General features: G+C 39.4%; 1 long non-coding RNA gene across 1 annotated transcript; it reads left to right on the top strand.

Moving 5' to 3' along the window:
• Positions 1-23084: 23084 nt before the first annotated feature.
• On the top strand, positions 23085-31611 carry LOC118239219. The gene is made up of 2 exons (XR_004770902.1): positions 23085-23339; positions 24509-31611. It is a non-coding gene; the product is annotated as an uncharacterized LOC118239219 (long non-coding RNA).
• Positions 31612-72089: the final 40478 nt, after the last annotated feature.

Consider the following 72089-nt stretch of genomic DNA (forward strand, 5'->3'; position numbering starts at 1 on the left):
GTGACTAGCTTCTTGAGTTCATTGTATATTTTGGTGATCAGCCCTCTGTCAGATGTGGAGTTAGTGAAGATCTTTTCTGACTCTCTGGGCTGTCCTTTTGTCTTACTAACTGTGTCCTTTGCCTTATAGAAGCTTCTCAGTTTCAGGAAGTCCCATTTACTAATTGTAGATCTCAATGTCTGTGCTACTGGTGTTATGTTCAGGAAGCAGTTTCCTGTACCAATTCGTTCAAGGGTATCTCCCACTTTCTCGTCTAAAAGGTTCAGTGTGGCTAGATTAATGTTGAGATCTTTTATCCATTTGAACTTAAGTTTTGTGCATGGTGATAGATATGGATCTATCTGCAATTGTCTTCATGTCCGAATCCAGTTGTGCTGGCACCATTTGTTCAAGATGCATTCTTTTTTCCATTGTATAGATTTAGTTTCTTTGTAAAAAATCAGGTGTTCATATGTGTGTGAGTTAATATCAGGGTTTTCAGTTCCATTCCATTGGTCTATCTGTCTATTTTTGTGCCAAATACCAAGCTGTTTTCAGGACTATGGTTCTATAACAGAGCTTGAAGTAAGAGATGGTGATGCCTCCAGAAGTTCCTTTATTGTACAGGGTTGTTTTGGCTATCCTGGGTTTTTTGTTTTTTCATATAAAGTTGAGAATGGTTCTTTCAAGGTCTATGAAGAACTGTGTTGGGATTTTGATGGTGACTGCATTGAATCTGTAGATTGCTTTTGGCAAGATTGTCATTTTTACTATGTTGATCCTACCTATGGAAGAGCATGGGGGATCTTTCTATTTTCTGGTATCTTCTTTAATTTATTTCTTTAGAGACTCAAACTAATTATGGGACAGTTCTTCTAATTTTTGGTTAGGGTTACACAAAGATATTTTTTGTTGTTTGTGGATATTGTGAAGGGTGATATTTCTCTGATTTCTTTCTCAGCACATTTATCATCTGTATATAGTGGGACTACTGATTTTTGTGAGTTAATTTTGTATCCTGCTACTTTACTAAATGTGTTTATCAGCAGTAGGAGTTCCCTGGTAGAGTTTTTCAGGTCACTTATGTAGACTATCATATCATCTGCAAACAGTGAAAGTTTGACTTCTTCCTTTCCAATTTATATCCCCTTGATCTCCTTTTGTTTTCTTATTGCTCTATCTAGAACTTCAAGTACAATATTGAAGAGACTTGGAGACAGTGGACACCCTTGCCTGATTTTAGAGGAATCACTCTGTGTTTCTCTCCATTTAGTTTGATGTTGGCTGTTGGTTTGATATATATTGCTTTTATCATGTTTAGATATATTCCTGTTATTCCGGTTCTCTCCAAGATCTTTATCATAAAGGGATGTTTGATTTTGTCAAAGGCTTTTTCAGCATCTAGTGACATGATCATGTGCTTTTCCTCTTTCAGTTTGTTTATGTGGTGGATTAAATTGATGGATTTTCATATGTTGAACCTTCTTTGCATCCTTGAGATGAAGCCTACTTGATCATGGTGAATGATTTTTCTGATGTGTTCTTGGATTCGATTCGACAATATTTTGTTGAGTATTTTTGCATCCATGTTCATGAGGGATATTGGTCTGTAGTTCTCTTTTTTAGCTGTATCTTTGTGTGGCTTTGGTATCAAAGTAATTGTGGCCTTGTAAAAAGAGTTTTTCAATGCCCCTTCTGCTTCTATTGTGTGGAACAATTTGAGGAGTATTAGCTCTTGCTTGAATTTCTGGTAGAATTCTGCACTGAAACCATCTGGCCCTGGGCTTTTTTTTTTTTTTTTTTGGTTGGGAGACTTTTATGACTGCTTCTATTTCATTATGGGTTATAGGTCGATTTAAACTGCTTATCTGTCTTGATTTAATTTTGGTAAGTGATATCCAGAAAATTGTCTATTTCCTTTAGATTTGTGAATTTTGTGGAGTACAGGATTTTAAAGTATGACCTGATGATTCTCTGGATTTCCTCGGTATCTGTTGTTATATCCCCCTTTTCATTTCTGATTTTGTTAGTAGCATGCTCTCTCTCTGCCTTTTGGTTAGTTTGGATAGGGGTTTGTCTATCTTGTTGATCTTCTCAAAGAACCAACTCTTTGTTTCATTGATTCTTTGTAATGTTTTCCTAATTTCTACTATATTGATTTCAGTACTTAATTGGATTATTTCCTGGCATCTACTCCTCTGTGGTGAATTTGCTTCTTTTTATTCTAAAGCTTTCTGTTGTTCTGTCAATTCTCTAGTATAACTATTCTCCTGTTTCTTCATGTGGGCACTTAGTGCTATGAACTCCTTTTAGCACTGCTTTCAACATGTCTCATGAGTTTGGATATGTTGTGTCTTCATTCTCATTAAATTCCAGGAAGTCTTTAATTTCTTTTTTCATTTCTTTTTCGACCTAGGAATGGTGCAATTGGGTGTTATTCAATTTCCATGAGTTTGTAGGTTTTCTGTAATCTGTATTGCTGTTAAATTCTAACTTTAAAGCATGGTGGTTTGATAAGATACAAGGGGTTATTTCAGTTTTTTTGTATGTGTGTCTGTGGAGGTTTGCTATGTTGCCATATATGTGGTCAATTTTAAAGAAGGTTCCATGCAGTGCTGAGAACAAGGTATATTCTTTTCTGTTTGGATGGAATGTTCTATAGATGTTTGTTAATCCCAATTGGGTCATAACTTCTGCTAGTTCCTTTGTTTCTTTGTTAATTTTTTGTCTGGTGGTCCTGTCTTGTGATGACAGCGGGGTGTTGAAGTCTCCTACTATAAGTGTGTGGAGTTGTATGTGTAGTTTGAGCTTTAGTAATGTATCCTTTACAAATGTGATTGCCTTCATATTCGGGGCATAGATGTTCAGAATTGAGACTTCATCTTGATTGACTTTTCCTATGATGAGTATGAAGTGCCCTTCTTCATCTCTTTTGATTGATTTTAGTTTGAAGTCTAATTTGTTAGATATTAGGAGTGCTACACCAACTTGTTTCTTGTGTCCATTTAATTGGAAAATCTTTTCCCAACCCTTTACTCTGAGGTACAGTCTGTCTTTGAAGATGAGATGTGTTTCTTGTATGCAGCACAAGGATGGATTCTGTCTTCATATCCATTCTGTTAGCCCATACCTTTGGCATTGAGAAATGTCATTGATTGTTGGTTCTTGTTTGTTTTGGATTTATTGTTGGTGGTGTCATTTTGCCCTTCCTTTTCTTTTCATGTTTGGTAAAGTGGGATTATCTATTGCCTATGTTTTTATGAGTGTAATTATGTTCGTTGGGTTGGAGTTTTCCTTCCAGAACTTTCTGTAGGGCTGGATTCATGGATATGTATTGTTTAAATCTGGTTTTGTTATGGAATATCTTGTTTTCTCCATCTATAGTGACTGAAAGCTTTGCTGGGTACAGTACTCTGGGTTGGTATCCATGTTACCTTAGTGTTTGTAGGACATCTATCCAGGACCTTCTGGCTTTCAAAGTTTCCAGTGAGAAGTTGTGTATAATTCGGATAGGTCTGCTTTTATATGTTACTTGGCCTTTTTTCTTTTTCTGATCTTAATATTTTCTCTTTATTCTATAAGTTTGGTGTTTTGATTATTATGTGGCAGGGGGACTTCTTTTTGTGGTTCAATCTATTTGGTATTCTGTAAGATTCTTGTATTTTCATAAGCATTTCTTTCTGTAGGTTGGGGAAGTTTTCTTCTTTGATTTTTTAATATGTTTTCTGTACCTTTGAACTGTATTTATTCACCTTCTTCAATACCTATTATTTTTAGGTTCAACCTTTTCATGGTGTCCCATATTTCCAGGATATTTTGTGTTATGGATTTGTTGAACTTGATATTTTCTTTGGTCAATGATTGTATATCCTCTAGTGAGTCTTCAACAACTGAGATTCTCTCTTCCATCTCCTGTATTTTATTGGTCATACTTTCATCTTTAATTCCTGATCATTTATCCAGCCTTTCTATTTCCATCATCTCTTCATTCTGTGTTTTCTTTATTGTTTCTATTTCAGCTTTCATGCCTTGAACTGTTTCAAGTGCTTCCTTCACTAGTTTGGTTGTTTTTTCTTGACTTTCTTTATAGTCTTTAAGAGAATTACTTATTTCTGAATTTTTATGTTTTTTTCTTCTATTTCTTTAAGAGATTTTCTTTTTTCCTCTTTAAGTATCTCGACCATCATCATAAAGTAGATTTTTAGATCTGTCTTTTCTTCTTCCTCTGTGTTGTGCTTTTCTGATCTTGCTGGTGTGGAGTCCCTAGGTTCTGGTGGTATCATATTGGTCTTTCTGTTGTTGAGTGTGTTATTATTCTGTCTTCTTCCCATCTCCTCTTCTAGTGGGTGCAGGTTGAGTCTCTCTATCTCCCCTTGTCACCTGGCAGTGTGTGGGGGCCAAAACTTCAATGTCTGCAGCTCTGGATAGTCTTGACTCTCCTGGTAGTCTCCTCACTCAGCAGAGGTCAGGACAGAGGGGGAACCAAGAGTGAGGTGTTTCTGGGCTTAGGAAGGTCCTCCCTCAGCAGAGGTTGGGGCAGCATAGGGGGAAGGAAGAGTGATGTGTTTCTGGACTCAAGGAGATCCTCACTGTCTGGGCAGGTCCACTGTATACCAGGTGCAGGTCCAGAGAGATCCAGGTGGTGATGGCGGGAGTTGGGCAGGAGCAGAGGGTACACTCTCCTCAGCAGAGGTTGGAGCAGTGGAGGGGGAAGGAAACCATTAATAATACTTGTACAAATCCATTATTAGGATAGTGGCCAACAATAATTTTCTGTTGTTCTCTCAGTCTCTCTAAATAAATTATTTGCTACAAGAAAATAAACCAAGAAACTGATTTGGCTTTTATTTATATGGTCAGTTGCATCACTTTGAATTTGTGGCACATAGTCAATTCTTTAAAATACTTCATTGTTGTCCTTTTAATATGATGCACATATATGTCCTACTGGGCTAGATGGAGTCTCTTTAATTTTGTTCCTGTGTCCTTTAGAAATAGTCATTTTTGAGGGTACATTTAATGAGTATCACATGAGTTCCCAGCTGAAAGAAAAAAAGCTGCATCTTTATTAAGCATTCCATAAGATGGATTGGTTGACTGGAACTTCAATGATTGGGTAGAACTAACATTCTGCTTAGGGCCTTCAATAGCTATTTGATGACCAGCTGAGTGTATGACCTAACATCATTGTATCTATCAGGTAAATCCTCTCAGAATGCACATGCTAATCCAGTGCTTCCTCCAACCCCAAAGCTCAAAATATCATCAGATATCAGATCGAATCTGAGGCCTATAATAGTTCCTAATTTGTTGTCACTCACCCACCTCACAGTTCCATTAGTTTATTTTTAAAGTGTCTTGCATGAATAGCTTCTTTGTCCCATTACTATAAAAACTTTTGTTTTCATGATGGAAAAATAGCAGTTGAGGTAACCCTAATCTGTGTTCACAATCCAAAGTAACTCATATTGGCTCCAGAATAAACTATATCTTGTCTCCTTTGAGGAGAGCAGAGTTTTGTTGTTGCTGTTGTTGTTGTTGTTGTTGTTGACAACACTGGCTCATGCTACATTTTGTCTTCCTGGTATTGGACATCCAACAAAGAGCCACGGTTCTTTTAGTGATTAGAAGCCTTCAAAAACTCCAACTGACCCAGTTCCTCTTGAAGTATCTCTAAGAGAGCTTTTCCAGAGACTCCACATCAGAAAATCTGGTGTCTCCACCATGTATGTTCCAGCATGAGAATGACTCCCCTTCCTCAGTCTCTCTGACCACACCAAGGTTCCCACTTAAGTAACTGGTATTTTATCTTTGTCTCCTTTGAAGATTTTTCCTCATTCTCCTTACCTTAATAAAGTGAATTACTTTAAGATTAAATTCTTACTGTTCTTCTCTGAAAGTATCTAGTTTCTTGAAAATCTCACAAAGTAACAGAGTATTGTTGCATGATTCTAGAATTCAGCCTGCCTTCAACCCTATAACTTACAGACTTTAAGTTGATTGTAGGCAATGTACTCAATTTCTTATGCCTCCATGTATTCACTTGAAAATTCATATTGATAATACCCAGGCTACAGGACTATTTTACAGGTTTAAGTCCACCTGTAACTCATAATTAAAATTTATCATCATTTTTTTTTAATTCTGCAGTTTTACACCATTTCCTCTTGTGTCTCTTCAGGTCTGACCTTTATCCTCAGAAATAATAACATCATCTGGATTATACAGTGGTGACTGAATGCCTACCAGGAATTTAAACACTTACATTTATAGAGTTAAACATTGTCTTTATTCATGGAGGTGTGTGTGTGTGTGTGTGTGTGTGTGTGTGTGTGTGTGTGTGTAAGAGATACAGAGAGATGAAAGGAAGAAAGAAACAGAAAACACAGACAAGAAACAGAGAGACACACAGAGAGAGACAGAAACAAGAAAATACCTCAGCAAACTGGAAACAATGGAATGGCAGTGGTGTGACTATGGTACATATGTCTACAGAGCTGAGACTCGGGGAGCATCAATGTTTCCAATATAGTACAAAGATGGAAAAACAATCAGTGTCCAAGCTCAAAATAACCCAAGAAAAAATAACTCAAGACACATGGAAGGTCACTTTTCATATACGTAGGCTGCCATCTAATTGGATAGTCCCAATCAAAAATTAAAGAGATTCATCTGATACTTTTCAGCTTACTAATACAAATATCAATCTCATCTAAAAATACCATTAGAGAAGTACCCATAATGGTGATGGTGAGGCTGTCAGACTGACACATAAAGCTAAATACCTAACATGCTCTCAAGGTTGTCTTGAAACATCCTCTTACAGAGAATTTCTCTAACCTATGTACATTACAGCCACATTCCACTTACCTTCTTGCTCTTTTTTAATGCTTGAGACACACAGGTCTATTAAAAGTTACATGTATGGTTTTTTCCTTCCTACCCTCTGATGGCTGTAAATTCCATGAAATCATACTGTTTTACTTACTCCTCTATCTCTAGTACATGGCACAGATTCCCAGTGATGGGGTCTCTAACAGGCCGGAGCATGGCAAACATGGCACTGGCAGGTCTTATCCACTTCCCTTCCCTTCCCCTCGCCAAACCATTAGATTATAGTCCTAAAGCTAGTACCCAAGGTCTATTCCCTTACTTGGCACTTTCTTATGCCTGAATAAAACTCCAAGGACCTGTTATCAAAGGATCAAGGTCCTGCTATCAAAGCATCAAGGTCCTGCAATCAAAATTCATTAATGAGCTACAGTGGCTATCATGTCCAATAAGGTTTTACCAATTCATCCACAGACTTAGACCTCCCCTTTCTTCCTAAAAACCACCTTGCAGAAACATCTGTTGCGGTCCTTGTCTAATCCAGAGGAACCCCTCCTCCCCCACACCAGAGTAATATTTCTCCTTTGTGCTGAGAATTTTGGTGTCTGGGTATGTTCTGTGACAACTCCATTGCCCCTTTCATCCAAGAACCTATTCACCCACATGTGAACCTTTCTGGTATCTTCTAAAGGCAGCTGTTGATGATGTATGGTCACTGTTTATTGTTGTGGACAATACTTGTCAAATAAACTTTCTTCTTTTAAAAAAAGTCTCCTTCATGTCCTTCTCCCCCTCGTCTTCTCCCCTTCTCTATCTTCTAACTCCGTTTCCCCAACCCCCACCCCTGTGCCCCCAATTTGCTCTGAAGATATTGTCCCTTTCCCCTTGTCCACTGGACAATGTATGTTTCTCTTACAATTTTCCTTGTTTCCTAGCTTCTCTGGAGGTGTGGATAGTAGGCTGTCAATCCTTTGCTCTATATGTAATATCCATATATGAGTGAGTACATACCATTTTTGTCTTTTTGTGACCAGGTTACCTCATTCAGGATGTTCTTCTAGTGCCATCCATTTGCCCTCAAATTTCAAGATTTCATTGTTTGTTTTTCTGCTGAGTAGTGCTCCATTATGTAAATGTACCACATTTTCTTTACCATTCTTCAGTTGAGGAGCATCTAGGTTGCTTCCAGGTTGTGGCTATTACAGATAATGCTGCTATGAACATAGTTGAATATATGTCCTTGTTGAATATGTGTGCATCCTTTGGGTATATGCCTAAGAGTGGAATTGCTGGATCTTGAGGTAGACTGATTCCCATTTTCCTAAGGAACTGCCATAATGATTTTCAAAGTGACTGTATAAGTTGGCACTCCCACCAGCAATGGAAGAATGTTCCCCTCTCTCCACATCCTCCTCAGTATAAACTGTAGTTGGTGTTTTTGATTTAGCCATTCTGACAGGTGCAAGATGGCATCTCAGAGTTGTTTTTATTTGCATTTCCCTGGTGGCTAAGGATGTTGAGCTAAGAAATAGTAGAAAGACTACCTTAAATTCCCTAATGAGATTAATGACTGCCTTGTATGCCATCCTAGAGCCTTCATCTATTAGCTGATGGAAGCAGAAGCAGGCACCCACAGCTAAACACTGAGTCGAACTTGAAATCAGTTGTGGAGAGGGAGGTTTAGCAAAGGGGTCAAGACAGAAACAGTTGATCTGAACAAGAGGGAGCTCATGGTCCCCAGACTGACAGCTGGGAAACCAACATAGGACCAAACCAGGTCCCCTGAATGTGGGTGTCAGGAGGCCTGGGCAGTTTATGGGGCCTCTGGTAGAGGGAAAGTATTCTCTCTAGTGTACAAATAGACTTTGAGAGCCCATTCCCCATAGAGGGATACTCTCTCAGTGTAGGCACATAGGGTAAGGCCTAGGCCCTGCCCCAAATGATATGACAGACTTTGATGATTCCCCCATGGAAGGCCTCATCCTCGCTGGAGAACAGAAGGGGGGATGGGCTGGGGGGGTTTTTGAGGGACATGGGAGAATGGGAGGGAGAAGGAGCTGGGATTGATGTGTAAAATAACATTGTTTCTAATTTAAATGAAAAAAAATCTAGAAAAAAAAAGGCATGTTCTGGAGAGAAGTCTCAATGACTCAAGACTCAAGACTGGCTGCTCTTTCAGAGGACCCTAGTTAAATTAAATTAAATTCCCACTACCCACATGGCAGTTCACAATTGTCTGTATATTCAATTCATAGGATCCACCATCCTCATACAGGCAAAACACCAAATCACATATAATAAAAATAAATAAATACAGAAACACCTTTCTTAGCATTTGATGCAACAATACTGCAAGCTTTAATGAGCTTTTTAGAGAATTGTTCTGCTAATTTTTTATTACTTCAAAACCATTGGTTTTAATCTTAATAAAAAACTTAGAGACTTTGGGTCTTGCTAATTTTGGCTTGTGATTCTGTTTTATTTGCAAATTCTTTAAAACAAACTTCTAATTAAAAACAAGGAAATATCACAACTGCTCAAATAACAGCTCACAATTCTGTTTACCAATTACAACTTGTGACGATTGCATTCTGAGTTAAAAATAAGCAGATATGTTGATCTGCTAACAAAGAGTACAGACCTTGGATTTTTAGATGTTGATTTTGTTATTGTTGCTCTCTCCACATCCACTTGCCTTCTGAATCCTGCACGCCCCATCTGTATGTGTCTCTGTCTGTCTGTCTGCCTCTCTCTCTCTCTCTCTCTCTCTCTCTCTCTCTCTCTCTCTCTCTCTGTGTGTGTGTGTGTGTGTGTGTGTCTGTATGTCTGTATGTCTGTCTGTCTCTGTCTGTCTGTCTATGTGTCTATGCATCTCTGTCTCTGTCTTTCTTGCTATCTCTCTGTTGCTTTTCTCTTTCTCCCAGTTGCCCTTTGGGCCATCATTTCATCTCATTGTATTCATGACCTCTGTCATGAACTAGGATTCTCAGGATTAGATATACAGTGCCATGTGTCTCCATCGATTTTCCTTCAGTGATATATACAAATATGGAAACTGACTGGTGAAGTGTCAGAAGGTGACTTTATAACATAGTGGAAGTTTCATTTCCTGGTGAATGTTAAATATATTTTTGTTCTTATCATCAATCTGTTATTTTCATAAGCATTCTGGGGATGGTATATCCACATGTGAGACTCTGATAACATCCTCCATTATGGTCTTAACAAATGTAAAACTTGATTATTTCAAATCTGTTCAATTAATGCTGTTGCTTTCCCATGCTGGTCAGACAGTCCTTTAAGCCCTCTGCAGAAATAACAGGAGCTTAAACCATATAATGCTTGGTGTTTGAGGAGGGGGTATGCTTTGAAAGGCTCAATTCTCTAAGTAAAGTAGTTCTGAAAGCTGTTTTCATTTTCTTGATGATAATCCATCAATTTCTACAGCCCTTAAAATAATATAAAGTAGTTAAGCCATGGGGTTTCAAGACTTACCTACCACTGGAAGTAAGCTTAACTCCTGTTTGGAAGGCAGTGAAAACATTTTTATACAAAGAAAAATTAATAACCTCAAGCATTTGGATAAGGACAGAATAATCCACATGCTCTAATGTTTAGCTCTACTTAGAGAGCTTTCAAAAACTGTCAAAAGTAGGGGGGAGAAACAAATAGCCCATAGTATTTTATAAGGGAAATTCTAGGAATGAAGTATTTTCCTCAATTGACTACTATATTTAAAGATGGTTTAAAGATGGTTCTAAAAGAACCAAAATGAACTTTTCTAAGACACAATCCCAGAAAAAAAAAAAAAAAAAAACTTTCGGTTTTGTGAGAAACACACTAAAAAGCTAGACAATAGACCCCAGAATTTTCCCATTACCTCAAAGGTATTTCTACAAATTTGGCAAGTAGATGCCAAGGCCAGCAGAGTATGGTTGCACATTAAATCCAGCAAGGATGACCTGCTACAGAATCAACTTTGCATTTGTACAGGGTCAAACTGAAATAGAGATGTAAAGAAAGTGAGGAAGAAAGAAACATAGAGCAGTGTGTATCATGTATTCTGTATAGTCAGCAGAAACTGAAATATTTATTATCTACTATTTTAAAGAAAATAGTAGATAATCTTAATTCTGAAGTATAGCCTAAAATTTCAAGTTAGGGTTTCTTTTTCTATTATCAGCAAAGAAGTAAATTGATACATGGAGAATTACAAACAAGAAGAAAAAAATCTTTATCAAGCATGAAACTATGCACATTAAATAAATTGATAAGTAAGAGTTGGCTCATTCCTTCTTAGTAGAACCAACTGTGAGATTTTCAAGAAATTTGTGAGTCAATTAGTAAACCATGAATATTCTAAAATTATTTATCCATAGAAGTACTGACATTGCCTGAATTAACAAACATGGATTGTGCTGGAGGCAGGGCTTGCTTATTTGAGAGATGTTAGTGACTAAATGTCCTTTCCATGAATTGTACATGGAAATGCCCTTGCTCTGCTCTGTATGTTAACAAAGAAATAATGATCAGCATTTCACACTCAAGCCTTTTCACTGAAAACTCACTCCTTGAAAGATAGCCTGCTCAATCCGAAATCTGTATGCTTCCATTTCTGTAGTATTGCTGACTGAAACTCTCTCCTTTATCAAAATTTTAATTACTTATTGTTATTAATTTGTTTGCTTGTTTTCAGAGGCAGGGTTTCTCTATTTAACAACTCTGGCTATCATGGAACTCACTGTGCAGACCAGGCTCGCTCTGAACTCACAGAGATCAAACTGCCTCTGCCTCCCTAGTGCTGGGATTAAAGTCATGGGCCAACACCACCTGGTCAAATATTTTTAAAGATCAGAAAATAGCAGCCATCTAAAGCATAACATGTGGAATCGTTAATAAGCACCAAAAAAAAAAAATCACCAGAACAAATACCTTAACCACAGAAGAATATTTTGAGCATGCATTTAGATCTCCTAAGGAACAAAAACTAAAAGAAAACTGCTAAGACAGAGAGTCTAATATATAGCAGGTTCTACAGAATCGGCTTGGGAGGTTACGGTTCTTATCACAAAATAGCTTGTGAGTTCAAGGTGATGAGAATACACAATGCCATCTGTGTTCTCAGGTGAAGGCTGGGCATCTGAATGGGTGTCAAATTAATAGAAGGCTGTTAAATGAGCCATCTAATACCTGGCATGAGGAAGAAATAAGTAAAAGTAAGGTTGATGCTGACTGGCAGTCTTTCTCAGAATTGTAGTATGGAGGATTACATTTGAATGATTTGTTTAATCATATTTTTTAAAATAAAAAAATGAGGTCAAAAGGGCAGGGACAATCACAAAAATGCATTAGCAGAAACAAATTCAAAGCCTCCTAGAATATGAGTCATCATAAACAATTCTTCCTTTAAGTGATTAATGACAACCACAAAACACAAAGCTAGAGAGCATTCTGCGAAATAACTGACTGTGAAAAGTCAGTGGACCCATCAAAATACTAGATGATGAATATCTACATAAAGATCTACTACACCATAAATAAGAGTGTCCAAAGAGAGAAATGATGAGGAAAGGTTATGCACTGAAGATTACTCCAGTGCCAACATTTCTTTTTAAACTGAATAAATGAGATTAACCTTGTTATTTGGGAAATATTAACAATATTGCAGAAGAAAAGCTAATCATAATTCATACCTGATGTCTTAGTTAGGGGTTCTATTGATGGGAAGAGGCACTATAACCATGACAACACTTATAAAGAAAACATTTAATTGGGGTGACTCACTTATAGTTTCAGCGGTTCAGTCCATTATTGTCATGGCAGGGAACATGACAGTTTGCAGGTAAATGTAGTGGTAGAGTAGCTGAGAGTCCTACATCTTGCAAACAATAGGAAGTTGTCTGTGACACTAACAAAAGCTTAAGTAAAAATACCTCAAAGCCCTCCTCCACCATGACATTGCCAAGGTCATACCCACTCCAGCAAAGTCACACCTCCTAATAGTGCTACTGCCTATGAGATTATGGGGGCTAATTCATTCAAACTACCACACCTTAACACAGTGGATGTAATGAGAGTTAACAATAAGTAGCCAGGGAGAAAGAAACAATTACTTTAAAAGGGAGGGGGCAAATAGACATATCTATTTCTATATGTTTGAGTGTATGTGTGTATGTGAGAGAGGGGGGCAGGGAGCAACCTCTGGCATCTCCCTCAGACTTACCATCTACCTCCTTTGAGACATGCTATCTCATTGGCATGGATTTCTCCAATAGGGCTAGGCCAACTGTCCATTCTCTGTCTCAGGATTACAAGCATTTCCCACCACAAACTCATTTTTCTGTGTAAGTTCTAGGAACAAAACTTAGAACTTGGTGATTGCAAAGCAAAGGCTTTACAGTCTCAAGCATTCTCCCAGCCCAAACAATTATATATTTACTAAACTTTTTATTAACTTATGCAAATATGAGTGCCTCTAAAATAAAAAAATAATTAAAAAAGAAAAGAACTTTTTAGTAACAACAATAGTGTTCAGGGAAATATGAATATAATCAATGAGCTTAAATAAATTATTAGAGATCTCTGTTTTGTAACAATAAGTCTTTCTGTCAAGCCACCCGAGTCCTGCTGCCATGTGGGAGCTTTCTGCCAGGCAGCCCAAGTTCTGCCCGCCACCATGTTAAGGTCCCAAGTAACAAACAGAGACTTACATTAGGTACAAATGTTGCTTGGCCAATGACTAGGATTTCTCATCTGCTAGCTCAGTCTTAATTATCATAAATCTATGTATTTTATAAGACTTATCAGATGCCAGCAGTAAGCGTCCTGTCTTCCTGGGTTCACATGGTGACTCTGTGCCTTCTCCTACCTTTCCCAGTGTCCTCCTTGACTCCTAGTCCTACCTATCTTGTTTCTTATTGGACAAAAGTACTTTATTTATCAACCAATAAGACAATCATGTACATAGAAGCACCTCCCCATCACTATTTTGCTAACATTTTCTTATAGACTAGAGGAAAATGAAATTTTCAGCCAAGAATAAGAAACTGATATAGAGGTGTGGTGTTATAAGAACTACCAAAATATGTGATTCATTGAAGAGGAAAGAATGAGAAGTTGTGTGTAGACTGCAAAATTTAGAGATATTTCTAATATATGTATTAGCATCTTAAAGCTTCCATAACAAGACATCCATGTTATGTGACATTCAGTTCTCACCGCTCTAGAAGTGATAGTAGGACTGGATTTTGGAATAAACATTCTATGTTCTTGCAACTTCTCTCTGTATGCCCCTAAAACTCTCTCATGGCGCACAAACTACACCTGGTGCTTCTTCACTCCTGAGAGTGCCTTTTGTCATACACTTGATACCATAGTTCCAAATATCCAATTGTTGATTTTTTCTGTTCTTACAGGTGTTTTCTAAATCTGTAAGATATTCAAGGGTTAGCATTATAAAATGAAACCTTTCCACAGAGGGTAGACAGGACTTTTAAAGGCCACTGGCCTCTGCTGTAATTGACTTTTTCTCTCCCATACATAAGACTACTCTCTTGGGCTTTAAAGATCATCTAGAGGTTAAGAGCACTGCTTGCTCTTCCAGAAGTCATAGGTTCAATTCCCAGCAACCACATGGTGGCTCACAACCATCTATAAAGAGATCTGATGTCCTCTTCTGGCATACATGCATACATGAAGGCAGAATACTGTGTACATAATAAAGAAATCTTAAAAAAAAAAAAAGAGCACTCTCCTTAAGGTGCTATCAACTATAAGAAAAGGCAAGCCAGCACTTCTATCCAATCCTCCCTCCTTTTCTTCTACTTTTGTTACCTAATTAGAGGCTAACTTGGAGAATGTTAGGGTCCTGGAATAGTCCCACAAAAGACCACCACCCACATATGTAATCAGCAAGAGCATTTTTATTCCAGCTTGCTGGGGCCTGACAATCCACATGACAGCAAGATAGGTAAGATCCTGAGAGAAGCTTGCAGGCTTCTTTTAGGCATAGCCAAGGGGTGGTCCTAAGGGAGTTAGGTCATTTTATCTACTGTTGGCTTAAGCAAGTGTCAATCATGTTAGTATGCTCTAAATGGCTAGGGATAGTTAGGGGCTGGTCAAGGCTACAGTTTTTCATTTTGGGGCAGGTCTGGACAAGTCCCAGGCTTTGTCCTTGTTTGGTTATCGGTTGACCATGACTCAGACTTGGTGCTGCATGTATCAGGTCTCCTTGTCCTTGATGTCAGGGCATTGGAGATGGATTGTCCTTTCTTCATGCTCCCTCAGAAACTGCATGTTCAATTTCTGAAATTGAGGCCTGATCTATTATAGAAGATTGAGCAGCCTGCTATAGCATCTGCTTGGTTCTCAGAAAAAAAAAAAAGCATCTCTATATTTTTCTTGTTATAATTCCTCACTCGCATTGGTAAATTGTCTTTTGGAAGACAACTCAGTCTCAGTTGCGAGTCTTTTATTTCTCAAAACAAAGACTATCAAAGCCTGCTTAGTATCCCTCCCATCTATCCTGCTTTCAGGGCTTATATTTTATTGTCTCTTTTACCATCTGTCCTTGGTGGTGTATATACTGCACTTTTGAGACAGACCTTGTTCACCAAAAAAAGCATGCCACCCCATGGCATGTAGTAAAAGACATCCATCACTGGACTTTGTTTCACTCTCTAATGGTACAGCCTTGATTACTTGTCTTGCTACATACCTTCAGGACCATACACCTTACACTACAGTGAAAAGGCATCCCATCCCATGTATTATAGGGAAAGGTAGGTGTATCATCTCCCTTTGTAGATTGTCCCAAAACCTAGAGACTCCACACTCACAAAGGTTAGCCTTAGTTGTATTCTTCACAACTCTTTGTAGCTGCCATGCAATCATTCCTCTCCAACTCATCTTTGGTCCTATCGATTCCTGTTTGGGTATTAATTATATTGTGTTCCTTTTCCTGGAATTTGTGAACAAAGATCTATTCACTGAAATTTCATATGACTTTTAAGATGGTTATTTTTTCTTATTTTTACAAAAAGATGCTGCTGATATTTTATATGATTGTGTTGAATCAATAAGTTTCTTTCAAATTTATTTATAAAATCATTTTATAGATACTTTAACAATCTTAAGTGTGACAATTATTGAGAATGAAATGTCTTTCATTTATTTGCCTCGCCTTCAAATTCTTGCATCAATGTGTAGTGATTTTCAGTGTGTAAACATTAAACTTCTTACATTTATTTCTAAGCATTTTACTCATTTTAAAATTATTTTAATGGGATTTTTCTCAGCATATTTTAAATGGAATAATTTTCTTAATTTTATTTAAAAAGAACTAGCTTTTCTGCAAAAATATTTTTTAAAACCTTTTATATGTGATCATTATTTATGTGATTCATACATCAAAGAACCTAAGACAAGAGTTCAAGGACACATGATTTATTTGGAAGATAACCTTCAGAGGCACTTTAAGGAGACCAGGGATAAGAAGTACACATCTCACATAATTTAATCAGAGGATGGAAGTCTACACTGTCGCAGCAAATTTTCTGGGTACAAGTTCCTGCAGAGTTGAAGCTGAGCCATAAGTGTAACATGTTGTCTTACAATCACTAAACCTACAGAGAGATCATTGCCCAAAGATTCCTGCCAGAAACAATAATTTTGTTACTAAACAAGATGTATGACCAGGTGGGGAAGACTCTGGCTGTTAAAAAGAATCTCCAAGGGAAGAGAAGTTATGTCTGACAACGATAGTGGCTGGAGAGTGTACAGGAAGTTTCAGGTTGGCTTTAGATGCCTTGACATATATTTAGTGTCATGTGCATGATCTTCTGCTGGCCCACAATTGCCCTTGTCTCCTCCCCTCTTCTTCTCTGGTCGATACACTCCAGGTTGTTGTACCTGTCTAGGATTTGAAGACAGGCTTGTGTTGCCCAGAAAAGCATTCCAAGGCTGGAACGGGAGTAGATGAACCTCTGAAACTGCTGGATTCATGTCCATTTTTATCTGCCTACATAGAAAATGTCCTATTTTAAAAAGCACTCTAAATTTTCTTTGGAGAGCTGCATCCCTACCTCCACCTATATTGTCAAGCCACATGAACTAAGGAATACATAGATGGTTTAATTTGGATGTTGAAAAAAATTAACTACAGTAAGCACTAGCAAATTTTTAAAGTGGGACAGCTAGTAAATACTTCAAACTTTGTGAAGTAAGAGGCAAGAGCAACTAGTTATATACAAAGGTAATGCATATATAGTTTAAAATGCAATAAATGAGTATGCATTTTTAACATACTAATGTGAAAATTTATTTTCACATTTTTGTTTAGAGGCAGGGTTGGTATTCCACTTAAGTGGAATTAAATCAATCTTTCTCATGATCAAAGTCAGCGATTAATTTTCCTCTGTTACTGTTGATCTATAATGAGATTTTTGCCCATTTCCTCTTTAAAAATGTTCTTTCATACAGTAGGCATTACCACATACTGGTATTAATTCATAAGCATATAATTTTAATTGAGTATATCCATCTTCAGGAAGGCATTTATAAATTCTATTAGGTTCTTCACTTTGATACCTGCCTTTCAATATGTCACTACAATGTTGATTAATCACTTCCAATTAAACATTAGGTAGAAGCTCTTCAATTGGATTTTGATATATGAAAAGTCTCTTTTTACTTGCTTTGTGACTGGAAAATGTGACAAGAACTATATTAGATGTATTTGGATAATACATTGTTACAGGTTTGTGTGGGATTAGAGATTTTTGCAGTTCACTCTTTAACAGAACAGGAAGTGTGTAATGCAGGTTGATATTACTTACAATTCTAGGAATATTAACTAATGCCTACCTAATTTCATACGGCCTTCAACTTAACACCAGCATTTTTCTGCTTTGTAAATTTTTGTTTAATTCATTAAACAGTATTATCAAATTTTCATTAAAAAGAAATTAATTTCCAAAACATGCAATATTCTATAACAGCCAAAATGTATTTTTTCTTGTTGAGAAAACTTGACATCAGGCATAAGCTCTAGCAATTACAAGGAAACTTCACTCCTCTAACACTGTCAGACTTGCTAGTGTAGGGCAGATCAAGGTAACCTGCTAATGTCTGTTCATAAAGTGGACAGTGATTGATTTTAGAACAATGAATGAGGTTCAGTTGACACCACCAGCTTAATAACAATTGATAGATTTCAAGTATTCTTTACAATGATTGTATGATTTATAATAAAATGAATAGCCATGTGATTTTAATATCTGGCAATTTCACAAATTTTGCATTTTTGTCTCACAAACCAATGTTTTTGCCCATCACTATCTCCACTGATAATACATTTTAGTGTGTTCCACTTTGGGTTATAATAAACTGTTTTCCTAATTTTCCTCAAAAAGGGCTTACCTATTAATGTTTTATACAAAGTGTTTTTCATTCTCTTCAAGCATGGGGCTGACTTCCCAAAAACAAACAAAAGAAGAACAAACAAAACAACAAGCAAACAAAAAATAACACAGCAGTTTGGTAACATCTGTCAACTTACCAGTAACCAAGTTATCTTTTCAAAATTGTTTTCCTTATTTTATTGACTGTTGATGTTGTTCCAAATGTTATTAACTTGTCAAGCATCTGTTCTTTCCAAAAGTACAACAGTCATAAACAACTTTTCTTCCTAAGCACATTTATTTGGTTATTGTCACCAAACGTGACTTAATCAACTCATGATCAGTAAGCATAATTTTCTGCTGAGTTAACAAATATGCCATTTGCAAATTTATTTTAGTTAGAGCTTCATGTTCATTTCTCAGTGATAAGGGAAAAAATTCAGCAATAATGAGGTATTTCCCTTTAAATGTTTCTGGTTTTCCCACATATTGCTTTTTTGTGCCTTAGTAATATTGTAATGAATATTTATTCTGCCAATGCCATTCACTATGTGTTGTAGTTTTTTTTTTTAGACAACTGCATTGGATACTAAACACAGTGTTTTGACACTAAATTCAATAATAAATAATTTACACCCTACCATGTTTTAAAAGTGAGACATAATGTATTAGTTTCCTGTGGCTATTATAATAAGCTGCAGTAAAATCTGTGGCTTACAATAGCACAGATTATTTCATTCTAGTTTTGGGAACTAGAAGTCTTAAATGAGCTAAAACTAAGTCAGCTATAGAGCCAGTTATTGCTATGGCTGTTCAGGCAAGATCCTTCCTCACCTCTTCCCACTGTTGGAAGCTGTTAGAACAACTCTGCTGGGGCTTACATCCCTCCACTCTCTACTTCTATTATTACACCACCATCTCCATTGCTTCCCTAGGTCTCTCTTATAATCACCATTGTAGTTTCATTGAAGACACCAGATAACTGAGTATTATCTTCCCATCTCAAACCCTTAATTTGATCACATCTGCCATATAGGATAACATAAAGAAATTAGGACATAAAAATCTTCAAGACATTCAGACTCTCACAGTTTAAATATACTTTCTCATTCTGCCATAATAGATGCACACAGAGAAAGGAAACAGATAGGTCATTACAGAACAAGAGGTATTTGAAGTGCTAACGTGTTACAACTGCATCATTCAACATGTACAATGTGGACCAGAATGCTAATAGAGTATTTCTTGTAGTTCAGTCCTACTTTGGAAGTAAGAAAGCTGCCAAAGGTGATATGTAAATGTGCAGGTATGGCTATCTGTCACATTGAAATCTAAATTTCATGGAAGTTTTGTAGATCAAGAACTATTGGATGGCTAAGTAAGTGGCTTTGTTAGCTAAGTACCCATTATACAAGCCTGAGCACCTGTTTAACTTCCCATACCTACATAAAAAAGCTGGGATGGTGACACATGTTTATAATCCTAGCACTTTGGGGGTTGAGATAAGGAGACAAATTCACTCATCAGCTAGTCTTGAATGCCCAGTTGATAAAATGCTTTCTTTCAACCTTAGAATCCATAATTTTAAAAGCCAGGCATTGTGGAAGAAAACATTTTCAATCTCAGCACTAGGGAGGAGTGCTGTGGTCCAGCCTGTATTAGTCCCATGCTGCAGAGGTCATCTATCCTGGACTGATGATGCCTTTGGGGCTGTGATCTGTACCAGCCAAACTGCCCCAGGTCTGATCCTGTTTGTGGGAATGTGGATGAGGAAAGGCCTAGCTACCCAATGATGCTAAGAATGAGACAGAGACTTCTGGTCATCACAGGAGGGCTCTCAGTCGATACTGAAGCCATGGTTTATTCAAGCATCATCTCAAGTAACTATCCAAAATGGGGGCAGTGGCAGAAGACTTGTATTATCATGTATATAGGGCTGATTGGAAATATTTCCTTTAACCCTAGAGACGCTCTTAAGCAGCTCATACTCAAGTCCTCAGACACTCCATATCAGCACATCTCACTAACTGTCAGAGTGGGGTGTAGACTCACCCAGGCCTTAGTCTTTTGTTATACAAAATAGGAGCCATTCCCCAACAAGGCCAGGCCATCCAGAGGTAAGCAGGTAACATGTAAAAGACAACAGAAATTCTGAGCTCTTAGAATTCATGGCCAGGTGAAAACATTTCTAGAATATTACACTTATACATGGGCTCCAACAGAGGACACCTGTAAACAGATGTTTCCTGTCCCAACCACCTGCTCCCGATATGGCAGCTGCTTCCAAATTATCACACAGGGACGTAGTATTATTATAAATGCTCAGCCAGTAGCTCAGGCTTATTACTAACTAGCTCTTACATTTTTAAGTTAACCCATATTCCTTATTTACTCTCTGCCACATGCCTATTTCTTTATTAGCATGGCACATTCATATGCCACATTCCCTCTGCCTCTGGTTGATGACTCCTGACTCCATCCTTCTCCTTCCTATCATCCTTAGTTTGCCTGCCCTGCCTACACTTCCTGCCTGGCCAATCAGCATTTTATTAAAAGTGAGAGTGATACATATTTATATTGTACAAAAATAGTTCCACGGCAGATACCTGGAACTCACTGCCTAGCCATCCTAACATTTGTGATCACATACAGACCTGTGAGAGACTCTGTCTCATACACCTGTACACACACACACACACACACACACAGAGAGAGAGAGAGAGAGAGAGAGAGAGAGAGAGAGAGAGAACAATATTAAACTTTTGAATTTTCAAATACTAGTATAGTATAGAAATCTTTCTAATCTCCCAAGCCATATATAAATAACTGGAAGACTGCTATGGTTTGCATATGAAATATTTGACTACTTCATTCCCACATGGTAATTGTTAAATTTTTGTTTAAGTTAAAGATAAAGAAGAAAAGAGGCAGATGAGACAGAGGACTAAGAGACATATTAGCCAGTTTATTATAGGCCCAGCAGAGTAAGGAGACTAAGAGGGAAGAGAAACATGGTTAATGACTGACTGCCATGGCTGGTCACCATAGAGAAGCAGAGAGAGAGAGAAAAGAGTGAGAATGTAGGGAGTATAAAGAGGGTGTAGAGAGAGTGTGTATAAATGGGCAGGGTCTGTCTTTTAAAGGGGGTCCTCTGCACCTGCATGCAGACTTAGTTCCCATGGAACCCTGGGCTGACCAGGGTACTGCCTGTTCCACCAGGTAACAGGGGCAGGCCAGCATAATGTCTGAAACTTTCAATCCCACCTTTATTTATTATTTTAAAAAAGGCAGGGTGTTAGACAGGGCTGATTAAGGAATAAGGGCATAAAATTCTCAAGACTGCTTCCTGCTGATGTGGGGGGCATTGACCATCTTTGGGGGACCTGAGAAGGTTGGGGTGCTGCCACGTCCTGGGATGGCTGGTTGTTTCATCGCAGTCCAGGCTATATGGAACTCCTTGGTGCCTCTTAGACCTGGCAAGATATTGGCAGAGCAGAGGACAAGGTTAAGTTTAGAAAAATGTTTTTCTTAGGTCCTGTCACTTGAGAGGAAGATTATAAGATGAGGGAGGGGTTCCTGAGGAGTCCCAACATGAGTGAAGGGAGTCCTGGGACCAGGGAAAGATTGAATAACTGGAGTGAATCTGACCTGTATGTTTGGATCCAATTCAGCTCCCTCGAAATTACAAGAATCATTAGAGTTTGTGGAAACATAAGTATTAGACACAATCGTTGCATATTCATGTTAGAAGCAACTTGGCTGGAAGCATTACAATTTTAAAATTGACAGATTTTTTTGGACAATGAAAAGCATCTTAATCTTGACCTTATAGTTATGATCCTATAGTGGTATTGTAGAACTTTACTATGAGCAGTAGCATGAGAAATAGAGAAATCAGGAACATGTTTCATTCTTTCTAATGTCTCAACTCACTTTATCATCACTTAAGCCTTTTCATCCTCAGACCTTCATAACTTTAATTCATATACCTTACATTACCATCTTAGACTTTCCATTTTCATACCTTCATACCTTCAATTCTCAGACCTTCATAACTTGCATTTATACAACGTGTTAGATCTTTCCATCCTCAGACCTTTATAACTACATTCCCAGACCTTCATACATCTTACACTTTCCTATCTTCACACATTTAAACCCTAAAATACCTGTTCCTGAAATCTATTTTGCTTTAAGCTTGCCAGCTACCAGTCATCAAAAGCATCCTTCTTGAGAAGGATAAGATTTTACCTGAATTAATGATTAAAGAATAACAGACTTGCCAGCAGGCTGCATGGACAGCCACCCCCAAAGTCCTCCTTCTTGCTGATAGCATGTGACCTATGGATTACGGACTACAGGAAGGCTCACCTACCGTTGGCCCAAGTGAAGGACTTAAAAAGTAACAAAGAAATAAAATTAGAAAAACCTCCCACACTAAAAACAGGGTGACCTAACTTAGAAATCTAACCAAGGTCACAATGATCTGAGTCCCTGGAATTTCCTAGCCAGCAGCAATAACTCCCTTACAAAGCCACAAGACAACTTAACTAAATACCAAGAATTCCCAGAGAGCCACCCTCCCCTAGGGTCATGAAGATAAGAACAGACTATCCTATTGAGTCAGGAGACCATCCGGCCCCAAAGATAAGAGACCTCCAAAGGACCTGTGACTCTGGTCACCACCCTAACCCCTAAAAGCCTATGGTTTTCTCCTATAAAAGAAGCCTGCTTTTTTTTTTTCTTGGTTTTTCGAGACAAGGTTTCTCTATGTAGCTTTGGAGCCTATCCTGGCATTCGCCCTGGAGACCAGGTTGGCCTTGAACTCACACAGATCTGCCTGCCACTGCCACCCAAGTGCTGGGATTAAAGGCGAGTGCCACCAACGCCCTGTTAAAGCCTGCTTTTGAGGAACAGGGCTTCCTTTGTCTGTCGGACTGGGAGGCCCGTTTGCGTAAATGTCCCACAATAAATTTGCCTCTTGTTTTTACATCAGCTGGACTGGACATTGAGTTTTTTGAGGGGGACCATGAGGTTTGTGGAGACTCCTCGATCTGAGGGTCTTTCATTTAGAGGTCCCACCGAGATCAGGACACCGCCCCCCAGACTCAATTTTACAGCCAGTTGGAGGTAAGACAGTCTATGTGTCTATGTGTCTATATGTTTTATGTTATGTCTCTTGAGTTGTGCCTGCGTAGGACTTGTATTTGGTAAGGACCATAGAGGGAGATAGACGTACCCTGAAACTCATGGTCCTGCTTTGAACAGATGTGTTCTGAGGTTCATGGTTAGGCCCAGACGAAAGTCTGAGGGTCATTTGGAGGAGGGAGAAGAGACGAAGTCTCACTTCTCCGGGACAGCCGGCCCCAGACTTTGCTTCCCTCCAACTTTGTAATTTGGTTTGGCACCACCTGTCAACCGCACAGTTTGTCCTGTCTGATTGTATTTGTCTCGTTGTTGTTGTCATTTGTGTCAATCTCTGCTTCTTCCCATGGGTCAGCAACTAAATACTCCCTTAAGTTTGACTTTAGGTTACTGGCAGGACTGAGCACACAACGAATCAGTAGAGATCTGGAAGAAAAACTGGCGGACTCTCTGTTTCTCGGAATGGCCTGCTCTCAATACAGGCTGCCCGAGAGACAGTACCTTTGACCTCACTACTATCTTGCAGGTCAAAGCTCTTGTTTTCCAGCCAGGACCACAGGGCTACCCCGACCATGTACCCTATGTTGTCACCTGGGAAAGTCTGAGCTGTGATCCTCCTCCCTGGGTCAGACCCCTTCCTCCCACCCCCTCCTTCAGGCCCCCGCCTGACACATCTGCCATCGCCTGTTCCACTCATCCCTACTCCTTCTCCCCCCCCTTCGACTTCTTCCCTGTTCCCCTCGACAGAGTCCGATCTCCCAACCCTAGGCCCAAAGCCCCCACCATCTTCCCCAATATACAGGAGGATCTCCTCCTCCTGGACCCCCCTCCTCCTTACCCTAATGCCAAACAGGCAGCACCCCAGCTCCCAGCACCTGACCAGAGGCCCCTACCGGCGAGCTCTACTACCAGAGGCCCCGGGGACCCGCCGCCACCATCCACCCGACTGCAATCTCGCAGAGACAGGACACCAGAGGGGCCTGACAGCTCTGGGATCTCCCAGGCCTTTCCCCTCCAGTCGATGGGGGAGGGGCATTACCAATACTGACCCTTCTCCTCTTCGGACCTTTATAATTGAAAGACACATAACCTCCCCCTTTTCCCATGACCCCCAGGCCTTGACAGGTCTTATTGAATCTATCCTTATCACCCAGCAGCCCACATGGGATGACTGCCAGCAGCTCCTGCAGACCCTCCTCACAACCAAGGAGAGACAACCGGTATTCCTAGAGGCCCAGAAGAACGTCCAGGGGCCAGATGGCAGACCCACACAGCTCCCCAATGAAATAGATGAAGTCTTTCCCTTGATCAGACCGACAGATTGGGACAGCAACACGGCAGCTGGTAGGGAGCGTCACCGTCTTTATCGCCAGACTCTGTTGGCAGGTCTCAAAGGGGCAGGGAGGCACCCCACAAATTTGGCCAAGGTACATGCAGTAGTTCAGGGCTTGGAAGAAACCCCCACAGAGTTTCTAGAGCATTTGATGGAAGCCTACAGAATGTTCACTGCCTTTGGCCCCCAGGCTCAGGATAGGGAGGCCAATGTAATCATGTCATTCATTGGACAATCGGCGGCCAACATATGTAAGAAACTATAGCGCCTTGAGGCTACAGGGGTACACCCTTTGAGACTTAGTAAAGGAAGCAGAAAAGACTTTCAATAAGAGAGAGACTCCAGAAGAGAAAGAAGAAAGATTACGAAAGTTGCAGGAGGACAGGGAAAATGCAAGAGACAAAAAGTGAAACCAAGAGCTGGCTAAGATTTTGACCACCATAGTTCAGAGATCAGAACATAGGCCAGGTCAGACAGGGAATCTGGGAGACAAAAGGAGAACAAGAGTGGAGAGAGACCAGTGCACTTACTACAAGGAAAAGGGACATTGGGTCAAGGATTGCCCAAAGAATCCAAGGCGGAAGCCCATCCCCGTTCTCTCTCTGAGAGAGGGAGGTTAGGTCAGTCAGGGCCAGGTGCCTCCCCCTGAGCCCAGGGTAACTCTTAACGTCGGGGGGCAACCTGTAACTTTCTTGGTAGATATGGGAGCTCAGCACTCAGTCCTGACTCAGACCTGGGACCTGTGAGCACCCGGAACGCCTGGGTCCAGGGTGTCACCGGAGGAAAGCTACACCAATGGACAACCGAACGTAAGGTCCACCTGAGACTGGACATGTGACTCACTCTTGCTGGTGCCCGTATGTCCTTACCCCTTATTAGGGAGAGACCTCCTCTCTAAAGCAGGAGCCGACATTCACTTCCACCAGAAGGGGGCCACCATCACAGGAGAGGGGGGACAACCCCTCCAAGTATTGACCTTACTGCTCGAGGATGAATATAGGCTTCTAGAGGATCCCTCACCCCCCTAACCAACCATGGAATCTAGCTGGTTAGAAAAATTTCCCCAAGCCTGGGCAGAAACAGCAGGCATGGGGTTGGCTGAAAAACAGCCTCCTTTAATTATCAACCTCAAGCCCTCAGCCACTGCAGTGGCCATTAAACAATATTCCTTGAGCCAAGAGGCCCAGGAAGGAATCAAGCCACATATTAATAGACTATTACAACAAGGCATCCTTAGGCCCTGTCACAGCCCTTGGAACACCCCCTTCTCCCTGTAAAGAAACCAGGTACGGGGGAGTACAGGCTAGTTCAAGACCTGCACGAGGTCAACCGAAGAATTGAGGACATCCATCCGACAGTGCCCAATCCTTATAACTTGCTGAGCATGTTGCCTCCGAGCCACATCTGGTACACGGTGCTAGATCTTAAGGATGCATTCTTTTGCCTCAGAACGAGTCCCCAGTGTCAGCCCACATTCTCGTTGGAATGGAAGGACCACGAGACTGGGTTTTCTGGCCAGCTCACTTGGACATGGCTCCCCCAGGGGTTCAAGAACTCACCAACCCTCTTCGATGAGGCCCTACACCAAGACCTAGCAGACTTCTGGATCCATAACCCTAACCTGATCCTGCTTCAATACGTAGATGAACTCCTCCTCTGGAATCTGAACAAGACTGCCTCCAAGGTACCCGGGCCTTACTGCAAAAGCTGGGGGAACTGGGGTACAGAGCTTCGGCAAAGAAATCCCTACTTTGCAGGGAGCAAGTCACCTACTTAGGATACCGGCTCCAGGGTGGCCAGAGATGGCTAACAGAAAGATTTAAGCAAACTGTGGCCCTGATTCCACCACCCAAGAGCTCCCGGAAAGTTTGGGAATTCCTGGGCAGCTCGGGGTTCTGCCATCTCTGGATCCTGGGTTTTGAGGAGCTGGCAGCCCCACTGCGTGCTCTGACTAAAGCTAGCAACCCTTTTACATGGACAGAGGAGCATCAGAAGGCCTTTGATGGCATCAAAAAGGCCTTACTGTCTGCCCCTGCACTAAGCCTCCCCAACATAAACAAGCCTTTCACCCTTTATGTGGATGAAAAAGCTAGGATGGCAAAAGGGGTCTTAACACAACAGCTCAAACCCTGGAAGAGACCTATAGCATACTTCTCTCAGAAATTGGACAATGTGGCCAAGGGCTGGCCCCCCTGCCTCCAGATGGTGGCTTCTGTGGCGGTTCTGACCAAGGACGAGGACAGATTGACTCTGGGTCAGCCACTCACAATGGTAGCCCCCCATGCGATTGAGGCAGTGATCTGACACCCCCCCCCCCCATTGATGGCTTTCGAATGCACGAATGACACATTACCAGGCTTTGGTCCTCAACCCAGACAGACTGCGATTTGGAGCAGCAACATCCTTAAACTTGGCCACCCTCCTTCCGGATGTGGATGCAGAAACCGCTCTGCCGCTTGACTGCGGCCTGATCCTGGCCGAGACCTGTGGAGCCCGAGAAGACTTGATGGATCAACTGCTACCAGGAGCTGAGCACACCTGGTTCACGGACAGGAGCAGTTTTCTGCAAGACGGTATACGAAAGGCAGGAGCAGCGGTGGTGGACAGGCAGACTACAACATGGGCCAATGCCTTGCCTCCAGGAACCTCAGCCCAGAGAGCAGAGCTGATTGCCCTGACCCAAGCACTCAAAATGGCTGAAGGCCGTAGAGTCAATATCTATACAGACAGCCATTATGCCTTCACTATAGCCCATGTACATGGAGAAATTTATCGGAGACAGGGACTTTTGACTTCAGCAGGAAAAGACATTAAAAATAAGACTGAGATCCTAAAGCTCCTGCAGGCTCTTTATCTGCCACGAAGATTGAGCATTATACACTGCCCCGACACCAGAAGGGAAAAGACCCAGTTGCTAGAGGGAACCAAATGGCCAACAAAGAGGCAAGAAAAGCAGCTTTGAGGCCACAAGTCCTCTCCCTGAAGACCTCTGATCCAACCCCATGTCAAGGATTCGAATACACGAACCTCGACTTAGAAACAGTCCAGAGTCTGGGGACCAACTATGACCAGGAGGCAAATGTCTGGCTCTACCTAAGCAAAATTCTGTTGCCCCAGGGGCCCACTAAGAAACTTTTGTCGCAACTACATCAATGGACCCATCTCGGGCACAAAAAGCTAAGAACCCTTCTACAACGAGAAGAGCAAACCTACTATATTCACAACCTCAATGCCCTCATCCAGTAGATCACCAGCACCTGTGCCCCCTGTGCAAAGGTGAATGCAGGGTGGCTCAAGCTGCCAGAGGGAACCAGGGTTAGAGGATAAGGGCCAGGGACCAACTGAGAAGTTGATTTCACTGAAATCAGAGCCGGTAGCTTCGGGAACAGGTACCTCCTGGTTTTTATAGACACCTTTTCAGGATGGATGGAGGATTTTCCTACTAAGCATGAGATCGCCCGAGTGGTGGTCAAGAAGATTCTTGAAGAGATCTTCCCGCAGTTCGGACTTCCTAAGGTAATAGGGTCCCATAATGGACCTGCCTTTGTCTCCCAGGTAAGTCAGCTGGTGGCCAAAACATTGGGGATCAATTGGAAATTACATTGTGCATACAGACCCCAAAGTTCAGGTCAGGTAGAATGGGCAAACCGAATAATTAAAGAGACCCTGACCAAATTAGCCTTAGAGACTGGTGCTAAAGACTGGGTGCAGCTCCTGCCCATGGCCCTATTTCGGGTTAGAAAAACCCCCTCGGTGCATGGGCTCACACCTTTTGAGATTTCGTTTGGAGGACCCCCACCCATTATGGATGTGCTCCCCGCTGATCCTAACCTTTCCTTTGACTCCCCGCCTCTCCAAGCCCTACTATGCATACTCCAGATTATTCAAAACCAGATCTGGAAACCTTGGCTGCAGTGTACCAGGCCAGAAACCCTTCCGTACCTCACCCATTCCAGATTGGGGACTCCATATACATCAGATGCCACCAGTCTAATACCCTTGAGCCTCACTGGAAGGGCCCCTACACTGTGCTTCTGACCACCCCCACAGCACTCAAGGTGGACAGGATAGCAGCATGGGTCCATGCCTCGCTTGCCAAGAAGGCCAACACCAGCGAGAATTGGGCGATAAACAAGATCCCGGAATGGAAGCTACAGCACACTCAAAACCTGCTCAAGATAAGACTTTTACGCAATGTTTGATTATTTCACTATGCTCGATGCTTTTCCATTTCTCTGCCTTAGTTAAAGGAGCCCCACATGCCCCCCAGCAGCTAACCTGGCAGGTGATTTCCCAGACGGAGGAAGTCGTCTGGTCAGTCACTAGCTTCCAGCCACCCAGTACTTGGTGACCTACACTCACCCCCGATTTTTGCCACCTAGCAGCAGGTCTAGAAACCTGGGATATCCTGACTATAGGGGCAGCTGAGATGACAGCCAACATGGCTAGAGGAAACCGCCGATTTGGCTGCAGCAATAAAATGACACAGTGCAAGCTGGCCCAATTTGATTTCTATGTGTGTGTCCCCGGGAGGGGCATCCCCGGGGCTCAGGGTGTGGAGGTTATAAAGAATATTTCTGTGCTAAATGGGGTTGGGAAACTACCAGGGATGCTTATTGGAAACCCAGCTCCTCCTGGGATCTGATAACTGTCAAGCAGAACTATTCGCAATCCCCCAATGTAGTCCCCACAGTTTTGGGGACTGAGAGCAGACTTGCAAAGTAACCCTTTACCTCCCTCTGAAAATCAGCTTCACTGACCCAGGGAAGGCAGCCTATGCAGCCTGGCTAACCAGGAAAACTTGGGGTTTAAGATGGCACATGAAAGGAACAGACCGAGGAGTCATATTCAAGGTCCGGTTGCCGATACAGAGCCCTATCCCACGGGCAATAGGGCCCAACCCAGTCCTTAGAAACCTGGGAACCCCAAAGCTTCCCCAATCCAGAGCTCCTGCTCCAGTCATTACCCTGGTTACAACTTCCACCAACCTCGCCACTGTCTCCCAGGAAGAAAATATTCCATCTACTGGGCAGCAAATTTTTAATCTGGTCAGGGGAGCCTTCTCTTCCCTTAACCAAACCAGGCCAGATATGACTAACCCTTGCTGGCTATGCCTTGCTTCTGCACCCCCCAATTACGAGGGCATAGCCATCATAGGGACATTTAATAGCACCACTATTCATCTCAATGTGATTGGGGAGCACACCATAAACTAACCCTTACTCAAGTCTCAGGAACGGGCACCTGCCTAGGCTTTGTTCCCCAGTCTCACCAAGACCTTTGTAACCACAGCCTCCTGCAGCCTACGAAACCCACCTACCTGATACCTAGTCCAGGCCTATGGTTGGCCTGCAATACTGGGCTCACCCCTTGTATACATACAGGAGCCCTCAACCAAACCAAAGATTTCTGTGTGCTGGTCTAACTGATGCCCCATGTATTGTACCATCCAGCAGGCTATCTGGAGGACATGTATGGTTCTCATCAGACCCGATATCAAAGGGAACCAGTGTCCATAACCCTAGCTATCCTGTTAGGGATTGGGGTCACCGCTGGGACTGGTACAGGAACCGCAGCCCTGGTCCAAGGACCACAACAGTACAGCAAGCTCAAAAATGACATGACGGCAGATTTAAAGGAATTAGAAAAGTCAATAACCAGGCTGGAGGAATCACTGGCCTCCCTGGCAGAGGTAGCACTCCAAAACCGGAGAGGGATAGACCTATTGTTTCTAAAAGAAGGAGGACTCTGCGTTGCCCTCAGAGAGGAATGCTGCTTCTATGTAAACCACTCAGGAGTAATTAGGGACTTTATGGCAAAACTCAGAGAAAGATTAGCTAAAAGACAGAGGGAGGCCGAGGCTCAACAAGGATGGTTCAAAGGATGGTTCAATAGGACTCCATGGTTGACTACCCTAATTTCCACCCTGGTAGGACCCCTGTTTATACTCCTCTTACTCCTGACATTCGGCTCTTGTCTCCTCACTAGGCTCCTACAGTTTATACGTGAAATGTTATCCATCACTTAAGCACTCATCCTAACTCAGCAGTACCACGATGTGCCAAGCGCTGAGGTCACCTGATGTTTCTTCTAACCCAAATCTTTAAAGTTTTTTTTGCTAGGACTCAAGGACACATCTGAGTATCAGCTGCTGACTACACCTGCTCCTAAGGACCGTGAGCCCCAGACATGCTGAGAATATAAACCAGTCCTGCTGATGCAGACACCCCTGTCTCTTCAACAGTCTTCCAAACAGTTGCTTCTCCACTGCCTAAATCCCCTTTTCTTTTAACTAACATTTCAGTATTTTTAAGACCCCTAACAATGCCCCAAAGTCAGCAGGAAGTAGCATAAGAAAAAAAATGTCACCTATTTTCCCTGGTGGAAATGCTAAATCAAAAAAACTCCCTTAGATGGGGGACAAGATAAAATTGTCCACAGTAACTCAAGAATGGGTTACCTAAAAGAAAAAAAAAGGGGGGGGGATTTAAGGACTTAAAAATTAAGAAAGAAATAAAATAAGGAGATTTAGAGAAACCTCCCACACTAAAAACAGGGCGACCTAACTTAGAAATCTAACTAAGGTCACAATGATCTGGAATTTCCTAGCCAGCAGCAATAGCTCCCTTACAAGGCCACAAGACAACCTAACTAAATACCAAGAATTCCCAGAGAGCCACCCTCCCCTAGGGTCATGAAGATAAGAACAGACTATCCTATTGAGTCAGGAGACCATCCGGCCCCAAAGATAAGAGACCTCCAAAGGACCTGTGACTCTGGTCACCACCCTAACCCCTAAAAGCCTATGGTTTTCTCCTATAAAAGAAGCCTGCTTTTGAGGAACAGGGTTTCCTTTGTCTGTTGGACTGGGAGGCCCATTTGTGCAAATGTCCCACAATAAACTTACCTCTTGTTTTTACATCAGCTTAACTGGACATTGAGTTTTTTGGGGGGGACCATCCAATTTGTGGAGACTCCTCGATCTGAGGGTCTTTCACAAGCAATGCAGGGAAAGTTGATTCCATTGTCCTCTTGTCCAGGGTCTGGAGTACTTTGTAGCAGTTGAAGTGAAGGGCAGGGTTGTTCCATGACTAGCATTGTCACTGACTCCAGATGAAGTTTCTTTAGTGACCATCAGTCTTCTTGGAGGAAATGGGGTGGGGCCAGCAGCTGGCCTATCTCTCTGTTATAAAAAGTTTTTTAACAAAACATTTTAAATGCCATATTCTCTAGATCTCTGAGCATTTGAGGGCTGTCTGTCTGTTTAGTATCTCAGCAGTCAAAAATTTGCCTTTAGTTAGAGAAAAATCCCTTTTTGTAATAAAAGCTGTACCTTTGTAAATAGCTTACAGGATGGACTGAGTGGTATAAATACTTTGTTAATTTGAAGTAGACCTTTATGATTTTAAACTTTTATCATCATTTAAAGATGCATGAGTTAAATTTAATTTGTGTAGAGTTAGCCTATATTTTAAATATAGTTAAATTAGACCTTTATGACTTTAAATGTTCACCATCATTTAAAGATACATAGCAATTTAGAAATATGAGACTTAGCACAGTTTAATTTAAGTTGTATATAGTTAGATAGGTATAAAGTTAAATTACAGGTACAGAGACAAGCAGGACTGGATAATAGTAAAAGGAGGAACCAGAATGCAATCTCTGGTGCACACATGGTAGCAAACATACAGGAGATTTAAAGGGACAGAGTAGCCTTAAACAGAGGGCCCTGGAAAGACACAGTATTCTGTAAACAAGCCATGAGCAGCAGAGCCAGTGAAAGAAGAAATCACAGACAAAAAATTAAATAAAATAAAATAAAATAAAAAGCAAAAAGATCTGGCAGCCAGGTTTGCTGGCACAGGCCAATGGAGTGTGTGTGCCTACAGGTAGGTCACATGGCCAAGATGGCAGCCCCCAGGCTAGACCACATGGCCAAGATGATGGAGACCATAAGCCACTTTTTTGTCTGTTTACCTGCCTGTTGGCTGCAACTAGAAAGGTTCTTCTATGCATTTCCCATGGGTGAGGCAAATGGAAAAACCAGCAAAAATCTCCTCTGGGGATGTCCATCAGCCTGTGAGAGTTGCCAGGGGCCTGGCCCCAAAAGGGACACAGCTATCCCAAAATAGAAAAGGATCCAGCATTCTGAACTAAAAAAGCAAGCAAGCACCACTTTGGAACAGGATCCCAAACCTGACCCTCGAGAAATTCAAGGAATGTCTTACCAGATTGTAACGAACAGGCAGATGAGTGGGTTCCAAAGATGCTTAGTTGGAAAAGCGTCAAGTTGAAGTGTACAGAGTCCCAGCATCTCAGGCTGCTACAGGCAGGAGGAAGTGCCAGAAAAACTGAGAAAGTGGGTTATGAGTTCAGATTTTAGGATTCCCAAAATTTTCCGTGCCCCTGGCAGGACAGGTTACAGAGAAAGCCTATCCTGCCAGCAAGCTGCAAGAGAGCTTACAGAGGGAGCCTAAACCAAGTTAGGCACTAATGTTAAATTTTTGTTGAAATTAAAGATAAAGAAGAAAAGAGGTGGATGAGACAGAAGACTAAGAGACATATTAACCAGTTTATTATAGGCCCATCAGAATAGGGAGACTAAGAGAAAAGAGAAACATGGTTAATGGCTGATCGCCATGGCTGGTCGCCATAGAGAGGCAGAGAGAGAGAGAAAAGAGAGAGAATGTAGGGAGTAGAGAGAGGGTGTAGAGAAAGAATGTGTGTAAATGGGCAGAGTCTGTCTTTTAAAGGGGGTCCTCTGCACCTGCATGCAGACTTAGTTCCCATGGAACTCTGGGCTGACCAGGTTACTGCCTGTTCCACCAGGTAACAGGGGCAGGCCAGCATAATGCCTGAACCTTTCAGTAATTATGTATGAAAAGGTAGTGAAATCCTCAAAAAGTGGACTCTTTCTTGAGGAAGTAGTTCACTAGGTATGGGCCTTGAGGATTTACAGCCTTGCCTCACTTTTGGTTGTCTTTATACTTTCGGACTACAATTGCAATTTGACTAGCCACTTTCTGTTTTGTGCCTTCCTCACCTTGATGGTATATATCATCCCAAGCTATAAGCAGAAATAAGCTCTGTCTCCTTCATGCTGCCTCTTGTCATAGTAATGAAAAAAGGAACCAAGTCACAGGCTGCAGTTGACCATTAGGGCCTAGGTTTCTCACTTCCAATATCAGCCTCCAGACAACTCAACAGCCAAACCTGTTGATCCCTTCAGACCACCACTGAGAATCAAAACATAACAATCTGACTGATGTGGGATAATATTTTTATGCACTGTGAAGATCTGTCTCTTCCAAGGCACCTTCTGATTGGTTTAATACAGAACTGAATGGCCAACAGCTAGGCAGAAAAGGGTAGGTGAGACTACTGGGAAGAAAGAGAAACTCTGTGAAGAAGAGAGACAGGATTCACCAGTCAAACACAGGGTGAGGTAGACCAAACATACATTATGGAGAGGACATAACAAGCAACATGGCAGAATATATATGAATATAATGGTTTAATTTAAGTTATAAAAGCTAGTTGGGTACAAGCCTAAGCTAAGGTCAAGCTTTAATACTTAATAAGAAGTCTCTGTGCCATTATTTGGGAGTTGGTGGTCCAAAGAAACTCTGACTATATTTGACACTTAAAATTAAGAAAGTTTACACGAAAACTTTGTTTTTTTATTTCCTCTTATCACATCTGAAGATCTAGCCATTATGAGAACATCTGACAATATTCCAATAATGCAATTTACCTTTTTGATGGAACATAGAATTTTCTTCTGTCTGACTTAAATCTTATATGCTATTGAATATGTGACTGGAATCTTTTAGCTCTCTAAATTTCTTGTTGAATTCTTCAAACAATGCATTCTAGTCTGTAACTGCTCAATCTTCTGTCATATCGACCCATTTCCTTTGTGTCCACTCTGTTCCCTTCTACAATATGGTACCGTAGAACTACAGCTGTCAAGTTAAAACAAACTATACAGTCAATATTTGGGGAATACTTTTTGAAAGAATTCCAACAGTTAGGCCCTGCTTTCAACCAACTGCAAAATAATCACTGAGAATGAACCTCATGTGTCAACTCCCATACTGAATATGCATCAGCATATTTTAATATGAATCCAATTTGGAAATGAATGAATTAGAGCAATAGACATTATATCATCCTGGGCTGTAGTCACTTTGGCAGTTCTGACCTTTTAAACCAGAAAAAAAAGAAAGTAAACTTGTATTTACTTAAAAAATAGAAATTATGGAATCTTCTATTTTATTATTTTCACATTTTCCTTTGTTTTTTATTCAAAAAGAATCTAAGCACCTATTATCTTCTACTACACACTAAGTTTGATTTGATGGCTATAGTGAACACAGCTTAGTTAATTCTCATTTCGATTTGTCAACCTGACAGAATTCACACTACATGAACAGCTGTTATCTATTGAACATTAGTCCAGGTGGCAGACTTTATGCCAGGCATTCTTTGTGAATTTCTGCTTGCTCTTATAGCAACTCATTCTGTCTATGTGTAGCATTATTATCTTCAGAATATACGTGATGATTCAGAGGTTTAGTAATATTAGCAAATTCTCCATAGTTACACAACAAATAATTATTTTGTACAGCTAATATCTGAACCAAGATTCACAAGCTAAATTCATTATCACTCTGTAAGACTACCCTGCCATGAGATAGAATATAACTCTTATTGTATGAAGCATCCTTAATAGGAGAAAGCACATATGACCATGCAGTACTTCTGGCGTAAGGCCACCTTTGTACAAGGATTCTTAGGAGAACATAATATTACTTTGCCTAAAATAAAAATTGGTGAGTACCAAATATTTGAGCAGAATTTTGTGCATAGGTGGTGGTGGTGGTGGTGGTGGTGGTGTGTGTGTGTGTGTGTGTGTGTGTGTGTGTGTGTGTGTGTTGTGAGTGCAGGCATGTGAGGTCAGACTTGTGCATCTGAAGATAGGTGAAGATCAGAAGAGCCCTTTCACGAATCAGTTCTCTCTTCCATTTTCTTTCTTCTTATTTTGGGGCGGGGAGGGGGTATTTGTTTTTGTTGTTTGTTTGGTGGTATTTCGGGTTTTGTTAAGACAGGTTTCTCTGTAGCTTTGGAACCCATCCTGGAACTTGCTCTGTATACTAGGCTGGCCTCAAACTCACAGAGATTGCCTGCCTATACCTCCCAAGTGTTGGGCTTAAAGGCATGTGCCACCATCACCAAGCTACTTATCTTTTTAAGACAGTCTTTCTTCTTTCTGCTGCATCACTGCTCACTCCATGCTAGCCACCCTGCAAGCTTCCAGGAAATTCTTTTGTTTCTAGTTTTCATCTTGCTTTTGGAATGTTGTGATCACAAATGCACACTGCTACATCGCACTTTCAATACAGTTTCGAGGAATCCAAACTCTGGTCATTAGGCAAGTATGGCAAGCACTTTTGTCTGATGAGCACTATCCAATGGTTTGGCTTAGATAACAAATTTACATAACCATCCAAGTTTTGAAAGATTATAGCTGAGTAAAGTACCTATGGCCTTCCAAATCACTTGTTCAAAATATGTTTTGGACAGTGTTATGTTCTTTATAAAACTGCAGTTTATGAACACTAAATATATGAACATTCAACACAGTAGAGTGTTGTATCTAATGGAGAGATGTGTCTTAGTGACTAGTCTGGCTCTTGTTTACCAATGAAATAGAAATTAATTTTTAAATCCTAGTCCTAGAATTCCACATGTGACCTCAGGGATTTCAACATCTCTCTTTTCTGCATAGAGATAAGTCACTAGAGATGAACACTTCTCACTCACCTGTGCTCTTCTGTCCTGGACCTTGTGTAATACCTGCATTATTTTGTGAGGCGAAGGTCAGTTCTCAGAGGTACGGGCTCACCAAAATAAGCTAAAGAGATTCATTAAGGGTTTTAGTCATTCCTCATAATCTACCCTAGATGGTATTACTCGTTTGCAAGAGGACCACAGAAAGTGACCAGCAGTATGTTTTTAGTGTAATTATAAGAAGGTGAGAGTGGATTTACTCTTGTGTTGGTGTTTGTTCATGTTCCAGTGGGTGTTTGTTATGCAAGGAAACTTTGCATTGTTCAGAGTTGCAAGTTACTGACAAAAGCATCTCTAACCATGTCACATTTCCTTCTCCAAAACTGCCTATGCTCGCATTTGACTTACATTTTCCGCCCTGTGACTACAGTTACATATATATTAAAAAGTAATAAAAAATCATCTCCAATTGAAAAACTTACAAAAAGATAATGTTTTTCTCGTCAGTTCTGATTAGCTCTAATCTGGCTCTCCAGAAGGAAAGGACATGACATTGAACATCGAGTCTCTATTCAGAAAGCCGATCCTTAATAGTGCTGAGAGGGGGGAAAAAAGGATTCTTTTGATCTTGTATTTTAATCTTAAATTTTAATTTGCCCATAAAAATTTAATAACTGTCCTCTAGGTTTCAAAGTGAATAGAATTAAATATTTTGCCCACACTGCATATTACACATGTAACTTAAGATTCTTTTGTGTCTGCAAGAGCTTTGAAGCCTGCTTATTAAATTAGTAATGACCACTGGTCAAGGGATGTCAACCTCTTTGTACACTTCTGAGTCTTGACCACATATCAAAAATACAAACTGAATTCTCCTTTGTTCAGAATCACAATATAATGATGTGACTATGATTTAATGAACTCCATGTTTCATATGGCATTGTAAATAGCTACCCTTTGCTTTTCTAGGCTCTGGGTATTACATATCAATTAACAAAGGCACCATTCAACAGAGGACACTTTTCAACAGGGTAGTGATCAATCTACAACACTATAAAAATACAGTAGTCACTCATCTGTGGAGATCATATCACCAAAACACCAGTGAGTGCTTGAAACCATGGATAGTAATAAGGCCTATCCATGCTGTTTTCCCCTCTGTGTGCTACTTTTTCTTATACACACAGCACTGTGATAAAGCTTAATTTATAAATTAGAAATACTAAGATATTAACAATAGCAAAAGATAGACTAGTACAATTATGACAATATATTGTAATAAAAGTCATGCTAATGTGGCCTCTCTGGCACTTCCTTTCTCTCCTGTTGGATTAATTGAACCCAAGCAGAGCAATACCACAGCAGTAAATGTGAAAGCAAAGATAGCTATTGAATGGTCCAAAGGAGAGTAGCTTATGCAGTGTGGGTATGTGGGACAAAAGGAAAATGCTTGTGGAAAGAGTAATGATGTATGAGATTGAGATTCCATCACACCACTAGGGGCAGCATACAATATAACTTCCCTTGTTTATTTCAGCAATTTTCCATTCACAATTCTTGGACGACAACAGACTAAGAATAACTGAACCACAAAAAATGAAACTACATATAAAGAAGAGGACTCCTGAAGCATGACCCTATTCATGTAATTGTGAACTAAAATTTAATACATATAACACGATTATACAGCACCAATCCAAGCCTCATAAGGAAGGGTAGTCTGCTTTTTTGATTTGCTTTTCTGTTTTATATGAAGACCATGATTTAACTGTTTGAGAAGTACAATGACATATATATATATATATATATATATATATATATATATATCTGTATATATATATAATATATAGAGAGAGATGTCACAATTATATACAACATGCATATTGCAATTATAATGCATACATATATGCATATCAATAATGTAGTACCTTTTACAAATTATTCTCTATGGAAAAACAAAGAAGGCATCAATGGGCAATATAACTGGCAATGTTTTTGTATTTTATTAAGAAAGTATGTTTCTGTTTATTAGTTCACTTAAGATCATATGGAACAGATTCCAGTTTGAAAGGCCTGTTCAGAAACATCTGATGCTAGGGGTCTGCTCACTGGATCCAAACTCGGCATTAGGATCCAATACAACTGGACACTGCCGAGGCACCTGAACAGTGCCACCTCCAATCATGAGAAGAGGACAGACATCAGAGTATTGGATCTGTTTGCATCTACCAGGAGGGAGCTTTGGTCCCATATCCACAAGGAGAGGAAGAGCCTCATGCTATACCCACCAGAAGAAATGATGAGAAAAAGACAATGTAAAACCACATTCAAAAACAGAAAACCCAATATGACACCATCAGAGACTAGGAACCACATACCAGCAAGACCTGAACATCACAATGCAGATGAACCAGAAGTGAATGACCTTAAAAACATCTTCATGAAAATGATAGATGAACTCTAAGAGGACATGAGAAAATCCCTAAAAGAAATGAAAGAAAAAAACAAACCAAAAAATACAAGATATCAACAAATGTCTCAAGGAAACAGTTCAAGACCTAAAAGCTGAAATACAGACAATAAAGAAAGCACAATATGAGGGAATGCTGGAAATAGAAAAGCTGGGTAAAGGATCAGGAACTACAGATGTAAGCATAACCAACAGAATACAAGAGATGGAAGAGAGAAATCTCAGGAATTGGAGACACACCAGCAGAAATAGACTCATTAACAAAAGCAAATCTTAAGTCCAACAAGTCCCTAACACAAAATATCCAGAAAATATGGGACACCATGAAAAGTTCAAACCTAAGAATAATAGGTATAGAAGAAGGTGAAGAAATCCAACTCAAAGGTGCAAAAAACATATTCAACAAAATCATAGAAGAAAACTTTCCCAACCTAAAGACATGCCAATGAAAATACAAGAAGCCTACAAAACACCAAATAGACTGGACCAAAAAAAAAGGTCTCCTTGACATATAATAATCAAAACAACAAGCATTAAAGAGAAAATATTAATAGCAGCAAAGGAAAAAGGCCAAGTAACATATGAAAGCAAACCTATCAGAATTACACCTGACTTTTCCATGGAAACTCTGAAAGCCTGAAGGTCCTGGTCTTACTTACACTAAGAGACCATGGATGCCAGCCCAGACTACTATACCCAGCAAAGCTTTTACTCCATACAGATGAAGAAAACAAGATATTCCATGACAAAACCAGATTCAAACAATACATATCCACCAATCCAGCCTTACAGAAAGTTCAAGAAGGATAACTGCAACCCAAGGAAGTTACATTCAACCAGAAAATATAGGCAATAGATAATCCCACTTAACCAACAGCCAAAAGGAAAAAGGAATAGAATCCCACACATAATTTCCCCACCATCACCAAATCAAAAACAAACAAAAACGAACGATCAATGGTCTTTAATATCCCTCAACAGTAATGGTCTTACATCGATTATAAAAAGACACAGATTAGCAGAATGGATAAGAAGACAGAATCCATCCTTCTGCTGCATACAAGAAACTCACCTCAACTTCAAAGACAGATGGTACCTTAGAATTAAAGGTTGGGAAAAGATTTTCCAATCAAATGGACCCAAGAAACAAGCAGGGGTAGCAATCCTAATATCCAACAGATTGGAATTTAAACTAAAATACATCAAAAGAGATGAAGGAGGTCACTTCCTACTCATCACAGGAGAAATCCAACAGGATGAAGTCTCAATTCTGAACATTTATGCCCCAAACACAAAGGTATCCATGTTCATAAAAGAAACATTACTAAAACTCAAATCATACATAAAACCGCACACACTTATAGTGGGAGACTTCAACACCACACTCTCACCACTGGACAGGAACACCAGACAGAAACTTAACAAAGAAACAAAACAACTAATTGAAGTTATGGTGCAATTGGTCTTAACAGATATCTACAGAACATTCCATCCAAATACAAAACAATTTACATTCTTCTCAGCGCCACATGGAACCTTCTCTAAAATCGACCACATACTTGGCAACATAGCAAACCTCAACAGGTACAAAAAAATTGAAATAACCCCCTGTATCTTATCAGACCACCATGCTTTAAAGTTAGAATTCAACAACAACACAAATTACAGAAAACCTACAAACTCATGAAAATTAAGAAACACTCAATTGCACAATTCCTGGGTCCAGGAAGAAATAAAAAAAAAGAAATTAAAGATTTCCTAGAATTCAATGACAATGCAGACACAACATACCCAAATCTTTGGGGCACTTTGAAAGCAGTGCTAAGAAGAAAGTTCATAACACTAAATACCCACATGAAGAAACAGGAGAATAATCAATCACACGGGAGAATTAACAGCACAACTGAAACACACAGAAGAACACAATTCTTTAGAACACAAAGAAGCCAATACACATTGAGGAGAAGATGTCAGAAAATAATCAAATTGACGGGTGAAATCAATAAAATGGAAACTAGGAGAACAATACAAAGAATCAATATAATGAAGAGTTGGTTCTTTGAGAAAATCAACAAGATAGTCAAACCTTTATCCATATTTACCAAATAGCAGAGACTGAACATGCAAATTAATAAAATCAGGAATTAAAAGGGGGACATAACAACAGACACAGAGGAAATACAGAGAATCATCAGGTCATACTTTGAAAACCTGTACTCCATAAAATTCAAAAATCTAAAGGAAATGGACAGTTTCCTGGATAGATATCACTTACCAAAATTAAACCAAGAACAGATAAGCAGTTTAAATCGACCTATAACCCTGAATGAAATAGAAGCAGTCATCAAAAGCCTTCCAACCAAAAAAGGCCAAGGGCCAGATGGCTTCACTGCAGAATTCTATCAGAAATTCAAACAAGAGCTAATACCAGTACTCTTCAAATTGTTCCACACAATAGAAGCAGAAGGGACATTACCAAACTCTTTTTACAAGGCTGCAATTATTTTGATACCAAAGCCACACAAAGATATAACTAAAAAAGAGAACTACAGACCAATATCCCTCATGAACATGGATGCAAAAATACTCAACAAAATATTGGTGAATCAAATCCAAGAACACATCAGAAAAATCATTCACCATGATCAAGTAGGCTTCATTCCAAGGATGTAAAGAAGGTTCAACATATGAAAATCCATCAATGAAATCCACCACCTAAACAAACCAAAAGAGAAAACCACATGATCATCTCACTAGATGCTGAAAAAGCCTTTGACAAAATCAAACATCCCTTCATGATAAAGATCTTGGAGAGAACAGTAATAACAGGAATATATCTAAACATGATAAAAGCAATATACAACAAACCAACCAACAGCTAACATCAAACTAAATGGAGAGAAATTCAAAGCAATTCCTCTAAAATCAGGAACAAGTCAAGGGTGTCCACTTTTTCCATTTCTCCTCAATATTGTACTTGAAGTTCTAGCTAGAGCAATAAGACCATAAAAGGATATCAAGGGGATATAAATTGGAAAGGAAGAAGTGAAACTTCCACTGTTTGCAGATGATATGATAGTCTACATAAGTGACCTGAAAAACTCTACCAGGGAACTCCTACAGCTGATAAACACCTTCAGCAAAGTGGCAGGATACAAGATTAACTCAAAAAAATCTGTAGCCCTACTATATACCGATGACACACTGGTGGAGAAAGAAATCAGAGAAACATCACCCTTTACAATTGCCACAAACAACATAAAATACCTTGGGGTTACACTAACCAAAAAAGGGAAAGACCCGTACCGTAAGAATTTTGACTCTCTAAAGAAAGAAATTAAAGAAGCTACCAGAAAATGGAAAGATCTCCCATGGTCTTGGATAGATAGGATCAACATAGTAAAAATGGCAATTTTGCCAAAAGCAATGTACAGATTCAATGCAATCCCCATCAAAATCCCAACACAATTTTTCAGAGACCTTGAAAGATGAATTCTCAATTTTATATGAAGAAACAAAAGACGAAAGATAGCCATAACAACCCTGTACAATAAAGGGACTTCTGCAGGCATCACCATCCCTGACTTCAAGCTCTATTACAGAGCTATAGTCCTGAAAACAGATTGGTATTGGCACAAAATAGACAGGTAGACCAATGGAATAGAGTGGAAAACCCTGATATTAACCCATACACCTATGAACACCTGATTTTTGACAAATAATCCAAATTTATACGATGGAACAAAAGAACATCTCCAACAAATTGTACTGGCATAACTGGATGTGAATATGTAGAATACTGCAGATAGATCCAAGCCTATTGCCATGAACAAAACTTTAGTCAAAATGGATCAAAGACCTCAACATAAATCCAGCCACACTGAACCTATTAGAAGACAAAATGGGAAATACCCTTGAATTAATTAGTACAGGAGACTGCTTCCTGAACAGTACACCAGTAGCACAGACACTGAGATCAACAATTGATAAATGGGACCTCCTGAAACTGAGAAACTTCTGTAAGGTAAAGGACACAGTCAGCAAGACAAAACAGCAGCCCACAGACTGGGAAAAGGTATTCACCAACTCCACATCTGACAGAGGGCTGATCTCCAAAATATACAAAGAACTCAAGAAGCTAGTCTCCAAAACACCAAACAAGCAATTAAAAAGTGGAGTACAGAACTAAATAGACAATTCTCAATAGAGGAATCTAAAATGGCTGAAAGACACATAAGAAAGTGTTCAACATCCTTAGCCATCAGGGAAATGCAAATCAAAACAACTCTGAGATACCATCTTACTCCTGTCAGAATGGCCAAAATCAAAAACACCAATGACAGTTTATGCTGGAGAGGATGTGGAGAAAGGGGAACACTTCTCCACTGCTAGATGGAGCGCCAACTTGTACAGCCACTTTGGAAATCAGTATGGCAACTCCTCAAGAAAAATGAAATCAGTCTACCACAAGATGCAGCAATTCTACTCTTGTTCCCCAGACTGATAGCTAGAATACCAGCATGGGACTGATCCAGACCCCAGGAACATGGGTTTCTGTTAGGAAACCTCGGAAATCTATGGGACCTCCTGTAGAAGTTCAGTACTAACTCACTTGTTCCCAACCATTTATAAGCAGCAATCATTCATTCAGATTAGTGAAACAGAATGATCATAGCACATGGATCATGCTTTTAATGAACATCTGTCCCCTCTGCTAAGATCCTCAGTCTTGAGGAAGGTAGAATCATGATGCCTTCTACCTCATCTGTTTGAATCAGTTACAGATTTCTTGGTGGCCCAAAATTATTGAATAAACCTGGGAGTGGAAGAGGTGGCTCTTCCTGGGAAAGAGAACACTAACAGTTGTCCTGTGCCAAACAGCTTTGAAAACATACATGCATATACATACAAATAATAATAGACTCTGATGACACCCTATAGAAGGCCTCACCCTCCTTGGGGAGCAGAAAGGGTATGTGATAAGTAGGGTTTTAGTTGAGCCCACCCATGACACTGCCTGGAGTGCCAGGACTCAGAGGCTGCATGGCTCTAAGACCTAGGATAGAAGCAAACATGATTGTGGGCAAGTGTGTCAGGGTAATGATGCCTAACAATGATATTCTGCTATACTCACAAATTGGTGACTATCCCAATTGTGAGAGAGCCTTCACTCGGTAGCTAATGGAAACAGATACAGAGATCAACAGCCTAGAATTTGGGTCAAGCTTGGGAATCCTGCTGAAGAGAGGAAGGAAGGTTTATACAAGCCAGAGGGTCATGGACATCAAAAGGAAACCCACAGAAACAACTATCTGGGCTCATAGGAGCTTACAGAGTTTGGACTGATAGCCAGGGAGACTGCATGAGACCAACTGAGACCACTACACTTGTATAGCTTGGTCTACTTGTGAGACTCCTAACTGTGGCAGCAGGTACTGTCCCTAATACTTTGGCTGGCTTTTTTGGAACCTATTCCTCATACTGGGTTACCTTGTCCAGCCTTAGTACAAGGGTAGAAACTTAGTCCTACAGCATTTGATAATGCCATGCTTTGTTGAAACCCATGGAAGGCCTACCCCTTTCTGAGCAAAAACAGAGGAGGAATGAATTGGGTGGGCAGAGGGGTGAGGGGTAGGAAATGGGAGGAGAGAAGGGAGAGGAAACTGTGGTTGGATGTAAAATAAATGAATGAATTAAAAAACAACAGTTGAATACATTTGCATAAAAGATGCAAGCTAGGGATCTAAGTTTTTCTCACATTGCTCAATACACTTTCTATGTCCCTTTGCCTAGAATCTATTGTTCATAAATATACAGGATTGTCTTCACACTATTTGAGACACTTTTTAAGTGAAGCTAAAAAAATGATGGAGCTTGGGGAACTGAAATTCTTTTTTTTTCTCCTCGTAATATCCAGAAGCTAATATAATTGTTCTCATTGTTCCCAAACAAGAGAAAGCATAGCTACACTACCATGCTGAAGAAATATCACTGCATTATGCAGTAATAGGGCTTTACTGTGGCACAATATAGCATACTACAATGATGATGATATTTCTGTCAACATGGGGGATGTTTGAAAACTCAAAATTATTAAATTTCTTAGATTCACACAACCTATGTGAAACAGCATAACACATTCTGTTTTAGGTTGCTTTTAATGTAACAAAATACTTGGTTTCTGCAATCCATGAAGCCATCTAAACAAGATGAGGGCATTATGAGGGTACTTGGAATCAAAGTGGTACCTCAGGTCTCTTCTTCTCCTTATGCAGCCACTATTTCAACTTCAGCAGCTCCATCCACCCAAACCTCATCCAACCCTCAGTCCCTCCCAAGGTGACACTGAAGCAAACTGCCTACTGTATACAGGGACTGTGAGGATCCCAAATGAATACTTGAGAAAGGGAAGAAGAAGGGACTTGATATTCATGTCCCTAAAATCACAAGATGCCCTAGACCAGGGCTTCTTCAACTTTTCCATGCTTAATGATTTTCAATCCAAGAAACATTTACTCAGGCAAATGTATGCAGGTTCATGAAATAGACAAATAAGTCAAACATCTACTGATAATGATAAATCATAGAGTTTTGATTTTAAACAATTCCTTGGTATTGTTTTAAAATAATTCTACCTGTTATAGATGAGAGGAAATTTGTATACTAATCAGCTAGATTCGCTTGCTCATTTTTACATAAAGAGTTAAATCCTGTCTGATTGACTGAAACTGCAGGACAGAAAGTATATGCAATGCTTTTGGAAGTTGATCAATATTTTGATTTTATAATTGCCAATTCTCTAAACAGCCGTTATATAAATACATAGTACAAAATAGCAAAAGTAAGTTAAGGCCATTTAACAAATTGTTGGAAATTTTGTTCTAATTCCAAACCATGGTGGACTTAATGACTTTTTTTATTCAGCTCAAGTAAATTACTCAAACAGCAATGTTTACAATAAATGTTCTACCACAATACAATTCAAAGACATACTAAGGATAACATAGAAAATACTAAATATTTTGTTTTTTCACTAGATAAATATTTATATAAGTTCAGAAAACAGTATATATACAGGAGAGAAAAAAACTCAGCAATTCATGATATCCAACAGTCTTGAGTAGGAGTTGGGATGTTTCAAGCAGCACTTGCCAGCATTGCCTGGTGTGGTAGCATGTACAAGGCAAAGTTCACATACATGTTTTCAGAACCAAGTCAGAAGTGAACTTGTACAATGCAATATGGTCAAGCACTACCCAGAGTACTTTCGATTCATTATGTGCCTAATACTGGCTTGATCAATGTGCATTCTGAAGTCTTTTTCTGGGGCTGCATTTTTCATGGCCACCGTTTTCAGTCATGAAATCCCACAAGCCTATGAGCTGAGGGCCAGAGTTCCAGAGACTGGGCTCTAGAAATCCATACTTGTTTCCTGAACTGCTCTTCCCAAGTACCTGGGTTATGTGTTTCTCTCAGAAATATTATAGTTAAATTCTTTTGTCTGCAGATTTCTTGGCTTAAACTAAAGCTGACATGTTAATCTGAAAGCAGTAGTAGCATGGAGGATTTGACCCATGGTGGGAACATCCATTAGAGAATCCAGCATATATCTGGGCACCATGTGATGCGGGAAAAAACAACAGTTTTCACAGAGAAGTATCCTCCTGCAGCAGATGGAAAGTAACACAGAGACCAACAAACAGATACTACAAAAAGAGAGAGAAACCTTGGAACCCTCAGCTCTAAATGGGACGTCTCCATCAAATCCTCCCCTACCCCACCCCCACCCCACTCCCTACTCCGCAGAGACCAAGGAACTCATGGAACAGGAGGTTGGAAGGGTTTAAGAGCCAGAGGGGATAGAGAACACCAACAGAATAAACCTCTATAAATCACCACTATCAAAGCTCAGATACTGGCCAGGCACTGGTGGCGCACACCTTTAATCCCAGCACTCGGGAGGCAGAGGCAGGCAGATCTCTGTGTGTTCGAGGCCAGCCTCGTCTTCAGAGCAAGTGCCAGGATAGGCTCCAAAGCAACACAGAGAAACCCTGTCTCGAAAAACCAAAAAAAAACAACAACAACAACAAAAAATGCTCAGAGACAGAAGCAGCAAGCACAGGACATGCACTGATAAGCAACAGGTTCTCTGTGAATATATTATGACTTTCATTTTTTTTATGGAATTACTGAGTGTGTGAATGAGGAGGTCTCTGATTCTTGTGCCTTCTCTGGGGCTCTTTTCCTTCTGTTGGCTTGCCTTGACCAACTTCAGTATGATTTTTTTTTTTTGCTTTAACCCATTATATTTTATTTTTCTATATTTTGTTGTATCACTTAGAAGCCAGTTCTTTTCCAGTGAGAGACAAGAATAGAGTATACTGGATAGGGAGCACAGTGTGAAAGGAATAGAGGGGATGGGAATCTGTGATTGGGATATATTGCATGAGAAAATAATCTATTTTCAGTAGAAGGGAAAAAGAAAGACCTAGATCATCCCCCACCCCCAAAAATAAGAAGAAAGAAAAAAGAAAAGAAGTGGAAAAGGAATTTGATGGTCTAAAAATACATATCCAAATTCCCAAGCAACTCTTATCCAAAGGCCACAGTATTTTGTGTCTTTAAAGGAATAATTTGTATAAAAATCACACCTCTCTTTCATACACTGATTACATTGTAATTAAAAACAAACAAGGCAACATTCAGATGAATAACTTTTTTAACATGGAAATTGTTATTTTGTTCTTTATTCATCAAACTGAAAGTAGATTCTGGAATGGTTATGTGCCTTTTAATAGTAAAATCGTGTGTGTGTGTGTGTGTGTGTGTGTGTGTGTGTGTGTGTGTGTGTGTGTTTCCTCTGGAAACCTCTCATGCAGAGAGCATTTTAATTTTCCATAGTATTGCTATCTTGACCTCTGAGACCTTGCAAAGTAAAGCATTTATGATCCTGGGCTTTTTTATAGTATTGTTTCAATATTTTTGTAACATTTGTATTTCTTGCTGATGTTTTTGGCATTAAAAATCACTCAAGCTGTGCTGAAATATAATGGTATTCACTGAACCATACCGAGGAAGGATAATTCAGTTCAGCGAGGCCATTCTAGCTCATCATGTACACAAAGGATTGAAAGAAATTGTGGGAGAGCCTCAGTTCTCTGCATAGACGGCATCAAGTCTTTTTTTCCCCTGCTAATAACTTGATGTAGAAAAACCATCACTTCAGTATAGAAATAGCTAGATTTAGGCCTTTAGAGCAAGCCAAAGGAACAATATAATGGCTAAATTTTATGGTATCAAAGTGCTGGTGATCAGTTTGTGCTGTTTGACTAATTTCTTTGCCCTATGACCCAGACAGAAATCCAGCGTGGACATTGAGGCTAGGGTTGTATCTCAGTGGTCAGTCACTTTCATGCCCAGCATGGGTGTAAGTCCTAGAAGATGCACACAAAATTTACTGATGACAGAAATTAAATCTCAATAAAGAACAAGCCTTTATTTCTAGTTTCAACACATCTACATAAAACCCCCAAATAACATATGTCAGGCTTAGAGTAGTGGGACAGACTCACACAGGTACAAATAAGAGATGATTTTATATTGGAGATATTTGCATTGTGGATACTCTGACAGTCAAATTTCTCTGTTAGATCTTGGCCATTTTTTGTTAATTTCTTATTATCTGTCCCAAAGACAGGTAAATGCTGAACTTTTCTCTCTTATAGCAAACAGTAGCTCTGTCCTTATACTATTTGACATTTTTAAAAATTCCATTTTGGCTTGTTACTCTTCAAGTTTGGCCTTGATTATACCATGAAAATGAAACAGATAGACGAAGAAGAGTGGCTGAAGCACTAATACCCTCATGCCTTACTTGTGTTCTCTTCAGTTGCACAGAATGGATAATATTCTGAACTGATATCTTAGATTTAGTGGATCTAGCTCATAGATGCTGTATCCCCCTACTGAAAATAAAAGCAGACTTTCCAAGTTTGACTCCTTGAAGATAAATACAGTAAATAGTACTGTAAGGTTCACAAGCAGAAGAATATATAAACACATGGGGTCAGTCTCCAGGGCCAAAAACTGGCTTAAATGATGCTATTGTGACAGCAGCTGGATGAATTTGGGTGAGTTATCTAGAATCTATAGCTCAATGTTATCATTTGAAAAATGGACAAAGAATCCATTTTTGCTCAACCTCGGATTCCATAGCATAGACTATGCAATAATATTGCTGAAGACAGAATAGAAGTTTCTTTGTCTTTCAACGATCTGAGCATCTTCTACAGTACTGCAGCTTCATGGTGCCAGGGGCTCACTCTATCATGCAGATCTGTCATCAGCAACAATTAGCTTCCTTGTTTTAGTGGAAGGAAGAATGGAAAGGCTTCAAAATTGTGTGGGAGAATGAATGAGGGAAACAATGAAATTCTCTGCAACATTCCACACTGTCCATGCCTTTGCCTGTTCACAGTGTGACTTTCCACTGACATCCTTCAGCAGTGTGTTTCTCTACTCTTTTATCTTGTACATGATGCATGGCTCATTTTACTTAAGAGAGCACAGCAACATGGTTCACAGGAGCTCTGATTCTGGGTCTCAGGATGGCTAATACTCCTTTGTTTGCTCTTTTAAAATAATGACATCATATAAACAATTGTGCCTGTGCATGTCCTCTGCAAAAGAAAGAAAGAAAGAAAGAAAGAAAGAAAGAAAGAAAGAAAGAAAGAAACCCTCATTTTCCATGGCAATGGTCACAGCACTGTCCATCTCTGTATATGGTCACAGATGCATTGTGTTTAACTAAAGCCAGGAGAACCTATTAGCTAGTCACAATCTGTGATGCTTATTATCATTTGTTAGCTTGACAAGAGACAGAAGGAGACAAACTTCTAAGGTGCATCAGTGAAGGATTATAAATTAGTTTAACTGATGTGGGAATAGCAACTATTCCAGACTAGGGTCTCAGGTTGAATGAGAAGGAGAAAATGAGAAGAGCACTAGTGTTCATATTTCTCTTTGCTACCTGACATCATGTACAATGTGACCATCTGCTGCAAGCTGCTATTCTTTACCATCCCTGCCTTGATGGGTTGTGTGTGTGATTGTACTGTAATCCATAGGTATTATTTCACAAATAGAATGAATAATTCATATGTAGCCAGAATTGGAAGCCTGCATAATAACAAATGGAAAAAAATATTCTAAGCCACTAAATTTAGGGATAATCTACATTTCAAGTAATTAAAGCTAAATATCACTTTGATTTTAAAGATAAGAGTCTGTGAACATCACTTCTACTCTTGCACTAATGATAATAACGTAGTCATATCATCCTAGCTGCAAGAGAAGCTGTAGCTAGACCTGGTGGCAACATGTACAAATATGGCAAGATCCCTACTAAAACAAGGTCCCTATTAAAACAAACAGACAAGAATCTGTACTGCAGAACATTGTGGTTGGTTGTAAGCCTTAACTATGAAATAAATGTATAAAGGTTTCAGTACAATAATAAAACTCTGAAAGACTCCAAAATGTTTATTTCCATTAATTAATACATTCAGGATTTTAAAAATACTTTATTGAAAGGCGCTCAAAGAACGGTAGTATTAAAATTCTGAATAGCCTTTTGTAGCTTTCCCAAGATCCTCAGATAACCTCTCCCTTCTCTCAATCAAATGGCAGGATAAAGGTCCACAGAAAGAACACAAAGTACTGAGCAGGAGCCATGTGCCCGACAAGGCAATGGTGTCTATGAGAAAAGATCAAACAGGGTGTAGCAGGAAGCAAGGGACAGGACTAAAAGAAGATCTTTCCATTTTACTGCCTATTGTTATATAATGAATAGAAAATATCCCCAGTAATCCATCAAAAATGAGGAAAGATGCTTTGCCTCTATTTTTGTTTATTTGATACTAGGTGATTTGTTAAATAAATATGAAAATGGCAGTGCATGATAAACCATCCTATCTTGGAGAAAGGAACAGGGGAACAGTGTCCATTTTTGCAGTCAATTTATGACTCTTCAAATGTTTAAGCAGAAGATGAAAGACAAAAGAAAAATGGAAGATGACCTTCCAAAATGAAAAACCGGAAATCTGTCTGAAAATAACACAGGAGAACATGATAGTTATATATAACTACCTGAAATCATAAAAGATGAGCAGCACTCACTAGTGTGTTCCATGATTGCCTAATGGTACCTGTAAAGTAATTCAGCAGCGTAACTTACTTCATAACAAACCTTAGTCATGAACACACTTTTGCCTGTGTCTTTAAATTGGATGTCTTGAGTTAACCTTGGGATGACTGACGGCCTTGCACTTGATAGACAGTTACTACTGTCAGAACCCACATGCCATCTCTCTCCTTCCAATGTTGCTGCCAACTCCAAGTCTTCTATTATGTGTCAAATCCTAAAATTATCCAAAGAAAGTTTAAATTTGTAGGACCCTGGATTTAAGAAAGATTAAATAATCAATAAATAAATGACACAGGCAAAAAGGAGTAAGACAGTAGTGAGATACAGGGCAGGTATGGGCCACCTTGGGAGTGTCAGCATCTGTAGGACATGTACAATTGAGATGCAAGGAAGGACTCTGGGTCAACATCAAGAAGCAGATTTTGTCAGCTGCTACACATTTGCAAGGGCCAATAGTTGAGCATGAATGTTCAAGAGAGCCCAAAACACGGGGCTAGAAAAGAGACTTCAGCAGGAAAGGGAAAGAGGCTATAATCCGTGGTACTAACACACAAACAAGACAGAAAAGGATCCCGAAAAAGTGACTTTAGAATGTTATTCTGTTCAAAATAATTAAAAAGCAAATGTTTGGAGGAACTGTAGGCTCATCATCAAAAATTAGAAACTAGTATAGGAGGAATGAATTACAGGCTAAAGTGTAATGGGAAGAAGGGCATGGGCAGTTTCAGGGGTGTGGTAGCTTCGTCTGGAAGTAAACGATATCACCCAACAACAAAAACATGAAAAGAAACTAGAGGCTCTTATGTTAGGGAAACTAAGCCAGTGAAGAAACACAAACAGTGCCTGATCTCAGTTTTATGGTGAATCTTAAAAAGTTGACATTGGCTGTGGACAACTGAATGGTGTTGATTAGAGGCTGAGAGGGGAGATGAGGGGTGATAAGATGAGGTTGGGGAAAGTTAAGTTGCAGTTGGATAGGACACAAATCTCTAACATCTGACAGCACAGTGAAATACCAAAAGTAACAATAGCACACTATATTTCACAACAGCAGGGAGAAATAATTATGAATGAATGAATGAGGAGATAAACATGTTATCCTGATTTGAATATTACACAGAACAGACATGTATTGAAGTATCACAAAATACTCCATAAGTATTGGTAATTTTTGTGTCAATTAGAAGGAAAAACACACACAATAATAAAGAATAGGCCAAATGAAGGCTGAATAAGTTTCTTTCCTGATGAAAACACTTAGCACAAAGAAGCACTGTGCTGTTCCAAAATGGGAGTAGGTAGGTCTTACTTGTTGCCTGTTCCTCTCTTATCACCTTCAGTTTTCCTTTGGGCAGCAGCATGCTGCTTGCACTGGGATTTTATCTTTTTTTCATAATACTCTAGGTACAGCTTCCTTCCCCAATGGAGTGAACATTAGACCTCATTCAGGCCAATAGGGTTCTCCCAAAAATGTGTGGAATGATAGTACATTGACCCTATCCTTAAAAAATAAATAAAAGTCGGGTCACAAGGCATCAGCACTATGCCCCTGTTGGGTTTCTCTCCTTCCAAAGTGGGGTAATTCAGGTTCCCTTTGACCCTCCTAGGCCTGAGCTACCCTATAAACTCCCTCAGAATCCCATTCAGGCTCCCTCCAGAGGCAGGCATCCCTTTGTGTGTATCCAAATCATTCTGAGGAAAACACCCCCAACACTTGACAAATGCAGCTGCCTAAACATTTCAACTTGTTTTTGGCAAAATAACTCACCTTGGTGTTATCAACAGAACACACACTGCTCTGGACAATAAGGAAGGGTTTTTGGGATATATCAATGCAATGTAAACTATAAAGGACGCATACATCCATGAAAAGAAAGCACCAAATATGGAGCAATAATACATCCTTCTCTGAATGCTCTTGTCACCAAGAGCATTAAAATTGCCTTGCTAATGACAATAAAGTCACATCACAGAGGAACCATAGGAACATTAAGACCATCAAGGGTTAGATGAAACATAGTCTAGGGAGAAGGGTAATTTCCTCAGCAAAGAATAGCATTTATCAGGCCACAAAAACACTATGAAAAGGGACCTTGAGTTTATATAGGCAGAAGCCACCTGGGAGACTCTAAGTCTGATAAAATTAGGCAGACCCTCAGTCTCAGGGGCTAGTGTTGATGTGGTTTGTATATTTTTGAAAAGAAAAAAATAGGTCTTAATGTATATTCACTTAAGAAAATTAAGATCATCCTAATGTAAATTCACAGTATCGAAAAACAGCACATGTTCAATTGCCAAAGGAAGCAGGAAGAAGGTTAGATCAGTACTAAAACACACACTCAGGGCACATTAACTGACTTTATGTTTCTGTATCATGTCTGTAGCAACAGATATGGAAATACAATAATGTTCATAATAATAAAAGTAAACGGTAAAAGTATAATTTGGGTCCTGTGCATTTGATATTGTAAACCATTCTCACCATTCTGTAGATGCAAAAACCAAGCCAGGAAAGTAAACTCCCATTAGCCTAACTTTAAATATTTAAATTCCCCTCTGCCAAGTCTCTGATGCTAACGTAATCATCTTCCTCCATACTGCACATAACTATAAATGTGCCAAGATCTATTGTAGTAGAGTGGTGATGCAGGGAAACTGTGTGTACCCACAAATTCAAGGACCAAAATACACATGCCACACATATTCAAAAAGCTGGTTTGCTCCCAAAATTGTGAAGATCAGAGTTCAAATCCCCAGGACCCACTTGCAAAGTGGGTGTGGCAGCCCACCTAGAATTCCCCCTTTGGAAAGCACACATAATAAGATCCCTTCGTATCCATTCTGTTAGCCTGTGTCTTTTTATAGGTAAATTAAGACCACTGATATTGAGGGATATTAATGACCACTAATTATTATTTCTTGTTTGTTTTGGATTTGTTTTTGGTGGTGGTATTGTGTGTGAGTTTTTCTCTATTTTTGGCTTTTGGTAAAGTGAGATTGAGCAATGCGACTAGAAAGAGAAGACCATATCAATGGGCTCAGGATTTGACTGAGAGAGACTGCCACTGAAAAAAAAAAAAAAAAAAAAAAAAAAACAGGATGATTCCCGAGATCAAACTTCAGTCTCCACATGTACACATGTACATGTACACACACACACACACACACACACACACACACACACACACACACACACACATTCACAGACTCACATGTGCCTGCATAGATGCACAAACCAGACATGTACATCAAAAATGGAAAAACAAACAATGGCATAAGTGAAACGATGTTGTAGTTTGAATGCAATTGTCCCCCATAAGCTCATAAGGAGAGACTATTGGGAGATGTGGTCTTGTTGAAGTAGGTGTGGTCTTGTTGAAGGAAATGTGTCACTGTAGGTGCAGGTGTTGAGGTCTCTTTTACTTAAGCTTCACCCAGTGTGACACTGAGACCACTTCCTGTTGCCTTCTGATCAAGATGTAGCAAGTACCATCTCTGCCTGCACACTGATATGCTCCCCACCATGATGATAATGGACTGAATCTCTGAATTGTAAGTGAGCCACCCCAAATAAATGTTTTCCTTCATAAGAATTGCTGTGGTTATGGTGTATCTTTATATCTTTATAGAAACTCTAAGACAATGAACATTAAATTGGTGTTTATAAAATTAATTATAGAGTAGTTTATTGTACTTACATAAATTATTTTATTCTTTAATTACTACTCATATTTACATACCCAGCCTTCCCATTCCCTTGCCCTCCCATCCTCCCATGTTCCCCACCACCACATCCCAACCCACCCCCCAACTCCTTCCCAGGGATAGTGAGGTCCTCCACGGGGGACCTTCAAAGTCCATCATTTCATTTGGGGGAGGGCCTAGGCCCTCCTTACTGTATCTGGGCTGCAATAGTATCCCACCATAGGGAATGGGCTCCCAAAGTCCATTTGTGCTCTAGGGATAAAGACTGGTTCCACTCTTTAGAGGTCCCATAGACTGTCTTGGCCTCCTAGCTGGCACCCACATTCAGAGAGCTTGGTTTGGTCCAATGCTGTTTCCACAGCTTTATGACTAGGGTATCCATGCTATTAGTAGGTCAGGTCCACTGTTTCTTCGGGTTTCTCTAGCCCCGTCTTGGCTCCTTTGCTCATCCCTCCTCACTCTCCACAACTGGATTCCAGTAGTATAGTTCAGTGCTTAGCTGTGGGTGCCAGTTTCTGCTTGGAACAGCTACTGGATGAAGGCTCTAGGGAATGGTAACCAAGGTAGGTGTCAATCTCATTATAGGGGAAGGGCATCAATGGCATCCTCTCCAACAATACCTGGATTCTTATTTGGGGTCATCCCTGTGAATCCATAACATCTTCCCTGTGCCAGAACTCTCTGCAAACCTGTACTGTCTCCCTGTATCAAGGCATCTCCTTTCTTGCCCTCCTTTATTCCTCCACTGTCTCAGTCCTCTTGTTCTCCTCTCCCTTCCCCTCTTCACTTCCCACCTCCTTCCTCTCTTCCCTCCCACTTTGTTCAGGGTTCTTGTCCCCATCCCCTTCTTCGAGGGACTATGCAAACTTCTCTTGGGGTCCTCCTGGTTTCCTAGCTTGTCTGGCAGTGTGATTGTAGAATGGTAATCCTTTGCTCTATGTCTAAAACTCATATATGAATGAGTACATACCATGTTTATCTTTTTGTGATTGGGTTACCTCACTCAGGATGGTTTCTTCCAGTTCGATCCATTTGCCTGAGAATTTCAAGATTCCATTGTTTTTTATTTTCCGCTGAGTAGTACTCCATTGTGTAAATGTACCACATTTTCTCTATCCATTCTTCAGTTGAGGGGTATCTAGGTTGCTTCCAGGTTCTGTTTATTACAAATAATGCTGTATGTACATAGTTGAACTTATGCCCTTGTTGTATGAGTGTGCATTCTTTGGGTATATGCCTAAGAGAGGAATTGTTGCATCTTGAGGTAGACTGATTCTCATTTTCCTGAGAAAGTGCCATTCTGATTTCCAAAGTGGTTGAACAAGTTCACACTCCCACCAGCAATGGAGGAGAGTTCATCTTTCTCCACATCCTCTCCAGCATAGATTGTCATTGGTGTTATTGATTTTAACCATTCTGACAGGAGTAAGATGGTATCTCATAGGGGATTTGAGTTGCATTTCCATGATGGCTAAGGACTTTCTCAAGTGTCTTTCAGCCATTTGGATTCCTCTGTTGAGAATTCTCTATTTAGTTCTGCATTCCAACTTTTAATTTCATTGTTTGGTGTTTTGGTGGCTAGCATCTTGAGTTCATTGTATATTTTGGAAATCAGCCCTCTGTCAGATGTGGGGTTGGTGAATATCTTTTCCCAGTCTGTGGGCTACCATATAGTCTTGCTGACTGTGTCCTTTGCCTTACAGAAGCTTCTCAGTTTCAGGAGGTCCCATTTATTAATTGTCTATCTTAATGTTTGTGCTACTGGTATTATGTTCAGAAAGCGCTCTCCTGTACCAATCAATAGTCCTGCTATGTACAGTTGATAAATGTGCTGAGAAAGAAGTAAGAGAAACATCTCCCTTTACAATATCAACTAACAACATAAAATATCTTGGAGTAACGCTAACCAAAAACATGAAAGACCTGTATAGTAAGAACTTTGAGCCTTTAAAGAAAGAAATTAAAGAAGATACCAGAAAATGGAAACATCTCCCATGCTTAAGGATAGGTAGGATCAACATAGTAAAAATGGCAATCTTGCCAAAAGCAATCTACAGATTCAATTCAATCAATTCCCATTGAAATCCCAACACAATTCTTCACAGACCTTGAAAGAACAATACTCAACTTCATATGGAAAAAAAAACAAAAGAAAAAACAAAAAAAAGCCCAGGATAGGCAAAACAAACCTGTACAATAAAGGAACTCCCAGAGGCATCACTATCCCTGACTTCAAGCTCTATTATAGAGCAATAGTCCTGAAAACAGCTTGGTATTGGCACAAAAATAGACAGATAGACAAACTTGAGTGAGAGACCCTGTCCAAGTAAATAGGCCAAGAATGACAGAGTGGGACATCCTACATTTTCCTCTGGTGGCCTCTTACATACATACACACCTGTGTCTGTCTGTGTGTGTGTGTGTGTGTGTGTGTGTGTGTGTGTGTGTGTGTGTGTGTATTGTATGTGTGCTCATGTGTGTGGGATGTCACAGAAACAGAGCCAGCTCTAAAATGATGAGTGAGCTAACCAAGATGAAGGCATCCATGTAACTGATTCCCAACTCACTCAAGACACAGGGGCAACAAGCATTCTTGTATATATCACTGAGTCTTTGTGATTTTTTTTTCCTTATTCAGTATCTCATGGTTGTAAGTAACTGATGATCTCTTTTTGTAAAATTAGATTTTTTTGAAATTTGCAACTAATTCACAAATTACAGGAAATGCAACATAGTTCAAATAATAATTTCAAAGGTTACAATGCAGGTCCCAGGACATTGTTTTGTATTCTCTGTTCTAGTTTATGCCTTTAATTTAACAATTATGAAAAGACATCTACAGACATAATGCATCTTCCCCAAAGCTGTGTATTTTGACCTCAGGGGTATTGATTCTTCTAATTCAACCAAATTTTGTAGAACATCTCAATGTCGTCATCTGGGTGCCTGGATACTTCAAAATTGCTTTGTTCTTTTCCCACCATTCTTCCTGCTACCTAGTTTTTGTCCAGGTGCTGGATCCCTACCAAAAATATTGCTGAATTCTTCTCTACAAGCCTTCTCTGAACTCTGTCAGCTACCATCTTTTGAGCCAGAAATTTGAATTTTCCTGCTCCCAGTGAAGATAATACATCTAAAACTATGCTTGAGGCCACAAACTTGGTGTGTTATTTTAGCATTAAAACACCACTTCTCCCCACAAAACAAATGAATAAATGATGTTTATACTTTAAACTGGAAAAAAATTTATATACACTGCTGACTACAACAATATTCCCATGTAAGCTATGCAATGTTGTTCTTGGCCAAATAAAAGCCAAGGGGATAAAAACAGAGAGGCAAATCCTAAGAGGGTGTGTGTCCATTTATTTCAGAAGCGCAGTTTCTCCATCACAGAGCTGTCGAAGCAGAATCCATGTGGAAAGTTGTGAATATTGTTTTAGTTTAGATTCATAAAGAGATGAATGGCCACACTCTTTATTAGGCCTAATCTAAATACCTGTTTTTGTGTTTTGTGCTAAGAGATATTTATGTTATCAATTCAAGTTTATACTAACCACCAGGAGGAACACTCCATGTAGTTCTGCTAACTCAAAATAATGACTTATATGGGAGCTCTAATGACAGAACAAGGGGCAATTATAGACACAGCATGATGCTTGGAATAACTGTGTGATGTATTCCATGCACTTGATTGACCTCATCTTCAAGTTCATTTCTGACTCACTGTTGTAGACATAGCCTTTGCCTCTGGGTATATGCCTTGCTAATTTTGATATAAGAACACAGAATGGATTAGAATCAATTGCTCAGAAAAAAAATATGGTGTGCCAGTGCTTGGCAGAAAAATGATGACACATTGGGGTCTACCAGAAGGAACCATCAACAGTCTTTTAGGGAAAGATGAGAAGTTGTAATAATCAACGTGGGTGTTAATTTATTTCTTTTCCTGGGATAACTACAACAATGTGTGTCTCCTTGTATCTTTACATAACTGTGGTGACTGCTGGAACACTTAGAATTCCTTATAAAAATGAATAGAAAGGCTAGGAATAAAAGTTTATGTACATTAAGTTTACTAAGGTGTTCATAGATCATGTTACTTTAGAGTCATTTGGCAGTCTCTTCTATCCATGTCACTTTGAAATACACTACTGCTTTTATAATTCAGTGAATGGGTGAGGGAGAGGAGTCTTTTCTGATGGGTAGTCTATAATCCCAGTTCTATCCACGTTTACTTAAAAGATGTGGGTACACGAAACAGAGAGTAGGAGAGAATGATGGTTTATAATTTTTATTGATGTTAGTGTTTTTGAGAGACAGAGAGAGAGAGAGAAAGAGAGAGAGAGAGAGAACAGATTCTCTTGTTTCATTGTGTACCAAATTATAGAGGGAGTTCAAGTACCTAACAATATTGCAGGCTGCCTTGAAAACAACATGGAATAACCACTAGTTACGCAATTTCTCAGAAGTATAGCTTTGACTCTAAATTGACTGAAAGGAGGCTTTCCAAAAGAGCCGTTTCACCAGTCATGGTTGTTTGTTAATAGTGCCATCTAGTCAGCAACACCTGCCCTTAAAGAGCAGTTGTTGGAGATTCAACAAACACCTTAGGACAAACTTCAAATTGATGTTCTCTGAATGCTCTCAGGAACTACATATTTGCTCTTCTACTGTTAGCCATGTGATCTTTGAGAAAGACTCAAGTAACAAATAGTATTAAATGAAGAAACATCTTACTCATAACACACAAATAGGGTAGAAATCTAACTGAAAATACAGGCAAACACAACAGAGTGATTAAAATCTGGAATATATGAAATTATTCCATGGTTACCTCTCCTCCAGATTATCTTAGTCTAGAATACATCCTAACTGAAACTATGTGAACATTAGGAGTCACTGTAAAAGAGATTAGATTCTTGGAAACTTTGTTTTTGAAACAGAGTCTCGTTATACATTTCAGGTTAATTCCTAGTCTCCAGGGCTCAGCCTTCAAAGCATTTTTTACAGTCTATGCCACCATGCCCAGCTAGATTCTGGTGTTTTCTAAACCCCCTTTTTTCTTCATATGTTAGAGAAAGGAGGTAGATGCTCAACCACGAAGTACTTTTTTAAAAAAAATTGCTTTTCAATGGCCTGTTTAAAAGAATAAATATTTGTAAGTTCCCTTTAAGACTCTAATGGAATATTGAGTACTGATTATAAACAGTATGTAGTATAAGCATACATGATTTTTCAGATTTCTATAAGAAAACAAACCCAACTTACAGTATCACTGATAGATATCCTTTTTAACTGAGGCAATGTTGTCAACATGAGGCAAAAAGATGCAGTAAATGCTAACAAAACAAACACACAGAAAACTGTAATTCTCAATTGTTGATTTTCAGTTTTATTTTAATAGCACTACTACTGGGTCTACATAGTAAACTGAGAGAACTCTAAAAAAATAAGACAATGCTATTATTTTATTAACATTTTTAAGAAGTACAAGTTAATTAAATTAAAAGTCAATGAGTTGTAAAATAGAAGTTATTTTCCTGATCCCTGTAATTAGAAACAGGTAGACCCAGAAAAGAATTTTTTCATAGGACATTTCTTGATTTAAATTGTTTTTGAAGTATATTGAAGTTGTTATATGTTGTTATGTTGAAGTCTATTATTCTAGATTTGAAAATTCTATAATCTGAAGATACTCTTGGCAGTCAGCATCTGTTTGTCCTTCCCCCATGAAGTAATTTTCTTTGGAAGCCATCTACCAAACTTTCCATTTATGTACAAGGATATGTTTAAGACTGTATCCTCAGAACAGGATTCATATCTATCCAGTCAGATTTTTTTTTCAAGATTTTGAAGTTTCACATATCTGGCTTACAGGCTTACAGCTGTTAGCAGTCATTTCAAGATCAAGGAGGGCCTGAGAACAACTTCATTAGATGAGACAATTCTTCCATAAGACAGGGAAAGTAAATTCTGATACATCCCATTATTTGTTAGTTCATTTTTTACCACTATTCCTTGAGCACTTAATATACCAGAATATCCTTAGTGAAAATAAAAATAATAAAATTTAAAAATAAATTCAGAGCAATGTGTATCATGAAATTTAATAAAGAAAAAACATTAATAATAAACACTGAGATGGGTGTGTTGTAATGTTTGACATACACAGTGTGAAATTATATTCAGTATCTTTTTAAAGAACTATTAAAAAGAGGTAATAAAACAAATAATAAAGCTATAATGTGGCTATTAAAACCAAAACTTTGTTCTAGTATACCAAGGTAGCTGTTTGGGATCCTTTCTATCCTGCTCTAAGTATGACTTTCATCCAATCAAAATAGGTACAGTCTAAACTGCTTGTGATCTCAGTGCTCAGGAAGCAGAGGTAAGGGTAGTCTCAATTCCAGACCAATCTAAGTACATACAAACACTCTGCCTTAAAGGAAGAAAGGGGGAGGAAGAGATAGAGACAGATGGACAGAGAGACAGATATAGAGAGAGACAGACACTCAGGGAAAGACAGAGATAGGGAGAGACAGAGATAGAGAGAGATACTGAAGTGGCTCAGTGAACAGTGTATAAAATGCCATATGACAATTTATTATTTTATAATCTAATTAAAACTATTAATAACAAAGAATGAGAGTCATATCAGGATAGTCCTGTTCCTGAAAGTCAGTTGTTAGTTAACAAAACATCCACCACCTGGTTTGTGACATGCCTTAATGATTTGTTGCTCAGAGAAATAACAAGAGCCCCAAATAACATAGGATCTTACTATTCCTTTGTTTGCAAACCAGAACTATTTGTTAAGACACTATTGCTGAGGATTCCATACTTCTTGGTTACAGAGTGTAGATAAATCAATTGGACACTAAGGTTGAGGATTTCTCCCTGCAACCTAGCTTTCATGGTATTAGAAGGAGCTATACAGGCTTCTGGGAAGAGATATTAACTGTTTTCCCGGCTAGTTTTATATCAGCTTGACACAAGCTAGAGTCATCTGAAAGGAGGGTATCACAATTGAGAAATTGCCTCCAGAAAGAAGGAAGGAAGGAAGGAAGGAAGGAAGGAAGGAAGGAAGAAAAGAAAGAAGGAAGGGGAGTGAAGGAAGAAAGGAAGAAAGGAAGGGAGGGAGAGAGAAAAGAAAAGAAAAAGAAAAATGGAAAAAGAAAGACAGGAATGGAGAAAAGGCTCAGTGTTTACTTCGAGAGGACTCAGGTTCAATTCCCAGAACCCACATGGCAGCTCACAACCTTATCTGTAGTAACTCCAGTCTCAGGGGTTTCCATATCCTCTTCCAACCTCTACAAGTATTGCACACATGTGGTACACAGACATACATTCAGGCAAAACATTCATAAACAAAAATGAATAATTTTTTTTCTTTTAAATAAAAAGAAAAAATGTGTTGAATACAGGAAAGTAACTAACAAGAAAGGAAGTTAATTGGGTGGGAGGGAAATTAAAGGGAGTACAGTAATCGAAATGCACTTCACATGTGTGAAATTATCAAACATCAAATTTAATAAAAATTATTTTAAAGAATATCTGATACATTTAATCAGAAAATAAACAGACTAACTAAAAAGGTGATAAGTGAGAAAGGAAGACACCGAACATCCTCCTCTGGCCTCTGCATGCTCATTCATGGGCACACACACCTAAGTACACACCGTACCATACACAGGGGGAAAAAAAAATAACTGATTTATTTAATTAAAAATGAGGATGAACTCAAAACAATTCTGAGATACCACCTCACACCTATCAGAATGGCAAAAATCAAAAATACCAATGACAATCTATGCTGAAGAGGATGTGGAGAAAAAGGAACACTCCTCCATTGCTGGTGGGAGTGCAAACTTGTAAGACCACTCTGGAATTCAGTACAGCAGTTGCTCAGAAAATTGGGAACCAGTCTACTTCAAGATTCAACAATTCCTCTCTTGGGTATATACCCAAATAATGCATGTTCATACAATAAGGACATGTGTTCAACCATGTTCATAGCAGCATTGTTTGTAATAGCCAGAACCTGGAAGCAAACTAGATACCCCTCAACTGAAGAATGGATAGAGAAAATGTGGTACATTTATACAATGGAGTACTACTCAGCAGAAAAAAAGGAATGGAATCTTGAAATTTGCAGGCAAATGGATGGAACTAGAAGAAACCATCATGAGTGAGGTAACCCAGACACAAAAAGACAAACATGGTATGTACTCACTTATATATGAATTTTAGACATAGAGCAAAGGAATACCAGCCTACAATCCTCTTCACCAAAGAAATTAGGAAACATGATGTATTCTAGGGGATAAATGCATGGACCCCAGGAATGGGAAGGGGCAGGAACTCCTGAGCTAATAGGGAGCATGAGGGGAGGGGAGGGAGAGCTGCCAGAATGAGAGCAGAAGAAGAGGATATGACAGGAGGAAATGGAGGAGCAGAAATATTGAGTTGGGGGAAGAATAGGGAAGAGCAGGATGAGAGATACCATATTAGAGGGAGCCATTATAGGTCCGAGGAGAGATCTGGCACTAGGGAAACTTCCAGAGATCTACAAGTATGACACAAACTGACAATCCAGGCAATGGTGGAGAGGATAACCTAAACGCCCTTCCCCTAAAATGTGATTGATGACTACTTTTTATGCTATCCTAGAGTGCTCATCCAGTGGCTGATGGAAGCAGAGTCAGACATCCACAGATACACACTGAACTGAACTCTGGAACTTAGTTGCAGAGAGGGAGGAATGAAGATCGAAGGGGTCAGTACCAGGTTGGAGAAACCCACAGAAATAGCTGGCCTGAACAAGGGGGAACACATCAACCCCAGATACTGTCGGGGAGGCCAGGAAAGGACTGATCCAGACCCCTGAACATGGATATCAATGAGGAGGCCTCTGCACTCTAGGAGGTCACTGGTAGTGGATTAGTATTTATCCCTGGTGTACGAAGGGTCTTTGAGAGCCCATCCCACATGAAGGGATGCACTCTTGCCCTGGACACATGGGGAAGGGCCTAGGACCAGCCCAGGATGATGTGGTGGACTTTGTGGAGCCCCCATTGAGGGCGCTACCCTGCCTGGGAAGTGGAGGATGGATCGGGTGGGGGTAGGTTGGGATGGGGTAGGAGGGGTGAGGGTGAGGGGAGGGAGAGGAAGAAAGGATTGACATGTGAAACAAGCTTGTTCCATTTGAACTAATAAAAAAATAAATAAAATTTTAAAAAATGAGGATGGATGAGTCTGGAGAGATGTCTCAGTGGCTAAGAACACCGGCTGCTCTTTCAGAGGACCAGGGTTCAATTCCTAGCCCACCCACATGACAGAGCTCACAACTATCTGTAACTGACACCTTTATATCAATGCAGGTAAAGTAAAATAAAATAAATTGTTTTAAAAAGGATGGATGTGATTCCATTTTCTGGCCAAGTTTAATAAAAATACAGTGAAACTTGGGCAAGTTTGCCTAGCCAAAACAATGGTCTTAGAGTAAAAAATTACTGCCAAGCACAGAGCAGATTGGGCTCAAAGCCACAGAGCCTTAATCAGGACACAAAGAAGTACTGAATAGCATTCTTTGGCTAGGTTATGCCAAGTATAGGCATCTTTTGGTCCTTTTTCTACTGTAAGATTTTTTAAATATGCTCTTTAAGAGTTTCATACAATGTTTTGTGATTGTCTCTCTCCTAATTCTTCCCAGATCTACCATCCCATCCCCTACTACTCAACATTGTCTCCTTTTTTTTAATTCCTTCATGACTACTGCATGCTACCCAAATACTCTTGGATGTGTGGTTTTCCACTGATGGTGTTCAGCTTAACAGGAGCTTCACTCTTAGAAAAAAACTGCCTCTCTCACTACTAGTAGTTACCAATTGCCAATATCTCCTTGGCTAGGGATGGCATTGTGTGCCCAAATCTCCTCTATGTTCTGATATTTGGTCTGGCTTCAGCTTGCAGAGGTTTTGTGCATGCCGTCAAAACTATTGTGAGTTAACATGTGCAGCTGCCCTTCTGTGTCCAGAAGTAATGGTTTCCTTTTTGTCATCTAGTGCCACTGGCTACTCCACCTTTTCTGAACCCTCTTCCACAATAAATACTAAGCCTTGGGGTCAGAGAAGGTTCAGTATATACATTCCCTTTAGGAATGAACATTCTGAGGAATCTGTTCCTCTGACCCTTAGCCAGCATAGCCACTGTGAAAATCAACATCTACTATAAGTAGAAGTGTGTTAGATGAGGGTTAAGAGATGTATTCATCTATGAGAACAATGGTAAATCTTTAATAGTCAATTTGATATTATGTTCAGTTAGTAGGTTCTCCCTTAGGACCTCTAAGCTCTCTAGGCTATTAATATAATCATGGTGCCAGATAATGGTTTTCATCTTGTGGACTAGGACTTAAATCCAATTAAATAAGTCATTGGTTACTCATATGATATATGCGCCACTATTTCACTAGTTGGCATTTCCTGCCAGGACAGGCATTATTGTAAATGGGTTCACAGCTGGTTATGATCACTGATTATGTTTTCCCTCTAGAAATACACATAGAAACCCAGGCCCAGAAAGACAAATGTCACATGTTTTCCTCATCTGTGGATATTATCTTTGTAACTTCAGGATGTGTATTCATTTGGACTATCCATAGAGGTTCAGGAATTGCTGTGTGGTCATAGAGAGGAAATTTCAAGAAAGGGGAGATAGAATGTCTCCTATTAAGGGATAAGGGGAAAATGAAGCAAGAATGGTTACTTCGTGATGGGGGAATACAGGATAGGGTAGAGAATGAAGTTTGAAAAGGGATAAATAACACCAATGTCCTTTCAAAAAGATATATGGAAATCTACTGCTGTAGAGGTTTCCTTTACACGCTTACAGACACACACACACACACTCACATGTTCAGTGAGGTCCCATAGATATTTAAACATTGCAGACAATTTCCATTGTTAATGGTTACCCCACATCACTTCATGGAAGGTATTTGAGTGTACATAGACCATACTACTGAAGATATCATATACATGAGGCATAGAACATGGGAAACCTGGAAGTTTCATCTCTATTGGCAAGTTTACATAATGTTAGAAATCTAAATAACTTAATACATTGTCCCACTACAAACTACCATATTCAGAGTAAAGAGGGGCTAGTTTCAATATAAATTGGGAGATGAGATTATAGCTTAGTGGTATAGTGTATATCTAGTGTTCAGGGGGACCTGGGTTTGATTTTCAGCTCTGCTGAAATGAAACAAAGCAAGAATAAAAGAATGACAGAAAGAAAGAGAATAAGATATGTGAAAGGCCAAAAGAGGTATACAGACACAAATGACATCACTTGTACCAGAATGATCTCTGCTAACAAAACACAATGTTTCAGATGTCCTACCATGGGCTCACTGCTTCTGTTCTCTCAAAATTCATATTCTAAACCCACAACCTCCATATAATAATATTGGAAGAGGGATATTTTTTGAAGGTCACCACCAAGTTTAGGTGATATCTTGAAGTTTAGATGAACTCTCTCCCTCAGTGTGTATTGCCAGGAAGAATCCGTGGAAACATAATGACAGACCTGCCATCTAGGAGGAGGAAAGAATGTCCTCACTTTGAACTACAGCTATCCAAACTTGATTTTGGATTTTCTTGAAAACTGAAAAATGTTTTTAAGATGCTTATGTTTGTCTACATTTAGCTCAGTGGTTTTTCAACCTCTGGATCCCATATCAGATATCCTTCATATCAGATATTTACATTTACAATGTATTATGATCCATAAGAGTAGAGTAATTACAGTTATGAAGTAGTAACAAAATACTTTTATGGTTGGGAGTCACCACAACATGAGTAGCTTTATTAAAAGGACACAGAATTAGGAAGGTTGAGAATCACTGATCTAACCAAAGGGTGAAATACATGTTTCATATTTACATAGTCATTCAGCCTGTCAAAGATACATGCCTATGAAGCTTAACTGATTTAATCTGTTCTAAAGACTTCACAAGATTTATCAAAGCAGGACTACATGCCTACAATGAGGAGCAGAAAGAGAGTAATTAATAAATACAAAGAAACCAGCTAGGCATGATAACACATACCTATAATTATAGTTACTCAAGAGAGTGGGGAAAAATCTAAGGGTCACAAATTTAAGAACATCCTATGCTATATAATGAAATCCAAAAACAAAATTTACAAAAACAAATGGGGATAGGCTGGATATTTAACTGTCACAGAGCTTGATTTGTGAAGCCCTATATTCAATCCCAAGTCCTACAAAGAAAAATAAGAAACTAGACATGGTAAGAACTTTTAGTCTAAGGAAAGGAATTTAAATTTGATTCTATGTAAACCTTAAGAGTTTCTTAATTATGCATACTATCCAAAACCTTTTAGATTTATAAACAAACACATTCTTACTCTTGTTCATATCTCAAAGATATGAACAGATTCATAAAAACAGATTCACCAAGTTGACTAGCTGCCAGGCAGCAGTATTTTAATGCCTCGCCTTGAGTATAGGAGAATATTCCACTAAAAATATAATAGAAGTTAAGCTGTAACCAGTTTCCAAGTACTGCAAAAATATAGGACTTCAAATAGATAACTACGCTAGTGGCAACTATTACATCAGTTTTTGGTGTGTTAAATATGTCAGTGTGGTCAGTATTTAACCATCACAGTTTAAGCATTTGTATTAGTTTCTTGTGGCTGCTATAACATATTGACAAGCTAGTGGTTTAAAACAAAAGAGATTCATTCTTTCACAGATTTCAAATCATAAAGTCCAAAACCAAGTTGCCAAAAGAAGAAAGAATGCTCTCTCCAAAGATTGTAAAGGGTTGTATCTTCTAGATTCTCAGAATCACAGTAAACCCTTAGAGCTCCATCAGACATCCCTCTGTCTTCATCCAAATTGCCTTCCTTTATTTAAAGTCCTTTTAGAAGATATTTGTCACTAGATTTAGGAGGCAAAAATTTCATATAGTATATCATCTCAAGATCCTTAATAACAATTGTGAGAACTCATATCCCAAACATGGTCTCCTCCACAAAGACCATGAGTTGGAGTTGAAATATATGAGAGTCATCATTCATCTTTATCCATAATGAATCCAAACTTCAAATGAAAGTTGCTTAGATGAACCCAAACACGGTGGAATTCCCAAAGTAGTATTGCAAATATAAAAAAATCACTAATTCCAAGTCACATTTTATTTAAATGTATGGTGTGTGTGTGTGTGTGTGTGTGTGTGTGTGTGTGTGTGTGTGTGCATGCATATGTGCTCATGTGTACACTGATATGTCTACATGTATGTGCATGTGTGTCAGAAGTTGACATCAGATATCCTCTTCTGTCACTATACCTTTCCTTTCTGAGATAAGGTCTTTTGCTAAACCTGCCACACACACATAGAGCAAGACAAGCCAGCCAGTGAATCCCAGTGACCCTTCATTCTCTGCCGAGTAGGTACTAGTATTGAAAGTATTTATGTCACCACACTCAGATTTTTACATCAAGGCTAGTGACTCAAACTCAATTCTCCATCCTTACACTGTAAACACTTTACTGAATGAACCATCTCCTTAGTCCCTAATTTATTTTTAATAATCCAATGTCACAGTTTGGTAAAAATGAAAACTTGAGCTTAAGAGAGACCAACAGGTATAAGACATCAGCTAATATTTTCTGTATTCCATGCTCATGTTATCAGCCTACTTAAAACATTTGAAACTATTAAAAAAATAAAAACACTTCAAAGTCACAGTACTTCAGATGGTGACTTCCATCTGCCTGGATAAAAAAAAAAATCTTATTTTTATCTTGCTTTCACTGTAGCCATTTCTTTTCTCCATTTACAATGAGAATTGCAATTTAGATTGCTGCCCTACATGTCTGAAGGTGACTCAGTGGGGAATAGAAGAGGAAATCACTGTGATATGGACAAGCGTGGTGATATCTGTCACACAAACAAAAGCACATCTGTGAATGCAATCGACTCCTTTCAATGCTGCATCCAGTTAAACAGTTGAGTAAAAACATCATTGCAGAAAACAGTCATTAAAACAACACAAAAACCACACCAAATGATAGTGTTAATTGAAAACTGCATTTAATGACAATTTTATTTCTATCTATAAATGCAAATAATGAGTTTATACTTTTGATATGCGGAGTAGCTGCATGTTCTTTTTATTCACCCATTTGAAACACACTTGACTAACAGTATCATTTTATTTAAAGGACTTCTGATACCAGTGTAGACAATGCAACGTAAAACTGATTTAGAGGGAAGATTCAAACAAAACAGAATTCAAAAAGACTAAGTGAAATAATAAAATACACTTGGTTTCTGACCAAGCACTAGCATCATACCACAGATTGAGTAATTCATAAAGAATGGGAGTTTTTACTCTTTCAAGGGTTTGGATGGTGAGAGGGCCAAGATAAAGGCACCTGTGGGTTGCACCTGGTCTGTGGGCATCTAGGGGATTCTGTTCTTTGGAACAAAGAAAAACTTTGTCCATGCATAGCAGTAAATACAGAGGTAACCCAGTACAGCACGCCTTCTGAGTACCTACATCCGTCTCTCCATGAAGATTGAGCACTCACAACTAAAAATCTTCTTCCTTCAGAACCCATCTTTGAAACCATTTGACCTACTGATTGATGTTTCAACATATAAATTTTAAAGATGACAAAACCCTTTAAAACTGTCTTAAGTGCCTTCCAAGGCTGAAGAGATGACTCAAAGGTTAAGAGAATTTATTGCTTTTGCAGAGGACCAGGGTTCAGGTTCCAGAGGCCATATGGAAGCAAACAACTGTGTATAACCTTAGTTACAGAGTATTGAATGACTTCTAGTGGCTTCAGTGGGCATTTAACATATATGCCAAACAGATACACATGCAGGCAAAACACACATAAACACAAATGAAAATAAATTAGCATTTTAAAAACCCTTTAGCAGATTACTTAATGAATTCAGAATTTCAGTTATCAATAGAGCTAGGCCCTTATCTAGATATATCTCCATATCTTAACTCTCCCTCCTTCCCTCCCTCCCTCTCCCCCCCCTCTTTCTCACACACACATACACACACAAATATTAATAGCCCTAAAAGTCTTCTTTCAGGTAGAAATACAGAAAGAGTAAATGTTTTCTCCCAAATCCTCCAGCAAAACTCAGTGTTATTTAAATTGGATCTTACACCCAAACCTGAGGGAATCAATGCAAGTAAAAAGATAGCCTGCTCTGAGTGACTAGAACAATAGACCCTCAGGAATCTTGAGAAAGCAAATACCCACTCACACTATGGGAAATAGTAAGTTCCTGTTTACTTGTATCATATCCTTGACAGTTTATCTAAGTTGTTCTAATGACTCTTGATTATTTTAATAGAATAAATTCTTAAGAGTGGCATTTCTATGCCTGAGCATATGCATACACATGTTAAACTTTCAAAAATATGTAATATTGTCTCTCAGAGCACATCACTGATGCCTGTTTCAATGGGTAGTGTGTGATTTTATATTGCAAGGTCTTGTTTTCATAGTGAAAGACAAAACAAATAAAAAGATCATATCCACATACCATTAGTGGTGTTTATTATCTTTGTTTAAACTTTGGATAGCTGCAGATATTGAAGCATGGTGCCCTCAGGTGCTGAAATAAAAGTGTCTCATCTACTGCATAATCACAATACTGTAATCATACCAACAAAATGGAACTTTGATAAAATTAGTTTGCTACCTAAATTAACAATTCATATTTTATTTTTTCCAATTGGCCATAAAATCTCCCTTATAAGGTTTTTGAAACCAAGGAACCAGTGAAGACCATGAATTACACTTGTATAGCATATCACTTTAGTAGTCTTTAAATGAATTCTGCCGCTATGACTTTATCAGTGACACAGATACACCTGAGGATAGCTTATTACATAGACCTTCAAAGAGGTATGGTGTGATTCCAGATGCCTGGATTTGTTTGTATCATGACTAGATCCTTGCTAAGTATTGGGGTAAGAAAATACCTTGTATGATCTAAGCATTTCATCATGACATTGTGTCAAGCAGCATACTGTATTTGCCAACTCCATTGTTGTCATTAGCTTTTTTGCTTACTTAGTTACATGACATACCTGTAGTTGCGTTGTAAATTGGGCTTCCTTTCTCACCTGCTGAATTAACAAACATGGTAATAAACAATTCTATGTTTTCAGAAAAAAATGAGCAAGAGCTTTCCCATAAATCTTTTTTTTCCTTATTTGGCCTGACCTATTATTACCATTTTCAATCACTATATAGCTCTGGTTATAATCAATGAGTCACTATCTAAACAAACACTGTGACCTACTAAAGACCACACTTGGCAGTACAGTTTTCCCTTTGTGGTGTTCATGTCCACAAGTTTGACAAATGGACAACTTCATTCTAGTGCTCAGAGTGGTATGCAGAATACTTCCACATCCTCACTCTTCCTGAACCCCTACCTGAGTTAACCCTTGACCTTTACTTGATCCACAGTTTTGCCTTTTTCACAATGCATTTTAATTGGAGTTTGATTGTGGTGCCACGTGATATTATCATCCTTAGCTTTATAAAGAACCATCAAACCATCTTCCAAAGTGCCTGTACTGCTTTGTATCCTTACCAACAATGAGTCAGATTTCCTGGACTCTACATGCTCACCTGTATCTCACTGCTTTTGGTGTTCTAGATATTGGCCATTCCAATGGATACATCGTGATATTTTATTTGTGACCTCAACTTGAATTTTCCTAAAGACATATGACACCAGCACTGTCAAATGACTATTTTCTATGTGGGTATCTGTCCTTTAGTGACCCTATATCCCTGGACAACACTCTTCAGTCATTTTGCCTTAGACAGGACAGGATAGCTGGAGGTAGGTGGAATTGGGCATTTCTTCTGTCCCCAGCATGAGGATATGTAAGAGTTAGAATTGGCTGTTTCTCTCCAATTAAGATAGTTAGGTATTATTCTTAGTCACTGATCAGAACCTCTAACAGTTTAGACTGTTGTAATATAGTGGTTTCTCTTGCCATCTCTTGAGGGCAGCACTTGAGAAAAATAGAATGCTCTGGTACTTTCGAGGTGGCTCCTCATCTCCACTCCTGCCAAAAGCAAACAGCAGTTTTTCTCTGAGGCCCTTGTTAAGCCACTGGAGATAAACTTTAT

The sequence above is a fragment of the Cricetulus griseus genome, chromosome 7 (genome assembly GCF_003668045.3).
Source record: "Cricetulus griseus strain 17A/GY chromosome 7, alternate assembly CriGri-PICRH-1.0, whole genome shotgun sequence".
Lineage (NCBI taxonomy): Eukaryota > Metazoa > Chordata > Mammalia > Rodentia > Cricetidae > Cricetulus > Cricetulus griseus.